We start from the raw sequence: 67,969 nt of genomic DNA, 5'->3' as shown, positions 1-67,969 counted from the left end.
TATTGCATGTCTATTGGGATCAACGTAGAGCATCCTATACCCTATATGCATACACAAAATGGTCTCGCAGAAGCCACCATCAAAAGGCTACAGATGGTGGCTAGGGCACTGGTTATGCGTACCAACCTGCCTATATCTTCCTGGGGTTATGCAATATTGCACGCAACTTTACTTATTCGTTTCAGACCCACTGCTAGCCAACCATTTTTTACGTACCAGTTGGTAACTGGATATGAGCCTGACATTTCACACTTACACATATTTGGTTGTCCAGCATATGTGCCTATTGCCCCCCCCCCCCCCCACAGCGCACCAAAATGGGTCCTCAGAGACGATTAGGTATTTATGTTGGATACGAATCAAGTGTAAAGCCTGTAGGACATAAATGGATCTTTATCAGAAAGCGTAATGAGAAGAATGAAGTCCTGAGGTGCAAGGCTCACCTTGTGGGGCAAGGTTTCTCACAACGCCCTGGAATTGACTACGATGAGACATACTCTCCCGTAATGGATGTTATAACATTCCGCTACTTAGTTAGCTTGGTAGTTTCTGAAGGACTGGAAATGCAGCTCATGGATGTGGTTACAGCATATCTCTATAGGGATCTTGATTCAGAGAGAGAGAGAGAGAGAGAGAGAGAGATATATATATATATATATATATATATATATATATATATATATATATATATATATATATATATATATGAAAGTGTCTGATGACCTTACATTACCTAAATCAAGTGACTGTAAACCACGGAGTGCGTTTGCAATTAGGTTAAAACGCTCACTTTACGGATTGAAACAATCCGGGCGGATGTAGTATACCCATCTAAGTGACTACTTGATTGGGAAGGGATATAAGAACGATGAATTATGCCCCTGCATATTCATAAAGAAAACAAGTTCTGGATTTGCAATTGTAGCTGTATATGTCGAAGATATGAACATAATAGGTACTCTTGATGAAATAAGAGAAACCGCGAGCTACTTGAAATCCGAATTTGAGATGAAGGATCTTGGGAAAACTCAATTTTTTCTAGGCCTTAAACTAGAACACCGAGTTTGTGGAATACTAATCCACCAATCTGCGTATGTCCAAAAGATGCTCAGGCGATTTAACATGGACAAAGCGCATCCTGCTAGCACTACAAAAAAGAATTCAATTGGCTTCACCAATTTGCGTCGGCGTGCAATTGCCGTCGCCAAAGCCTACTCTTTTGCGACGGCAAAACTTGACCGTCGCAATTGTGTAAAAGTTATGCAACGGTATTAATTTCCGTCGCCACTTGTGGTCGCCAACCCCTACGATTTACTTCGGCAAGAATTTGCCGTCGCAAGGTAAAACAATTGGCGACTGCAAAAAACTTGCCGTCGCGTTATCCTAATTAACTCTGCTCCACCCTCTTTCGTCTTTCAGTTCTTTGAGCCCATAACTCCATCTCGATCTGATACCCCGATGATTACCCAGATATCCTCCTCGTCTCCTCCTCTTTCCATCACCTCCTTGAGCTATTTTCCTCTCTCGATCTACCAAATTCTGCAGAATACAACCGACGACTAAATGAACCGATTTAGGTCAACTCCATCGAGTTTATCAGGAGATCTACCAACCAGTCGTTCCTCTCAATGTCAAAAGCCTAATCTAATACATTTCACCTCACCCACCTGCAGCCCCAATCGGCTGCAACGTTCCCGAGTTCACCTATCTCTTCAAGGTATCATCTTCATGCTTCTACCTCTAATATATGGCATTTTGTTTACAATTTGCTAGGATTTGTAGCTCAAAATAGACATAGCTAGCTGCTCTTCATCCTGTCATAATAGAGGAAAAGATGAGATATAAGAGAAAAGAATAGACTAATAGAGGAAAAGAGGAGATCTCGGCGACAAGGTATTTCTGAGAATCGGATTTGTGGTTTTCAATGATAGATATCGATTGTTCAGAAAGTGGGTTGTTTTGTGTGCGAATTTCAAATCCAAAGATTCGTTATTTCAAAACAGATCTGAGGTAACAATGTTCAGAAAGAAATTTGCTTTTGTTTGTCAATTGATCTGTTTTTTTATTTGTATGTTTTTGCAGAGGAAGGTTGAAAAAGGGATTGAAATCGATAAGCTTCCAAAGTTTGAAGCTTTCATTTTGGTTAGATTTTAGAGGTTGTTTTTTTTTTTTTGGCTGGAATTGGGTTTTGGGTTTGATTTGTTCTTTGGTCTTTCGTACAATTTTGAAACTTTAATTTGATAATTTTGTGAGTTCTTTCTTTTTTCAATTTCTATCTCTGAATTTGTGATTATTTATTTCTGAATTTGTGATTAATTTCTGTTTCTGTTTCTAATTGTATTAAAACAAAGAGTATGGTTGTTTCAAATGCTGTAGATACTGATAGATTTGATAGATTTTATGTTTAGATGTTTCAAACTGTTTTGGGTTTAGGACTTTGGGATCAGTTTGTACAGATTTGATCTCTTTCTTGGTTTTTTTTTTCAAAATAAATACAACATCCAGCATGTTCTTGAAATGGAAATCATATGAAAAATATGGTGATGATTGAATGAGATTATCATCCCAGGTCCAAATAGAATAAAAATAAATATTTTGATTCTAAGACTGACCCCTGCATCTTTAAACGAATGATGGTATGGGAAGACCAAGTCTGTCCTTCTAATTTGCTATCTTTCTTTGATTTTCTTCTCTCATTATCCCAGCGAGCTCACGACTCGATCTTCAATCATCCTTTCATTTGTTGGACCTCCATGGATAGCTTCACTCTGTTCTTATTCTTTTGACCCAGGTGAGTACTCTGCAGTGTTCATACTGTCATAGTCAAAATAGCTTTTGCTTTTTAACTTGACTGATTAGCTTTATTGTTGTTTGAATTAGCCATTGTATAAATCTGAGATCTTTTTTAAAAAGAAAACAGTTAGATATGATATGTTTGAAGAAAAAGGCCAGGGGGTCCAAAAAGTTTGGTTTTTAAATGTGGTTCTGACTAACTTTCATTTTCTTTTTGGGTATTTTTGTCAGCCAAATTGCAGCGTTATTGATAGAGCATTCACAATCTGCATAAATAGTTGGAAGATTTAGCTATTTCTCATTTCTTTTGTGTGCTGGATTTGAATAGGGTATTTTTTTTTTCTCTGTAAATTTTCAATTCAGTTATGATTTATCGGTTGTGATACAAGCTTTGAAGAATTCATGTCAGTGAATTAACTATTCACTTACTATATAACTGTCTCATTCTCCAGTTGCACTATCTTGGGCTTAACAGAGAGTGACGGTAGTGTGGTTTTTTTGCTGTTGGTTTTCTTGGGTGAACAAACTATTCTGCATTTCAATATTAGAGAAAAGTTAGAAGCAGAAGAGAGAATATATAAAAGCCAACAGGATCATGTACATATACCCTTGACCATGTGCAGGTGGCAGCACTATCTTGGGTTTGTTTTTCCTTCTAGCAACCAGATCATGTAGTATATGCATAAGGGTATTTGTACGTATATGATTTAATTATTTTCTCAAGTGAACCATCCTCTATTCTTACCTGTTTCGCATGATAGATTTGAGTTTGGTTTGAAGAGTAAGGATTGCAGCTTTGGAAATCCTGTATTTTGCTGTTCTGTTTTTTTTTTTGTCTTTTTTGATTGGAATCGTTAAAACATATTGGCATTTGATTGCAATGGTTTTATCAATTTTAGTAACTCTTAAAGTTCAATCAATTTTTGTGTTGATCAAGACAAAATCATACTGGTAGGTTTTAAGTAATTTTTATTTGTAATGCATCAATTAGTCTTTGCATTTCCTTGCACATGGTGCGTATTCTATTTGTTTCCTGTTGGACATGGATGCCTTCCCTTTTCTTTAGTCTGTTTTATTTTCTTTTTTCTCTTTTTTTTTTTTTCGGAGTTAACTAATGGCAAATGAAATGTAGTTTTATCCCATCTCAGCTCTAATCAATGTCTCACATATTTGCAAGATAAATGAAGTGTTAGTTGTAATACAGCAATGCAATGCATGACAATTTCTATGTCATTATCATTCATATCTATTATGTATACCAAACCTAACTGTATCAGCGTGGTTGCTCACATACTTGCATCAATTTGAAATAAGAATTTGCTGTTGTAACAAAAATTCTTCTTCCTTATTTTTGTTATTTTTTTGTCTTTAGTTTTTGCTTTGGTTTACAGAAATATTGTATTGGCATTGCTTTCAGTAGTTATATAATGATGTTACAGTTATGTTTTCTTTTTACAGATTTTATGCAAAAGAGTCTACATATCATTTGGCTGCCACTGTTCCTCGGTCTACTGTTTAACGTTGTCTGCATCTTTCATTCTTATTCAGGTATGAACTTTCAATTTTTGTTAGCTCAGTTAGTGGTATAGTTTGCTTTCACTGTGTGCTGTTTTTCTACAAAATGCATTATATAACTATGTTCATTCAAGTAACTATGTTGCATTTTTGCAATTGCTTTTTGCTTTAGCTTCTGGGCACAGTTTCTACTGCCTATGCTTTCTGTTTTCAAAAAAGGCTCAGGGAGATTTTCCTTAAGCAGGATAATCTTATCTAAGGTATAATTGTTTATTGGCTTACTTGCTCTTTTCATAGTTAAGTATTGGATTCTCAAGCCATGGCTTTTGAGATGTTATTTCTGTCAAGTCTTAGAGGCATTAATTTTCATGATTATCTTTTGTTGAATAGGTCGTTTCCTTGCTGAGCTGACAAAGCAAGTGTTTTCTGATCTTTCTGCCAGTAAATATCAGGTGCTTTCATGCTCTGCTACTTTTGTATAGGTTTTAGTGGTTTTATTTCCCTTTTTTTTAATCATCAATTATGAAGAATGATAGACTGCTAGTGTGGATTAACGCTCCAACTATTAATTAATTCATACATACTTTAATTTCCCAATCTGTTGGATGTAAATACTAGTGTTTATAATAATTTAGATATCTGGATCAAGTTTAGGTTTCTGAATTATCCTTCCTTGCCTCTCTGAATGTTCATTGATATGGAACAAATGACCACTCCTCTCCATTCCTTCTTGTTTGTTTGTCTTTCTTATTTCTCTGCATGTCCAGATTGGCTCCTTGCCTGATGCTCTGTTTGTATACTGCAGATGGCTGAGCACAGAATATCAAAATATGGCAGGAAGCAAAGTGAGTGGGACCAAATGGCTAGTTGGATAGTGAACAATGAATTGTACAGTGAGAATGTTGTATGGTTGATACAGGTAAATGCAAGATTACCTTTCAGAAATAGGTCATATGAATTTGGGGGTTCTAGTAACAATGTTAGATTTAGGGTTTAGGATTCTGTAAAAACTTGAATTCTTATTATGCAATTTTTGTCTTCTTTCAGCTGCCACGGCTGTACAATATATACCAGGAAATGGGGATAGTCACATCATTTCAGAACATTCTTGACAATATCTTTATACCGCTGTTTGAGGTTAACATAAATCCAGATTCCCACCCGCTGTTGCAGGTTTTTCTGAAACAGGTTAGCCATCTCTTCGTTAAATTTTTTTTTATTGAACTTGTAGCTTAGTTAGGCTAATATACACGCTCAGTATTGAACTTGATTACTGGAAGCTACAATTTTGTTTTATTGTTTGCTTCTGAGTTTTAATTGGATATGAGACAGAACTATTCAAGGAAAAGGGAGGTTTTCTCTTAGAAGATTTAAGAATCGTAGCCAACTTTTTAAGATTAGAGAATTGTCTTCATATTCTTCGAAATTAAAGTTATCTTAGGTATATTTCTGGTTTCCCCTGCACTTTATCTTGCTTTAGAGTCCTCTATTCATCTGACTATGTGATTGTGTCATGCAGATGCGGTTCATGATGTGTCTCAGCATATGGAAGAGGTGAGCCATGATATTTTTATAGGAACTGAGCTACCAGAAACCAATCACATGGGCCTCTTTGCCATTAACTTTTTTGGGACATATTGTGCTCAGAGCATTAGAACCAAATGATAGATAATTGAATGTAATTTGAATTATGCTAATTTCATTATGCAGGATGGTCTGGTAATTTGTTTGGGTAAATTTTCTCAAATTCCTTTTAGATTAATAGGCATGGCTTAATTATTGTTGTACCTATAGCTTTGTAGTTGCTTCTACATTTGCAAGGCAAAAATTATTTCTGGAAAGAAGTTTCTGAAGAAAACTGTATGTATTTTTTTTTCTCTGTCTTTTAAGACTGATATCTAGGTAGCTTACTCTACTGCTAGGAAAAAGATGATGTAGGCCATCATTTACTGCCAATAAACCTTGCCTTAAGAATAAGGATGACTGAGATAACCTCTTTAAAAGTTTTGCCTTTTCTTGGATTTCTTTTTCATGCAACTGATGTATTATTGTTACTGGTCTCCAGCTTTTTGGTCTCTAATGCCTCCTGATCAAGGTAGAATATATGCCCCAGTTGAGCTTTCGTCTTCTTTGTCATTTAGGTCAGTTCACGTCACTATATTTGAACTGTGGTTATCTGGCTTATAGTACAACTGCTGTATGTACGATGCCTTTTATATTTCTCAATTGTACTTATGTAATCTCTCACGTTAGACATCTTACCTGTCCGATTGTCAAACTAGCTAGTTAATTAAGTGCTCAATCTAAAGATTGTCTACTTATGTATATTCCAAGTTCGAAAACATATCTTTTTTCTTGTCTGGACATTATTCCGCCATGTTAAAAGAAAAACCTTAGTTATGACTCTTCATCACATCTTGGTGTTTTTGATTTTGATGAAGAGACTTAACCAATTTGGTAATTGGTTTTTCCATACATATGACTTTGTCTAAATTATTTTTTATTGTTTTTGGTTACAGGTTCTTTGTATTATAATCTCTGTGTTCGATCTGTGGCATTTGTCTTCCTCTTACCATAAGCTCTATCTACTATGTTTTGATTCCAGGTAAGGCTCCTCTTTTCGTTATATTGTTGTCAATGACAATATTTGGTTGTAAATGTAGTGGAAAGTTATGCCCTTGATCTTTCTCTGTTGATATAAAATCTATGACAGAAATTCTATAATTCTTATTATTATTTTTATTACTCAATGTCTTCTCCAAAGTAATGAGGCTCCCTTATTGTGCATGTGTTTTATGAATTTGCATATACCTGTGCACATTGGATTAATTAGATGTTAATCTAATATACATACTGTATCATTATGTGATAGGTTCAAGATGCATCCAGTGGCCATGAAATTAGAAGGGAGTCCATAGGAGGAGTTCATCCAGATTCAACTAGTGATCAAGAATTTGAGCACGCTCCAGTACTCACCAAGCCCTCTAGTTAATGATAAATAGTATTGTGGTCAAGTCTGCTTTTGAACAATATTAAGTTTGGGAATGTTTCTTCCAGAGTTTCAGTTATCTAGTATGGTAGATTCTTAGTAGATTCGTATAATTATGAAAGACTGGTTTGTTTGGTTAATTTCAATTTATACTTGGTAATGAAATATAACTTGGCACTTATCAGTTGTGAGATAGCTATGAATGAAAGGATTATTTTGGTGCTTTATATTGTTTTACTATATCTTTTGATTGTGTGTAAAATGGCAGAAAAAATTGGGTGGTCAATTGGTTGTCGCTAAAGCTTCATATGGACAATACTTGAGGTGGCGACGGCAATGACGCCGTCGCAATTAATTTCACTTGGGGTGGAGGGAAAATTTCATTAAAAAAAAATTAGTTCATTGCAAGCGATGGCATCTGCCGTAGCAAATAGGTTACTTGCGACGGCGTTCTCAGTCGCTACATGCCGTCGCCAAATAAGCGACCAAATCATTGCTACGCTCGTTGCCGTCGCTAAATACGGTTGCGACGGCATTTTGCCGTAGCCATGAGCAATGGCGACGCCACCAACGACAACGGCGTAATTGCCGTCGCCTAGCCGTCGCCATTGGTCTTTTGCGACGGCAAATATACTTTTCGCGACGGCACAAAGCCGTGGCCAAATGAATTTTTTTTGTAGTGTAGCACTCCCATGATTGGTCGAAGTTTGGATCCAAAGAAATATCCATTTCGTCTCAAGGAAGATGACAAAGAGGTGTTGGGAGCTGAAATTCCCTATCTAAGTGCAATAGGCGCATTATTGTACTTAGCCCAATGGACTCGACTAGACATTGCATTCTTAGTGAACTTGTTAGCTAGATTTAGCTCAGCGCCAACGCAGCGTCATCGGAATGGTAGTATCAAAAATATTTTATGCATGATACCTAAAATGATCCATTGACTTGGGACTGTTCTTTCCCTACAGAGAGACAAGAGGGACCGCAGATGGAACTGTAATCCCTAAAGGAAATGTTGATGGCGAAAGCGCCACTCACTACACCGAAACCCTAAATGATGTTTTGGTTGGTTTTGCTGATGCTGGGTACCTCTCTGACCCACATAAAGGTCATTTCCAAACTGGTTATATATTTACCGTTGGGAACACGGCGATATCTTGGAGATCAACCAAGCAAACCCTTGTGGCTACCTCCTCGAACCACTCAGAGATCATTGCTCTACATGAGGTGTTTCGTGAGTGTATATGGTTAAGAGCTATCATTACACATATTCGAGGGACTAGTGGTTTGAGTTCTACCACTGAAGAGCCTACTTGCATTATGAAGATAATGCAGCTTGCATCAAACAGATGAAGCTAGGTTATATCAAGGGTGATAATACAAAACACATATCGCCAAAGTTTTTCTACAATCAGCAACAACAGGCTCTCCTCAAGATTCAAGTGAATCAAGTAAGGTCTGAGGAGAATGTGGCAGATTTGTTCACCAAATCATTGTTTAAGGCCATATTTGAGAAACATGTGAAAAACATAGGAATGCGAAGACTTTCCAAGCTCCCTTGATTAATGTAAGGATCAGGGGGAGGTGTAGACGTCAGGGGGAGTCTAACACACACATGTCATCCTTAAATGTAATAGGTGCGTTGTGTTCTTTTCCTTCGACCAAGGTGTATTTTTTGTCCCACAGGATTTTTCTTGTTACTTGGCAAGGTTTTTAGTAAGGTAACAATTCATGCACCATTTCGTCTTTGACTTTGACACAAGGGGGAGTGTTAAAGGAAAAACACATTATGTGCCTTCGTCAAAGTAACTGACGAATAGGGAATCAAGGAATTGCAATCACAGCTCAATCAGCATCTAATATCATTATTGTAATTAATGTTTCCGTTGTAATTATATCCTATATAAAAGGACTATGAAATGAAATGATTAGACCAATTCCAATTTACTTTTACAGAAATATAGTTTATGCTGAAACGTGGATTGTTTGTTTATCAATTTTTTGGCCTTTCTCCCTCCCTCCCTTCTTAGTTAGTCAAATAGTCACCCTAAAGTATAATGGTCAAGTTATAGTGTAGGGATTATGAGTAAGGGATATTGTACCCAAAGGATTAGAAAACCTCACTCTAGCTAGGGAAAACCTAGAGGATGCTAGATGAATATACAAATGTACAATTACAAACAAGGGATCACAAGTGAATCAAAATTCATGGTGAATCTATGCAAGGTGGAATAGTGGTTTGAATTTGGTTTTGGATATGGTTTTGATTTGAAAATGACTAAATGAAAACTTGAAATTCAAACTAGGCTAAGCTAAATTAGATGTGATGAAATGAATGGGAGTTAGAGCTTTAGGTTGTCCACCATAGTCTCCCTTGTATGCATTGATGTTCAAACTATAAGTGATGCAATCCCAACTATCCAATTACGCTTTTAGCATCCGGATAAGACCAATAAGGCCTAAACTCCTTTGATTTTATCAATTTTTCACTAGATAGATGCAAAACTAACTACCCAAGAACAAGTTATATTACCGGTTAAGTATTAATTCTTTGCTCATAGATGCATAAAGGTTTGAGTTTAGATAATCAAGCAAACAAACGAATCCTAGATCTAGGTGATTTTAACTCACTACCCTCAGATGCACACCTAATGTGCTATCATGTTTTTAATGTCTAAAGTTAGCTACTCTCTAAACATTGTTCATGTAATGACAAATGCAACATATTCAAATTAGCTAGATTCAAATACAAGCATTCACTTCTTGATTTAGCATCTGAAAATGAATATGGAAATTGCATCATGATAAGATTCAAAATCAATTCATTATAGTTTCTCTAGGGCTTTCAACCTTAACCGCAACAGTAAACTACTCACACATATCTACATAAACTAGCATCAACATATTGGAAAAAATTAAGCTATCTAAGAGTAGTGTTTGAGAATGACTAGTGATGATCACAAGTGAATGATGATGAAGTAGTTGTTCATGGAAACTTTGTCATGGAGATGATTGAACTCCTTCAAGGCTTGAGATAATGATGATGCTTGGTATATGTAAGATGTTATGGGTAGAGATGTAGTTGGAGAAATTGAGTGGTGGAGATGGAGGTTTTGTGGCGGACATAGTAGTGAGTTATGTAGAGAATAGAGAGATGTAAAGGAATGTATGGTTGATCGTCTCTTGAATGAGAGAATAGATGCTCAAATAGGGCAGAGAGAGAGAGAGATAAAATATCATCAAGAAAAGCAAAGGGAGCAGCTATCCCCTTGATAGAAACGAATAGAGCAAATAGATGGAGTGTTAGAGTGGGTTTAGGTCCCAAAACCAAGGGAAAAAAGTAGGGATATGATGATATAGGTTAAAATATGTAACAATTAATACAACATGGTAATTAAACCTTGCAAAACATGGTAGATTTTTAGTTTGCTAAAGGGTTGACTTTTGGGGTGACATGGGGACTAGTGATAGTCTAGGAGAGAGAGAAAAAGGGTGGTGTTGATTTGGAACCAAAAAGATTTGGGATTTGGTTTGGATAGAATGATGGTGAATGGATGTAATGAAAATGAGTGTAATGTTACTCCTCCTCCTTGCTCCTCCATGAATATGGCCGGAGAATACATGACACAACCATGAGTGGTTGTTGGCCGCCACTTGTGCTAGCCAAAATTGGTGGTGCATGGAAATTTCGCCAAAATTTCATTTCTGCATTTGGACTTTATTTTCCATACTTTTCTTCGTCCTTTTCTCCTACTCCATATTCCAAGCTTGGAATTAGCATTTTAACCCTCTTGTCAAGATTTCCTACAACATGAAATTGGATCACTAAATTGGACTTTAAGATAAATAATTTTCATGTTTCAGGGCACAAAAAAAAAATATATATATATATATATATATTTTATCCAAAGCTAAGCTTCGCTTTGAAATTAAAGTGCATATTTAGAGTTTAGGGTTATTTTTTGGTGGCATATTCACATCTTGACTGTTCAATTTTTAGGTACTAATGCATAGATCATCTTTGCAAATTTTCAGCCAAATTAATGATCATTAAGGCATTGATAACTGCCTTAAAGCTAGTACGGTTCAGGTTGGACAGATTCAGTCCGTCTATTGGTTTAAGTGAGTTAGATACCTTAAAGATTAATAATTTGGCTGAAAATTTGCAGAGATGATCTATACATTAGTACCTAAAAACTGAACGGTCGAGATGTGGATATGCGACCGAAAAGTGACCCTAAACTCTAAATCCGTACCTTAATTTCAAAGTGGAGCTCCGCTCTGAATAGGGTACACACACACACACACATATATAATAGAGAGAGAGAGAGAAATATATATATATATATATATATGATCCAAACATCCCCTCTCTGTTAAAGCAGTTTGTAGTGGATTGATCTAGAACTCTCAAGCTCATGAAAATGGTTTCAACCATGTTGTTGGTAATTATATGGGTTTACACCTAACTTCTACTCAAACTTGCTCTGTTTGGTTTGTTTGTCAAGTTCAACCAAGATACCCAAAATCTAATTGAAAAGTGGTTTCCATAAACTACCTCTTAAAATGGAAGAAAAAAAGAAGAAGAAATCATTTACTAGAAGGCTTTAATATGTGTGTGTGTGCGTGTGTGTAATTTGAAGCTCTAGTACATGAGTATCATCGGTCTTCATTTTGAGAATTAGCAACCTAATTGTTCGTTAGTACCAACTACCCTAATGTTGCATATGCAAGGTCGCATGTTGAAGGACAAAAAGTATCACATCTAAAATGTAATTTTTTAAAAAAATTAACATTACATCAAAAAATTTATGCTAATGCCGAGGCCTTTTGAAAAATCCATAATCATTATCCTTCTAGGTACCTATAGTTGGGAATACGTCACCATATTGAGTACATTATAGCATTAGCTGAGACTCATCAAATATAGGCAGGTTGGAAACTCAAAAAAATACAAAAAAAAGACAAAAAAGAGTCATAATTGAAAGCGGAGTTACAAGGGACGTCCCTAAGATGACTCGATGAATGCATCTTGCTAAGGTAGAGATTGTTGGGACTTTGCGGTTCAATGCAATTAAGAATATACATGGAAATGGCCTGAATAAGTCTTATGATAGACTCATAATTTCATATATTTTTATTTCCTTAAATGTAGGATTCTAGGCTTAGTTCTTGTCATTTTTAAGTCATTTACTTTGTCTTGGTGTTTTGTAGGTTAAACTGGAGAAAAGAAAGATTTGAAGTTTAAAGTCAAACACATGATTGAAAGGGTGCTCGCTATACTGAGATTATAGAATTGTCTCTGCTCAGCATCAACTTTGACGATTAAATTGTGCTTTCTCACAAAGAATTAGCTGACGGGACATACACCATTGGACTTATAAGTTTGGTAAGGCAGTTCTGACGAGTTTTGCGTATCCTTTCGGAAATCCAACTTGTGAAGCCCAAGTTCATTAATCTTAGCACTCTGATAGAACAGGACTAAACCAGGATGACATATATGGAGTAATTTCCTGCATTGACTATAATAACCTTGCGTTTATTTGGAGAGAAGAAATCTATTCCAAGTTGAACTGGAAGACTGACTTTAAAAGCCCAAGTCAAGTTGGAATTCAAGAAGACATAAAAAGACAGAAACCAAGTGCATGTACATGTAGACACAAGAGACAGCATATTTCACAGAGAACAAGGAGAAGAGAAGATCTTACCATCACTAGACCTGAGTTCCTTGATTCTTCCATTGTTTGTTTCCTGTTTTCATTGATTCTAGTCATGCTTTTCATAATTATGAATTGCTAAACTCTTACGCTAGGGTTGAGATGAAGCCCCTAGCTAGTATGAATGTTCTATTTGTTTATAAGTTGGTTTGCTATTGAATTTCTAGATTGCTATGTTAAACTCTTAATCACCGTTTCAATAGAACTTTTATTCAAAATCTTTGCTCATGATCAATAAGACCTAGGTTTTGTTTATGGGATATTTGGTTGGAGAACGTGAGGCTTGATCAAAGAGTTGATGTTTTCTAAGTTGCCAAAAGATAATTCAATCTTGTGAATAAAGAGTTCTGAATTAAGAATACATGTGCTTGATCAAAGTCGATATTCTTGTTTGCATGATTTTCTAGTTTTTTTTTTTTGTGCTTAATGGAGTAGAACATGTTTGCTTGAACCTGATCATTAAGTTAGAATTCATAGGTAAGAAGAATTTTGACATATGTCCAGGATCAATAAGGCTTATGTACGGAAATTTGAGCATGAAGTCTAGGGAATAAAATTGTTATCAACTACTTGATAAGGTAGAAGTATTAGGTGGTGGATTCAACAATTTAGCATCTTCATAATCTGTTCTTAAATTCAAAGGAATCTTATTGCTCATTCTTGTCTTTAATTTTAGTATTTCTTTCTTTAATTTTCTGTTCAAAACCCATCCACATCATAAAATTCAGTTTGTTTATCTTATTTAAGTATAGCACATTTGTTATAACAAAATTATTTCAATCAGTCATTGAGGGAACGACCTCGTGCTTGCACATATACCCTACAATTGATTCGTGCACTTGCGAGTACTATATTAAAATTAACAACATCTTACATCAAAAGAGTGAAGGTTTATCTAGTAGTTTATATGAATGATATATATCACACACACTCATTTAGAAAGGTCGGGATCCTTTGAAGAACTCCGTACTTGTTTGTCTTCCGGGTGACTAAAATGAGAACAATATCAATATATATGGAATATTTGTGTTTGAGACGATAGAGATTTCAACAATAGGCTCTAAAATTTTGTTACATTTTTGCTTTGAGTTCGTGCTCGATCAATTTGCTTCGATTTGTGACATAATAGTGTACATCAGTCGGGTGCTCGATCATTTTCCTTTGAGTTGTTATGTTTGCTAATATTTGGATCAAGGACGAGAGGCCATTTTGGCTCACTCATTCGATGCTAAACGATGTAACTTCCTCTCGAGTTTAACGCAATAGTACTCTATAGGAAACAAAACAAATACTTTGAAATGAGAACAAAAGTGGAAATTGCTCCATAGTACGCTTACTATATATATAAACAACGTACTCCCATTTCAGTTGGTTGCCGTCCTTTGCAAGCCTCACTTTTAAATTTACATGCACAGTCCTTTTGTGAAGTACTACATGACCTGAATAAGTACACCGATTACATAGCAAATATGGATGTATATAAATTAATACCTAATGATCTAGGAATTAAATAGTTGCATGGGATTCAATATTCTGTGTCATCGTCAAGTGTGAACTGTGATACTACATTCCAACGTCCAAGTTGGGATCCAATGCTGCTGATAAGAACGTTTCGAAGATACAGACAACTGGGAGAGAGGAAGACAGTGATATACAGAGAATTATGATATGAAACCTGAAGAGAGGAGGGTAGGTTGTGGGGCCACTTACTACACTTTCGAAAATGATATAAACCTCACACTTGATCTCTAAAGTCAATTACTAAATGATAAATTTGATTACCAAATTATTGATATAAATTTGAAGGCAATAATTAGTCTTCATGAGATCCTTAATTGATCACCAAATGGTTAATGTGCAAGTATAGTATTTTGTTGAAAATAATGAGATTTACGTTAAATGTTAAATGAATCCATCGCATCATTTTATAAACAAATTGACGATTTTTGGATTATTTGGTTTCACATGATCACATCTATTTATATAGTTCCAGTGATTCACTCTTTTAATCAAGTCGAAATTTGATTATGTACTACAGTAGTCTACAGAACCGTATGTTTTGGTTTTATATATAAAAAAATATTATAAACGAGGTTCGCATCTATTATAGTCTGAACATATGTGACTCAGAGTTCTAATGCTTCTGCAGAGATAAATACAATCCAAGAAGGTGCTTAGCTATCAGAAGATAAGAATCATAAGATACAAAACTCCAAATTGTCAAATTTTCTCCACTTTTTTCAACAATTCAACTACTACTTTCTCCCACCTCTTTCTCCAAAAACTAGCTAGCTATAGTCCATTCCAACTGTCCACCTCCATGTCTAAGAGTATTGATCAGACATCTGATCACCAAGTTTCACCAGAATTCCATGAACAACCCCCTAAAGGTCTCGAGGAAGATGATGGTATTGAAGTGATTATTCAGGGATCAAATGACAAGCAGCTGGAAGAGTACTCATCGTGTCGAACACCTACCTCTTTTGATCACAGAATACCTACCATTCAGAGCTGCCCAGCCACACCGCGAAAGAATCAAGGACGAGTTTTCTTGCATAAGAGAAAATTGGCAGTCTCCGACTTCTTTGAAAGCACAAGCGGTGAAGAGGTAGAGTCCTTCTTTCAGTCGTGCTTTGAATCTCCTGCTAGTCCTAGGGTTAAGAAGAAGAGATGCACCAGTATATGAAACCTTTCCTGCTATAGCATCCTTGATCTTCATGTAAAATTTTCACTATACTCCTTATCGTTGTGGCTTGATTTTCTTATAATAATATTACTGTAAACGCATTATTTTTTCTTCAATTCATTGAGCTATGTGTAGGTATGATTAATAAATGAGGCAAGGTGTGTTGATTAGGTCCTGAAGCTTGATCATTGCTGGTTGGCTACAATATCTACAACTGATCCTTGACTACAAACAATGTTTAATGAACTTATATGTACATATATGAATAGTTCAATTAATGCACGCATGTTCTATACAGTTTCTTGTTCCTCAATTTCTTGAAATAGACTAGAAATTTAATACATGTGTTCTCTGTTATTATATCATGAGAAAAATTCAGGTACCGTCCCTAAACTATGCTGCCAAGGCCAATTTGATACCCGAACTCTCAAAAGTATCAATGTGATACCCAAAGACCTAAATTGGTATCAACGTGATACTTCCGTCAAAATTTTCTAACTGCGCCGTCTGTTTGCTGACGTGGCAAGCACGTGGGTCCCCAAAAAAAAGTGAAATGACAAATTTACCCTTTTTTTTTATAGAAAAATTCATCTAACGTCCCCAAACTATTTTGCCAAGGCCAATTTGATACCCGAACTCTCAAAAGTATCAATGTGATACCCAAAGACCTAAATTGGTATCACTAACGCCACTGAGATGGATTTGTAGCAGGAATTGGAGAGGATCTCAGCGGCGTTAGTGATACTCCGGCTGCTGCAAATGAGGTTATTTCAAGAAGCTACCCGGTTTGACAAATATAAGCATAGGATCCATGCCTAACTTTTCCCCAATATAAAAAAGAACAAAGAAGACCTTGTCATTAACAGCTGAAAAATTGGATCTATTTGAACAGTGCTAGAAGCAAAAGAGATCGTCCTTTGGATTCTATTCTGCGTGTCTTTCGCAAGAGGAGTAGCTCCAAAGCTAAAGGGCCTCCTCTAATTTGTCTTTATTATGTTGGAGACACTGTGGATCGATGCAACAAATAATTACATTACGAATAGTACGTTCTTTACTTGCTAAGAACCCTACAAATGTCAATAAATAAACAAAGGGAACTTGAAGAGGTGGATGAAAGTAGCTAAAGCTTGATTCATCCACCTCCTCCTGTTTCTTCTGTTTATGATAATCAGGATGGTAACCAATGCCAATTGGCAAGGGAAGCAGAAGAAATTAACGAGATAAGATTACGCAAGGTTAAGATTGGATCTCGTTATCTAGTCGAATGGCAAAAAGGTACAAAGTGTTGGAGTCAACAGGTGAGTTGAGTCTGTTGAGAGCTTCTCAGCAACTGCAGTGCAGATCAGTTTGTTAAAGAAACAAAGTATAAGAGCCTAAACGAAAATAGGAGAAACTGGAAGAGATGGAAGAAAGACAAGAAGGTGGATTAATCAAAGTAGCCTCTACTTCCCCACCTCGTCGATTTCTCCCTTTCAAGAAAATGGAGCAAGAATAACTGTATAACAAGCATGGAGGAGGACCAGCAACCTGTACATATTGATCACAATTGCGATTGGTTAGTGGCCTGGGAAGTATGTGCATTTAACTAGCTCGTTATGGTAGAACTGGAAGTTCATATGTTTTTGATTTGATAGAGTCATTTCATGAAGATGTGTATGTTTTCCATATATTTTACCCTTGTATTTTACACTTGATTTTGATCTGTTTCTGCCACACAACCCATACTTCCTAGGTTTTGTATGCATGAAAGTTTGTTTACCAAAGAAAAGTGTGGTGAAGTTACAATTCTATAAGTTTGAACATTCAGCTCCGAGATTACAGGGAAGACTTTTAGGGTTTGGAAATCGCAAAGAAAAGCTTGCTGCCTGTCCGGCGCCCCCCCCCCCCCCCCCCCCCCCCGCGTCGACTGTGAGTTCTGGCCTCATCGACGAGTGGCGGGTGTTGTCGGACGGGATCTTGGGGGCTCGTGGCTCCGTATCTGGATTCTGCTTCATCTTTCCGGGTCGTGTAAGACGTTTCTTTCTTCTCGGGAGGCAGCGTAGGCGTGCATGATGGGTGGCTGGTATTCGACGCAAGCTTGGAGCAGGTGGCCTGAGGCCAGATCGTGGCGACGGTATGCCATGGATTGTATGGCGCTGGCTATCTCTCTGAGATGGGTCGATAGGCGGATCAAGCTGACGGACAAGGCCGGGCGGCAAGGCAAGGCGAGTTTCGTACTGGATCTCGGTGTGGACTCGTCAGGATCTAGGTTTAATTCTGGTTTCGGTCGACAATACTTGAGGTCGGCGTGGCTTGCTGTGTGGACTGCGTCTTTCTGGCGTTGCGAGTTCGACGGGGCAGTGTTATGGTGGTGGATTGCTGGCGGGCCACCTGAGGAGAAGGAAGACGGTTGGTGGGGCTGTTTCATGTTTTTATTTAGAGTAATTTTTTTGGTTAGGTTTTGGGAGGAGAGTGGGGAGTTTATGTCCACCACCGGTCATTCCCGTACTATGTAATTTGGTTTAATTTTAATGAAAGTTTCATACTCTCAAAAAAAAAAGTTACAATTCTATAGCCGTTTGAAGTGTTGGCATTTTGGACAACGAACAAACAACCTATAAAAAAGTCTCGATGTTAACCAAAGCAGCGCATTTTTATTCCAAGAGTTACAGGAGGAAAGAGCATACCCATGTTTGCTATGCACTTAGTAGTACTAGTACAATTGGCTCCCTCAGAATTTGCCGAAGGACAACGACTTCAGAAAAAGCTGATGCAAGCTTTTTATTGATGTATTATAATATAATGGATTTTTTTCATCATTTGGCCCGCGGGCCCAAAAGTCCATGGGCGCCCGCCCAGCTCAGTGGGCAAAAGCCCTGCCCAACCTGCAGCCAAGCCCGTCCTGGCCCACGGCCCGACCCATTATATGCCCATTAAAGCCCGCCCGAAAACTCATTCAATTCTAGTATTAATATTTTTTTATGTAGTTATATTGAACTAATTATTGCATTAGGCCATATATTTCTTTAATTTTGTATTTTATTTTGTTCAATCATTAACATATCATAATTTTTTCATAGCTTTTTGTACTTTTTTTAACAAAAGAACATGACATATAAATATAATGGACCTGCCCTGCCCACCCAAAAAGCCCGGCCCGGCATGGCCTGAAAAAGCCTGTAAGGCCCATGGGCGGCTGGGCCTTTATTTTTAAGACAAGCCCTGCCCTGCCCGGCTCGAGCCCATCAATTTTGGGCAAGGCTTCCCATTGACGACCCCTAATTACTATAATGGATTTTAGATGCCACCATTAATTGATACAGTTAAGCAAAACCTTAGAATCTCCTTCTACTCGGATTTTTGGTGTAGGACGAGAATGAAAAGGACAAAAATAAAGAAGGGGCGTAGAATCAAGAAGATTGATTAAAAATAGGTAAGTCACGTGTAATGAGTTTAATAATCGTTGGAATATTCAGAAAGATTTGATTTTAGACTTTTCGAGTTGCTCGTGCGAAAGTCAGGTCTTGATTGTGAGTTAGATTGGAACAACTTTTGGCCAGAATGTCCTTTTGAGACACATGATATCTTTCTGGTATGGGATCAACGAGATCTACAAAACTCACTTTAGTGAGTGCTATCAGATTTAGGCTAAAATATATCGTCTTAATTATGCAATTCGGGATTTAATATTTTTAGGGTGCGGCTATTGCCACCCTACCATTTTCTTTGTTCACCCTACAAATATTTGAATTATTGAAAGACTGTATTACCCAAATACAAAATGACTAATAAGTACACTAATTTTCTAAAATTTAAATCTGTAAGGAAAACTATATACATAACCAATTAATTAAGTACAAAACTACTTAATTAATTTCTCATCGGATAACATTAATCTTTATCTTCTCCACCCAAATTTGAATTTATTACTATTTTCTTTTTGTTGCCTCCTAATTGTTAATTTGTTATTCAATTCACAAAAGCATTAGTGTTAACTTCATCAAAATCTTTGCAATACCCTTTATCAACACCAAAAGTAAAAAATTTAAAACATGAAAAAAAAAATCTCTTATTCATTGCTCATAGTTGGCAACTTACTAATTTTTTTATATGGATTGAAATAGACGAACATTGAAACTGAATGTAAAAATTAAAAAAAATGGAATAAATCAAATTATGATTTTATCACAAAACTTTAATATATTTTAGTTTTTTTAATTGATATAAATGAAATGATTGTTTTTAATTAAACAAAATTTCTTTTTAATTGGATATGTCATATAAGGATATTCCTGGAAAGATAAATGGATCAGATAAGTAAATTTAATAATTGAAATTAAAATGTAGGGTGTAATGAGTAAATAGAGTGAACAAAAAAACTGATAAGGTGGCAATAGCTGCACCCTATTTTTATATTAGTTTTACATCTTTTTAGAATTCTTTTTATTTAAGGTTCTTAGTTTTCTTTTTAATTTGGATTCTTTTTAGAATTATTAGGTCTTTACCGCCTATATAAGCACCATCATGCTTTGTATTAAGAACAAATTTTCAAATCAAATTTAAAAGTCAGAGATTTTTTTTTTTTTTTTATCGAAATAGGTCAGCCCTTTCATTAAGTTCAGCAAGCAGTACAAAAACGAAACACCCTATGGGGTCGACAGAAAGCAATCGTTCCTTAGAACCTCTGAAATCCCTATTCTAGAAGAGCAAGAACCCAACAAGTCCCGAGTACACCCACCTTTTAGAAAATCCACGCGCCTTTATTCTAACAAAAACCAAGAAACCTCGAAGCAGACATAAAATGGAACCAACTAAGGCTCTAGTTTTTGCGACCCAAACAAGAATTAAATTAAACTATTAGTAGAAGGTGACATATATAACACCTTCCACTTTACTCTCGACAGTAGCAGACTCCACCCTCTTCACAGCCTCGCCCTCCACCTTGAAAAGAGACATCATGACCAACAATAAAATGAACAAAATGCCACTTTGCTGATGGGCCGAGAACCACCGAGCCCACCAACACAAATCAAAACAGCCCACAAGGAATCCTAGCCCAAAGAAGCAAGCCCACTAGGAGGCCCAAGTCACCAACCAAGACCAGCCTCCGTCCAGCCGCCAAAGAAGAGGTTACCGCCATCACCAACGCAAACCGCTCCACCAGCATCCGGGATCCAGAGCGCCTCGATCTTGGACGGCACCACCGTCAAAGTATCAATTTCCTGCCCTTTAACTGCATCTACTTCCCAAGGAGGAGCTCCGTCGCAAGCAATGAAGAAATCAGTCCCTAGTTCGGGACGAACCCGATCAGAGACGCACAGCACAACCACCACCAAGCTTAGATCGGACCCCCGATCTCTACCATAGCCTTCCCCGACACAGATCGTCGGATAGAGAGCAGATCCATCATCATTGCCAATTGGAATTCCTCCATGCCAGATTCGGTCAACCAGAACCCCATCCCCACCAACCTCAGCAAGTATGCCTCCTCCACCCGAAGAGAGAGACAGACAAATGATTTTATCGCCGCCGCAATATGAAAAAAAAAAAGCAGACGAGACGTTTTGTCGCCGTTGCTTGCCGTAGAGAGGAACTGACGATAGTCCTCTCGAGAGAGAGTCAGAGACATAGTTTAGCTCTTTGGAAAAAAAAAAAAAAAAACTTCTCCACTGAGATTTTTTTTTTTTTCTCTCTTTTATTGGTGGATTACAAAACTATATTTTTCAGAGTTTAACACTTGTACACCGCATTACTTTTTAACTGCATCAATTTTTCAGAGTGCGAACATTTTGGACCATGCTTAGAGCAAGTTCATCTATTAGGTCATCGGGTCACCTACTATTCACTGCTTTTTAGTGTATATTTTCATTCTCTGGGTCACGAAATACACTGTGCCCGTGACCTAGGGCACGAAATACACTGTGCCCGTGACCTAGGGCACGAAATACACTGTGCAGGTCACCATGGTGACCCAGAAAGTGATCAAGGGTGACCTAGGGCACGAAATACACTGTACTCGTGACCTAGAGGGTAAAATAACACATAAAAAGCAGTTAATAGTAGGTGACCTGGTGACTTTCGGGTGAACTTGCTCTTAGCAGCTCAGACCATTAACAATAATCAATAATGTTATTTTGGTCTTGCCAGATTGCACTTTCCAATCTGAAAGAGTCTTGTCACTTGCGTTGATTCTTTTGCAATATTTTTTCGTTAAAAATCGTATGCATGACTATTAACCAATGTTCTAAAAAACGGCCTAGGCGGCGCCTAGGCGCTAGGTGGCAAGGAACCGCTCCGATTTTGGCCTAGGCGTTTCCCTTAGGCGCTGGGCTACTAGGCGGGCTAGGCGGTGGTGCTAGGCGGGGACTAGGCGGTTCTAGGCGGGGCCTAGGCGGTAGTAAACCCTAATTTATTCTATATTTTGACTATTTTTATATTTATAATTAATTTTTAGACTTTAAATATTGTTATTTATATTATTATATGTCATAAAAATAATTTAAAATTAAAAAAAAAAACCGCCTAATTCCCGTCTAGGCTCCCGCCTAGGCCCCTAGGTGCTAGTCCCTGGGTCACCGCCCGACTGGCGCCTAGCGTTTTTTAGAACCTTGCTATTAACATGACTAACCTAGAGATGAAAGGACAACAAGAGGTCGACGTTACATGATTTAAGTTGCAAATTCCAAAACTGAAATTCAACCAGGAGATAGAAAACTGAGAATAAAAACTAGGGTTCTTAGTTTCTTACTCATTCGCCAGATTTGAGGTCTGACACAAACTTTTTCTATATTTTTATTACTCGAAAGATTTTCTCCATGCATATAAAAGTTTATCCAGAAGCCACTTTTGCTTACAATTTCACTGTTACCACCACGTAGCCATTGTTCAGAAACCACTCAACACCTGTCCACCACATGTCAACCAGTAGTAAACCCCCCAACACGTACAGTTATTATCTCCTCAATCCTGCTGTAACTTCAGTCTTTATCACAAACAAAATCATCGCACCGTTTTCAAATCCATGTTCTGAGAGGGAAAGAGCTAACGACTCGGTTTTGTTTAGTGAGAAAACATCGATCATAGGTCCATTACTGTCGAAAATGGCTCCGAAGCGCCGCTCATCATCCAGGTTGATGGTGAAGACCACCAAGCAAGTTGTCAAGGAAACTGTTGAAGTCTCTGTGGTCCAAAGTAAGAAGAGGCAGAAGAAAGTGAATGATGATGAACTACAAGAGTCACCCAATAGTACAATTGACATCGAAACCAAAGAAGAAAACCAGACCGAGAAAATTGAAGTCTCGGTTGACAAAAAGCCAGCCAGGATTGTTGCCATTGAAAGCCAAGAAGAAAGTGAAACCCCAACTGGTGAACAAGACAAAGGGCCAGTCAAGGTTGTTGCCATAGAAACCCCACAAGAACAAGAAGGTGCGACTCCAAATGTTGAAGAGACACAGCCAGAGGAACAAGGCACAGATCCAATTGACAAAGAGCCAGTCAACAAGGATGTTGCCATGGAAACTGAACAAGAACAAGAAGAAAGTGAAACGCAAAACTTTGAAGAAGATAGAGAGCAGGCCAAGACTATTTCCATGGATATCCACGAAGAAAGTGGAACACAAAATTTTGAAGACAAAGAACCAAAGGAGACCCCTATGACTCCTGAGAAGAAAGAAGACAACCAAGCATCCAAGGGTGAAGAGGAGAAGAGTGATGATGTCAAGCAGACCGGAGAAGGAGGGGAGAAGAAAGAAAAGAAGAGAAAGAGGAGATCAACAGGGAAGAATAGAGAGGGAGGAGAGGGGTATAAGAGGTATGTGTATAAAGTGTTGAAGCAGGTGCACCCTGAACTGGGGATGTCAGCAAAGGCCATGGTGGTTCTCAACAATTATATGAATGACATGTTCGAGAGGCTAGCTGATGAGGCAGCAAAGCTGGCCATGTACACGGCGCGAAAGACTCTGTCTTCGAGGGAGATTCAAGGGGCAGTGAAGCTGGTTTTGCCTGGAGAGCTTGGGAAACATGCCATGGCAGAAGGGACCAAGGCTGTGAGCAACTACTTGTCCAAGAATGAAGCAAGGTCCAATAAGTAGTCTCTAATTTCATTTTAATTTGTTGGTGTTGTTGGTTTATTTTGTAAAATAGTGAGTTCCATTCAGTGAAGTTGGTTTCAATTGTTAGTTTCTTCTGCTTTCTGACTTGTGGAATATAGAAGGGGTAACTAAGTATGTACATATGACGGATTGTAAATTTTGGACATCTCCGGATTGTTTTCTCCTTAGAAATGTCCTCTTTTCTGTTCTAATTCAGTAATTTGAGTAATTTCCTTGTGCAGGTGTAGAGATAGTTATTGACCCTCGAGAAACAACACAAGATTAACCCAGATCAAAGACCCGAGAGGTGATCATTTTCCTGAATGGCACATTAGGGAAACTAGCTCTCCGGTGATCATTTTCCTGAATTTCCTGAATGGCACATTAATTATTCATTGGAAAAAAATTAATGATTATTCATTGGAAAAAAATTAATGATTATTCTGTTGGTACAAACCTACCAATGTTGTATCATATACTCATCACATCACTCTTCAACTTGAAATATAATAAAGGTAGGATTGTGGATGCAATTACAGAAATATGCAATCAAACTTTCTTGACTAAAGGAAAAGGCGTCAACTTTCGGATGCCGAAAGTTAGCCTAAATCTATAGACTAAACTTGTAGAATATTAATTTTCCATTCAGTATTTTATTAGATAAAAATATTGAATGAAAGTATCGGTTTTGTTACATAATGTCAATCATACACTGAATATATAAGACATCATGGCTTCAAGGGAGAAAAGAGAAAAAGAAGAAAGAAAGATACACTAGTATGAGGCTTGAAGCAAAACCTTGTGATGCCAATCTTTGTTAATTTAACTTTATTTTCGAGTTATAATACAGAATAAGCCCGGATCACCTCAACTGCGGGTGCTCTGCACATCGGACATTTTCCGCTACTCTCAACCAATTTGGTAGCGCATTTTGAACATGTGCACATGTGACCACATCTGTCAAAAGGAAATTAACAAAAATTGGAAAAACATGATAAGAATCTCAACATACCTTGTAAATTTGGATCACAAAAGGAACATATTGTGGGAGTTTACCTGTACAGTAAAGAATCAATACTGCTAACACAACATATACAGCAAATTCCTTTCCTTACATTATCCCATTTAGACCCATCATCTAGGAGACCATCTTCACACACCCCTGCAAGAGAAGACAGTCATGGTCAGCGTGAGGAAGAGATTATAGACAATCCTTGTGAACCAGCTGACCTACTTAAGCAAACGTAATTGAGAGTGATCACCGTAAAGGGCAGATATACAGAAAGGACAGTTACATAAAATCGCCGTAAAGTGCATAAATTATAGACAAACCTTGTGAACCGGCTGACCGATTCAAGGCATCAGAAACTTCTTGTCTTATCGATCGTTGCAACTCGAGTTGCATATCCATGCAGGCCTCCAACATCCTTTGCAAGTTGTTCATCCTCTGTTGCAGCCTAGCCATGTCAATCCTCATATCGTTCACCATCTCCCAGTCCTGTCACCAGAAAGCAACAAGTTAATTAAAAAGACCAGAAAGTATAAGCTGAGAATATAAGCACCAGATCACAAAGATGCAATGCCCAAGATCAAGCTGATTGGAGTAGACAAGTGCAATTGGAACCCAAGAACATATGCAGATGCAGCAGTAATCAGATATCCAACATATATGTCATAAATTGGAAAGAATTCCAAGCACCAGTATGTGAACTCACAATTCCAAAGCGCTGATGCATGTCATGTCGTGGCCAATTATCACGGGGTGACTCCTGGTGCCACAGTGGAGAGGAAGGTATTGGCTGCGGTGGTAGAGCAAGGTGAGGACTCTCAACAGCATTCACTTGAACTTCATTCTGATATGTCTGCTCCATATCTTCAGTCAATTCAGGATAAGCTGATGCTTCATCCCAGTCAATGGCGGCATGACCTTGCCTTTCCACGTATGACTGTATGAGTTGATCAAGGTTCTGACGGAAACCACTGCTCAGAAGATTAGAGACCCTTCTCCTGAACCATGAATAAGATTTTAATGAGAAAAATGCAACTTTAATAGCCCCAAAGCATAATCACATATCAATAAATTTGACACCTGCTTAGAAGTTCCCTTAGCTCTGTATTATGAGCATTATCATCATCAGGAAAGTAAAAGGTATCAGCCCGCCTGACTGAATCGGAATCCTGGCTGGATGGCCCTTCTAACCAACTTTGAACAGCCTCTTGAAAACCACTTTCATCGTGCCACACTTCAGGGACTTCTTGGAGTTGATCATCTTCTCTATCTTCGTTCTCTACCAACTCCTGGGACCATTCATAACCAGCAGTTTCCTGCTGATCTTCACCTGTATGTTCAACGACATTTTCTATCAAACTATTATACTCATCAGCTTGCACCTGGTCTCCTTCCTCATTTTCTGAAACTTGATCCAGCCATTGGTGTGGCTGTGAATTGGACTCTTGAAAATTTACATCCTCAAGCATATTGCCATCTGCATGACTGAGTTCGTGGATGACACTTTCATCCCCATCAAGCTCAGATTGCTCATTAGATAAATCACTGGCTCCTTGAATGTTACTGTGGTCATTAGCATCATTGTGCAAAGTTTCTTGGGACTGCTCAACAGCAGTGGTTGTAAGTAAGTTCCCAATCATGTTTTGACAAGCACCATCTCTACTTTCAACAATCTCAATAGAGGATGAGCATTGCCAGCCACTTACAACATTATCAGGAATCTCTTCTTGCCCATGTTCTATGGGAGCATTAGATTCATGTGAATCTATATCCTGAATGGTGTTTCCACCTAAATCAGCCCTAGCCGCTGATGTTCCACAACTATTGTGTCCTCGGTCATTACTTGCAACATCATTAGCCTCAGACTGCTCAAAAGAACCACTAACGACTTCATGTGAATTGTTCGGTTGAGTATGGCCACTTCTGATACCATTAGAATTGCTTGAAGATGACTCAGAATGGCAGCTGCCTACTTGACCACCAACAGGACTATCCAATTTGGAGTCAAAACCATCCCTAATCAAAAGAATAGATCCGAAAACATCAATGCAAAGAAACATTTTTTAATCAAAAGACAAAAATGCACAAATAATATAACTCAGTATAAGTTGAGTGCGGTAACAAATTCACAGAGAACTTCCAAGTATAAAACCGTGAAAATAAGGAGAATGCATTGATGGATTACTCAACCATAAATCATAGTCTACATAAAGATATAGAACATTATAATGATCTATTAGGAGAAACTAAATATGTTACGTATGCATACCATTAGAAACAGAAACCCTCACCCTCTCACACATAAATGAAAAAATGCAAACAAAGTTCAAGCTCCATTATCTCTTCCTATCAATCAGTACAGCAAAATGATAGTCCTCTGCAGCAAGATCATACTCACACAATGATAGAGGTTTTTTTTTCTTTTAGAAAGAGAGAGGAGATGATAAAGAGTTCTTTTAAAAAATAGTGTTCAGTTTCACATTAGGAAGGTAAACTATATGTAGTTTAAACCTTTCAATTCCACAAAGGCAAATGCTTTGTACCCCAAATTTGTGTCCCCCTTCTATAGTACTTAAATATCAATTATGCAGATCACATCATGCAGTGAAAACAACCGTGTTGTAGAACCCAATGTGATGACGTGTTGGGTGGTGGAGCATAGTTCTTCAAGAAAGAAAATTCATGCAAACAAGTAACAGCATGACAACCCCACTACTTTACAAAATGTACACACAACAAATCATCCGTAATTTCAAAGGTTCAACAGTACGATGCCAACCCAAAAGTGTCATTCAATAGTCTGCATCAGTAACATATAAATGGGTAGAGACACATTGCCTTATTCCACGAAACTTCATAAGTGCACAAATGGAACAGTAGCCTTTAATACTAAAAAATTGGCATTTGACAAGAACCTGGATCCTGTTTGGTTTTATTTTTACTTGCGTCATTGTCAATGCATACATCAAATGACTCCAAAAAGAAAAGAAACCTTCATTTGACAAAGGAAAAAAGAAGGACAATCCAGATCTAAACGCAGAAAACATCCATGTCAAAGATTACCACGATGGACCCAGTTTATTGGTACTATGGTGGACTTCAGTTCCATGTTAATCAATGAAGAAATTGGTATGCTACCACACTTGCTAAGGTTTAAACTGTAGATAGATCTAATCTAACAACAAGAGACACCTTTGCATATTCCACGGAGACTGGTTGAAGGCTTAAGACAACATAATGAGGATAACACAGAAAACAAGAAAAGAGAACATAAGTCTGCCATTATGCCAGGGAAGGGAATACCTACACGTATATGTACTAGCTCACACAATGTCACAGTAAGAAACATCTTTCCAACTGTGACACAGAATAGTTGACTCCTTTCATTTTATAAAGTTCGAAAATTAAATAGATCTAATCTCACACCAAGAGACAGCACTTTCCATGGGGACTAGTACAACACAGGGAAAACACAATAACAAGAAAAAGATACGCGGACATGAAAAACAAATTTACACAATAACAACAAATTTATATTTCGATAATTGCAAAGATGAATGCAAGATGTATATGAAAAACAAACAAGGATCAAAAGGCTGGGTTAATGCATCAGTTCAAGCTAATTTAGGTTCTCAACTGTTCATTTGAATATTGTTTATTGGGGAAAAGGCCCGCATTATTCAAGTGCTATTCCATATTAGAAAAATTAAAATGGATTACTGAATGATACTTGAGGGAAAATAAATTAAAGCATAAAAACTTAATTATGAAAAGACATAGCATTTAGTGCATGAAACAAATACCTCAGACCAGAGACTGTATGTCTTTGCCTCAATAAGCCCAATTCAGTTTCAGCCATCGAAATGGGTCTCTCGTTCTCAATGGCTCTACCATTTCGTAAAAATCTTCCTCGAAGCAATGACTGCAAGAAAAATAAATAAATAAACTATCATGTAGCCATGAAATATAGGTACCTGGAAACCAATTAAAATACACAGGAGTAACAAAGCAACATTACACTTATATGACAGGATACTAACATGGTAGAAGGTCAAGCACCAACACGTTCAAACCTTTCCCCTAAGGACAGGGTATTTAACTATCCAATTCCTATCCCACTATCATGCATAACCACAATTACAACATGAAATTATGTACAACAAATTCAATACCCATTTTCAGAGAACAACAGTATGATATGCAACTGTAGATGAGGAAACGTAATGAACCTGAATGCGGTTGCGGTGAGCAAAGCGTGTTACGGGCTGGTGCTCCGACAAGACTTGAAGTTCTATATGCCTTTCCCTCTCAGCCTTCTTTAACATATCCAGTAGAGCTTGTCTCCCACATAATTTACGAATTCCCCTCCGGTTATGCTCAGACCGGCCTCCACTTTGGTTAACAACCAATCCATCACGAACTCGTGCAATTTGATTACCAAACTCAGCAGGTTGTTCTTCTCCATTGTCACCAGAAGCAACTCTTTGCTGGCTGTTCATTCGTACCCACTCCCTTATAATTCTCACTCTCTCCTGTTCAGTTTCACCAAGCAACTCTGCCCTTGAAGTGTTATTCATATGAGAAACATTTGATGCACATTCACTCGCACCACAGTTCATCCATTCCTGAAAAATTTGTCTCACCCTCCCCCTTTCACCCTCCCCAAAATCAGAAGACTGCTCACTGCTAAAATTGCTATATTCATCATGTTCAAGGGATGAGCCAATTTGACCTTGGGACCATGTTCTGCACTCACTCTCACCCACACTCGCATCATCCAGGTCACCTGTATTCTCGCTACCAACTCCATCACTCCTTTGTTGGAACAACCTTTCACCAACTCTCTCGAGGGGACGAGTCACCATATGCTCATCCTCAAGCTCTCGCCACATTTGTAGCAGAGAGGAAGCCCGGGAGTGTGCCCTCCCTTCATTGTCTACCCTTCTAGATGCACCAGATTGAGAGCTTCTAAGGAAAGAAGACTCGAGCACAGAAACATTTTGTAGACCAGCAATAGCCATCTTGGTCCAAAATCCAAACAGTCAGTCCTTCATCCCATCTATACAAAATGCATAAAAAGGCGCATTCATTCACAGAAATTACAATCCGATGATTCTTTCTAAAAATCAGATCATCAAATCCAGTCAACTTTAGCCAAGCTCATAGTTATCATCTCCGCCATCTTCACCACAACCAAGCATCAAATCATCCAACTGCTCAAGTCCTCACAAATTGAATAGCTGGATTGCTTCCTTCTTTGCTGCACTTCATAATAAAAAAGGAAAAGAAAACAAAGATCAATCTCATTTTTTCCTTAAAAAGCTTTAATCAAATCCAAGCTATATATTTCCAAAAAAAAACCTTCCAATTTAATTACCTTGAATTTAAAAACTAACAAATTTGCTAGATTTCTGAAACTCCAAACTTCCAAATCGGAAATCTACTCAAATTCTCTCTGCTTAGTCTCCACGAAACCGCACGAGATTAGAAACTAAGCCATTTGTCACCATTTGTACCCCCAACGACGCTAACAGCCTACCACCAAACTCAGACTCAGTCAACCTTGGACTATTCATGCCTGACCTCAACACCACCACACCATTCAAACCTTCAATTCCCCTCATTTCCCCAACCCCAAAAATACTCAAATAAAACCCTGAACCAAATCCAAAACCAATACGAGTACACAAACCAAAAGCAAGCGAGCGAGCGAGATTTTAAATAAAAAAAGATTCGGATTCGAGAATTGAAAAAAGCGTACCGGTGAGGCTCTCTCCGCCTTTCTGGCTTAGAAGTAAAGCAAACGAAACCCTAGCTGTGCAGATAGTAACCGAGACTTGGAGAGAGAGAGAGTTTTAGAGAGAGAAACTTCTTTCAGAGAGACAGGTGAGGAGGGAAGAAAAGAGAGAATAAATGGAGGGGAAACGTCACCGTTTTTGTCATAAATACACTGCCGTAACGCTAACGTCTAAAATTTCTTGGGTGGGAGCCCGCCAGGGGGCGACACGTGGCACGTGTCAATGTCTAGCGGTCACTTTACGGAACCTGCCAAATCTTGAATTTAACGGAGAGTGGGAAACAAGCTTTGCGAGGCGGAAACGACGTCGTTTGTCCGTTTCGACGGATACGGCGCCGTATTGTTCCCCGGCCTTTTGTAAGGACGTTACGGACTGGGGGAGGGGGGGGGGGGGGCGTGGAATTATGATTTGATTATTTGAGAGACAGTTTGCATCGAGCATGGGATGAGACACTTGTCAACTTGCATTTGTGAGGAATCCTATTCTTTGAGCAATAATGGTATAGAATATCAGATGAGATAATTAGGGTGTCTACTCATTTTTATGTTTAGTTTATAGAATATTAAAGGAGAAAATTAGGGTGTCTACTCATTTTTATGTCTAGTTTAAGAATTACATTTTTTTTTTTTTTTAGAGTAGTTTCCCCTAAAGCTGACAACTAGGAGACTAAAGCATTGAACTCAGGACCTTGGGCTTGGGGTACCAGACTTGGAAGCTCGCCTAAGCTATAGCTGAGTTTGCCAATCTGACCACACCTTGTGGATAATTATATTCTTTATTTTAGAGCTTAGTGTGTTTGATATTAGGATAAACATAAAATCTTTGAAAAGAAAAACCAACTTTGTACCAAGAAATGATATATGATCATTGAAGTAGGATATTAAACTAGGGTTTAGAACCAAGAATTCTTAGATTTCATTGGAGAAATGAAAAAGTCCAATCCACTAAGTGGCCCTTCGAGAGACATAAAATGTATTAAAATTTAGAAACCCCCCTTTCAATGATAGGTGCATTTGGCTCATGAAATCTATGAATGGATCGATATTTGTTTTTTATTCTTTTATTAGTTGTATAAAAAGTTGTCTCATAACTATGATAACTTTGCCTCAAATAAAGGTGAATACTCAATTAGTTTTGCTACTTTGTTATAGCCAAGATGCTAGATAGATTGAGTCTTCATCCTAAAGAAATTGGAGGCTATTTCTTTAATTCAAAGCCCTTTTCAACTACCCCTTCCTCATCTTGCTCAGTATGCTTGTGAGTTGTGAATTCAAACATGGGTTGGTTTTACCAATATTACATTATCATTAAAAACTGGCTTAACTTTCTTGATTAGTATAAGCACAAAGAAAATGTACATAGTGATTAATATATAACTCCTTTTAGCCGGCCTGTTGCATGTTGGTGTGTTGACTCGATTTGTTGCCAACCATGTGGTGTCACTTATATTTCATGAAGTTTATAATAAGTGAAATCATACATATTTATATTATTTTTCTTTTAATTAATGTTACAGGTTAGCTTAAAGACCCCCAACCAAATGTTTATCAAATTGGTTTTCACATCGTGTGACCAAAATGGGTCACCATAACTTGGGGTGAACATCTGTATAGTGAAAGTCGTTGTACTGAGGTGGTTGATCTATTTAATGCACAAGAATTCTTTTCTACTTGTCTTTGATGGTAAGGGTTTACAAAGATGTTTAACCTAATCGATCCATCTTATCTACACTTAACCATTTTCTCTTTCTCGGCTTGGTGCCATTTCTCCGGTCTGTTCCTCGGTGGAGTTGATGAGTTCATTCACTGAAACTTATGGTCATTTCTTCAATATGAGTTCTGGAAAAAAAAAAAAAAAAACCCAAGAAATGTGCAATAATGTCATGTAACTATGAAATATTAAGAAAAGAGATTCGAATTTTAAGTGTAAAATTGAATTATATTATGCACACTGAGATTTGAATCAAATTTTCTGATGTGAAAAGAGTGTCATTATATATTCAATCTGCATTATCTAGAGGTAACTGTTGTGAATTTGATTTTGATTTGATTTGATTTGATTTGTGTGTCCTAATTGGCCAATCACACTTGTCTATTCATTTTCTCTTTCGTTTTTTAGCTGGATATGAAACTAAATAACATGTAAATCTTACAATAAGGCCCATAACTTAAAACTTTAAAGAACACTAACATGGTCACATAATGTGACATTATGTCTTCCAAGCAGTCGACATTAAACATCGATTATAATAGAAAAGTAGTAGAATATAAAAGAAAAGAAAACTACGACATAATGAAATCCACATGTGGTTTTGTGTTCATGCAACCACAACATGGCCCCCGATCCAATGACTCGAGTCCCACACTCTCCCACAGCTACGTTGATCGACACCGATCTATGCATCTCTTGTTTGTTTTCGAATGGCTTGTTATTGCTTTCTACTTAATTATACAACTTCTTGCATCTATGCATGGGTCCTCGTCTGCGTAAACATTAATCACGTTCTTCTGCCGCTCCTCCATAATTAACTTCTTTTGCATCTCCCTTTAACCCAGAAAATGTGGGAAGATCACAATGAATATATATGTATATGGAGTTTTGTATATAGAGTTCTCTTTAGGGACATTAATTTATTGATACACAAATTTGGTTAAGAGTACGTAGGCTAGTAACGAGAGAATAGCTAACTTCGTTTATCAATGATAAACAACTTCATAATGGATTACCGGTTGAATCTAGTCTATTATTATGTAAAGTTGGTCGACTTGTAATATTAAATCCAGAGTTTACATATTAATACGATCGATATTGCAATGAACAGTAGATTTTCCGTGTATATAATTTGTTAGCATAGAAACAAGGAGATGGTGTAAAATGTATTAGGTATTCCGGTCTTTGAAATCGTTTTCCTCTTTTCTTTTGCGCTGTCCTAATTGATGTAAATATCTTCATGTTTTCTTCCCTTTAGCTTTATTATTTTGTCCATGCGAGAACGCTGAAATATATAGATCTAGCTAGCTAACCAGTGGAAATGTGTGGAGGGGTCTAGAATTCAGAAATGGGGTGATTGCTTTGCTTTGAGGGCACAACTGCCTCCGCCCCCGCCCCACCTCCCCCCCCCCCCCATCAAATCATTACATATATCATATACTTGAAGGGATTTAAGTTCAAGGAAGGGGTTAAGGACCCAATAAGTGTAAATATCTTTCATGCCTTTCTTTGAGGCCAACTAAACACAGTGGGGAAGAAGCAAATAGTGGTAAATATCTAGTGTGTCTCTTATCTTGATTGATCACATTATCAGGTATATGCCCTCTGGCCCCTACATTGGTTATATTGGATGAGTTGATTCATGCTATTTGCAATTTGCTCGTCTGGCATCAAATGAGGGATGGAATGACAGATAGATGCAGCCTGATAATTTATACTAGCCGGGTCTACTCACTATGTGTGTGGAGAGAAGTTAAAGGTAGTGGAGAAACTTCTCATACAACTACCACATTTTCTGCTTTTTTTTATTCTTTTGTTTTCAATTATTCAATTTACCATATTATCCCTATTGATTAGTTATATTTCATAGTTTTTTAATAAATAAAGGTTAAATTGGTAAAAAAATTCAGTTTTAGAGAGAAAGCTCTTTTCTCTTAATAATAACTAGCAGGGCCCACCCACTATGTGTGTGGAGAGAAGTTAAAGGTGGTGGAAAAACTTTCCGTACAACTACCACATTTTCTGCTTTTTTATTTTTTTTTTCTATTTTACAATTTACCATATTATCCTGATTGATTAATTATATTTCATAGTTTTTTAATATATAAATGTTAAATTTGTAAAAAAATTCAGTTTTGGAGAGCAAGCTCTCTTCTCTTAATAATAGTATAGATATAGATATAGATATCACTTGAGAAATCAGAAACTTAATAACATTTTGATCTAGGGCTCACATGCAATTCGATTCGCTAAATTTATTTTCATTTGTGTTGGACAACATTGAGAAAGTCATGTCATTCACCTTATTTCCATACTCATTATAAGTAAATAAACATGTCAATATATAGTTAATAATATGAGGGACAAAAATGAAAAATATATATATGGATAAAACACATATAAACCGAAAAAGAAATTCAGATACGTGATATAAAGAAGAAAGAAAAGAAAACGCAATTATACTCTGAATATGATGAAGACTAGGATGCTTACTGTTTAAATTCATAAAGGCAATGGGAAGGTTGGCACTCTTTTGATGCGCCAAGTGCAAAAATAGTACTGATATGTCTATTTCATCGAGTCTCTCTCTAAAATAATGTAAAATCGTTACGTTTTTTTGTGTGGATTAAAACTTATTTTACAACAAATTACGCTATTTTAGGATAATATAGTTACGACCGCCATTTACCAAGACTTCGGTCGGCTGGCTGACCTGACCTGACCTGTCATCGGGTCACCAACTTTCTAGACGGTCCGGCACAGTTGTTGATCTGAGTCATCGATTAATTGTCTGAATTGAAGGTTTAGAAAGTAAATACTGATTGTGATTGAATTAAATGTATTAGTTTTACCAAAATGATCAGTCTAGAACAATCTTCTAGTGCGTAGTACATGACTTCAAGAAAAAGCAACGGTCGAGTTGATGGCCAAAATCGATCATGTGCAACTTGATTTCGACCAAAATAACGAGTCTATGTATGACAACATGAGTATAAATGGGTAGGCATATTATTAAACACTCGAAGGCTAAGCCATTGAAACTTCCTTTCACATTTTCACTCACACTTGATCCCTAATCAATTTGAAAGAGAATTAACCACTGCAAGTGGTCTAGTGGTTCTTGCCTAGTTGGGCGTGCTCCCTAACCTAGGTTCGAACCCCGAAGCTGTCAAAGAGGTCAGGTACTGTGCTGCAATGCACAGTTGGAGCATTTCACATGCGCCGAAGGGGTTTATCTTGTGCCTAGGAAGCCTTTGGGTTCCCCTTGACAAAGTCAAAAAAAAAAAAATTTGAAAGAGAATTGTCATATAATAAAGTTTCCAGCTTCATCAGCACAATGTTTATCAAAGTTCCTACCAAAGATATATATATGAATGTGATCATCTCACCCATATATTAATTGAATGCTAAATTAAGGCTCATTATTCTTGTAGACATCAGTAAGGTACTAAAATTTCCACGAGAAAAGGGAAAGGTTACCGGCCAACCAGAATTACTTTTTTCCACGGAAGAATATGCATTGAGCTTAACATGCATAACCTACTTTGACGTCACATTGAATATGTTAGGATATTAATCTCAAAATCAATTCTCAAGGGATGGAATTGTCCGATACATTTATCGTGATTAAAACTTTACATTCTCCCTTATTGTGCTTTTTGATACCACGTAAAATTTAGAATATCTGTTATAAAAATATTTGATATCATTTTTCACAATCAATGAATCAATGACGTTCGCAGCATGTCTCTAATAGAGACTTCCGACGCCGTGGAGATGCTATTGCATCTTTGCGTACAAAGCGAAGCTAGCATGAACTAAGAATGAAGACGTCTAAATGGCCCATGATATTAGATGAAGCAGGTGTGCATGGTATATGAAACTATTGATGGTTCTTTATTTGTAATCATGGAGCAAGTTTGGTGAAGGAATGAGGTCTACTGCACTGATCTACCTAGCATGCATTTTGAGAATTAAGTGTCATTTTGGATAGAATTTTTTTATTTTTATTGGGCAAATCATTTTTGGTAGAGTTGGAGGTGCGGTTTTTTTGTAGGTTCAATGAACTTTTGTAAGGCACAAAAGATTCAAAGGAGACTACTCACCAAGTTACTAGCTCGTTCGGTAATTACTCTACTAGAGAGTAGAGAAAGGGAATATTTAAGGAAAGGGAAGTTGGTTTCTTTAAAAAAAACTGCTCCACAAATATTGAAGAGAAAACTTGGTGCATCTAGGGTTTGCTGGGTTGCTCGTCTGGTGGCATCCTCGTGCCTACGCGAGCCTTTGGTTTTGGTGGGATAGGGTGGCTGCTGCCGGGTGGGTGTGGGCTGTTCTCCAATACGTTATGGTAGGTGTAGGTAAGGAGATAGCGATCAGATTTTCTTCTTTTTGGATGACAGCGGCGGCAAATCCGATTGGAACACGAACCATGGGATGGATCGTGTTGGCATTCAATCGGGGCTGGAGTTCTCTATGGTGGCCGCGTAGGTGGTTTGAGGCATCCTCTGATGGGTCTTGGGTGGTGGTTTGCAGGTAGATCGGGTTGGTGGTAGAGGTGGTTTAGGGCTAATAGTAGGTGCCACAACAGAGAAATTCAAAACATACTTTTCATTCATACCATAGAAATGGGAAATCCTACAAATTTAAAGGTGCTGAAAGGAAATATTTCACCTCGTGGATCAACGACAAGTGTTCAAATCTTACAATCCTTATCCTAATTGCTAGCTGGCATAAAACAACCGTTACAGAAGGATAATTATGATACACAATTATAGTCTGCTGGTGTGGTTTGAAAATAGCTGATGGGTGTCCTTATCAATTCCCACCCCCTCAAGCAAGGACCTGTCCTCAGGGCTAGAATTGGGGAAAACGATTCATCAGGAAGTGGGCCTCCTCCCAAGTTATGTCCTCAACTGGAAGGCCAGTCCATTGGACGAGCCATTTTGTAACTGATCTATTCTTCTTTTTCTCGACCGCCATATCAAGGACTTTCTGCGGAGTCCAAGAGAATGAACCATCATTAGCGAAGGGAGGGAGAGTAGTCGAGACTGTGGTGTGGTCTCCAATCTTCTTTTTTAGGAGTGAAACGTGGAAAGTAGGGTGGAGCTTGCACTGTGATGGCAGGAGAAGTCTGTAAGCCACCGGACTGAGCTTTGCTGTGATCTGGAAGGGTCCATAATATCGAGGAGCTAGCTTCTGTGAAGGACAGTTGCAGAGGGACTTCTGTCGATATGGGTGAAGTTTGAGGCATACCCAATCCCCAATTTCAAAGGTTCTCTCTGTTCTATTTTTGTCTGCCTGTTGCTTCATCCTGTTCTGGGCAGTATGCATATCAGTCCTCAACAGTTCCAATAATTCATCTCTGTTTTGCAGTGCAAGGTCAACTGCATGAATGGCTGTGAAGCCAGGAAGATAGCGATGGATGCTCGGTGGTGGAGTGCCATAAACAGCCTGAAAGGGAGTCATCTGTGTTATGGAATTGTAAGTGGTATTATACCACCATTCTGCTCAATGGAGCAAATTGGACCAGGAATTTGGTTTGTCAGCAACAAAGCACCTGAGATAATGTTCTAATGAGTGATTCACCACCTCACTTTGACCATCAAACTGTGGGTGATATGTTGAACTCCTGCACAACTTAGTTCCTTGTGATTTGAAGAGTGCCTCCCAGAAGTGGCTGGTGAAGATTGGGTCACGGTCATTGACAATAGTGCGAGGAAGGCCATAAAGCCGGAAAATTTCTTTGAGAAAAGCCTCTGCTATTGTGGCAGTTGTGTAGGGATGAGTGACTGCGACAAAGTGGTCATGCTTTGAGAAACAGTCAATTACCACCATTATTGCATTCTTGCCATTCAAAATAGGAAGGTCGTCGATGAAGTCCATCGATATGTGAACCCAAGTATTATCCGAAACCGGTAATGGTTTGAGAAGGCCAGGGGGCTTCAAGGTTTCATAGTTGTGTCGCTGGCAGGTGTCACAAGCTGCCACAAAGTGCTTCACATCCTTGCGCATACCCGGCCAAGCAAAGCTACGGCCCAAGCGAATCAAGGTTCTGAGGTAACCGGAATGCCCTGCCTCCAAGGATGAATGAAATTCTGAAAGAACCTTGTATCTCCAATCAGATGTTTCTGGAATGTAGATGTGATTTTTATAGTGAAGTGGTCCATTGGATAGAGAGAAGCCCTTCTTGATTTGTTTTCCTGATTGAATTGCTTGGACAATTGATTGAGATGTAGGGTCTTGCTCACAAGCAAGTTCAATGGCTTTGATGCTATCAAAGATGGGGCTAGATATACCTTGGATGGCATGGAGCTCCTCTTGGTGAGACAACGCATCAGGTACAGTATTTAGGCTGCTAGCTCGGTATTAAATTTTGTAACTGTACCCCATGAGTTTGGATAGCCATTTATGCTGAGAAGGGGTGATTATTTTTTGGTCTAGCAGGTGCTTGAGCATCTGATGATCCGTGATGATAGTAAAGGTGCGGCCCAAAATGTAATGACGCCATTTTTCGACAAAAAAAAAGGATGGCATACATCTCTTTGTCGTAAACCGATAGAGACTGATTCTTTGGTGATAAGGCCTTGCTTAAGAATGCCACTGGATGACGTTGTTGAGAAAGCACTGCCCCTATGCCTACTCCACTTGCATATGTCTCGATCGAAAACTCCTCGTCAAAGTTTGGCAAGACTAATACAGGAGCCGATGTTACAGCTGATTTCAGTTGAAGAAATGCATCATCAGCTTTCTTGGACCATGTAAAATTATCTTTCTTCAGCAAATCTGTCAGTGGCTTTGCCAGAATACCGTAGTGCTTGATGAATCTGTAATAATAGCCTGTAAACCCCAAAAAACCCCTCAAGGCCTTAAAAGTAGTGGGCGGGCCACTCTGAAACCCCTTCTAATTTTTCCGAATCCATTTCGACCCCCTGTGTTGAGATAATATGCCCAATATAATTGACTAATGGCAAGGCAAAAGAGCACTTTTCTAACTTAACTTTAAGATGATTGTCACGCAGCAGTTGTAGTACTTGACTTAAATGATGAATATGAATGTCCAAATCAGTGCTATACACAAGAATATCATCAAAGAATACTAGGACAAACTTACCCAAAAAAGGGCGAAAAATGTCATTCATTAATGCTTGAAAAGTAGAGGGAGCATTAGAAAGGCCAAAGGGCATTACCATAAACTCGTGGTGTCCATCATGAGTCCGAAAAGCTGTTTTCGGAATGTCATCTTCGTGCATTCTTATTTAGTGATAGCTGGATCGGAGATCGAGTTTAGAAAAAAGTGTGCCCCCATGTAACTCATCGATTAATTCGTCCACCATTAGAATAGGGAAACAATCTTTGATTGTCACGGCATTCAACGAGCGATAATCCACACAAAACCTCCAAGTCCCTTCCCCTTTTTTTACCAACAAAACTGGTAAAGAGAATGGGCTGGTACTAGGCCTGATGATACCTTGGGAAAGCATATCCTGTATCTGGGTCTCAATTTCATTCTTCTAAGAATGAGCATATCTGTATGGTCTGATTGTCACTAGACTTCTGTTTGGCAATAGTGGGATATGATGACCAATGGCCCGTTTCGATGGTAGTCCAATGGGCCTGGTAAACAGCTCTTAAAATTGATGTATAAGGGAGTCCACCGCAGGGTTGTGTGGTGAAATGGGCTCGGTGGGACTGATGGACAGAACAGGTGGGCTGGAGTCAAATTGAGCAACCTGCATAAGGCCCAGTAAGGCTTCGTCGTCACAAGGTTGACGTTTTGCACTGATTCCTCGAAGAACATACTGTTTTCCATTGATAACAAAGGCCATAACCTTGTTTAGGAAGTGCCAGCCAATGAACTCGAGCGTATCTAGCCATTGAGCCCCAAGAACCAAATCGTAACCCGCCATTGCAAGGAGGAGAAACGAGGTCGTGAAAGAGTAGCCTTGGATGCGCACTGTGATGTTGTGTGCGATACCAGCTGGGGAAACTATATGGCCAGAGGCTGATGTAAAGAGTGGTGAGGGGTGGGGAGTAATCGGAATGCCCAATTATTCTACTATGGCTGGGTTGAGGAAGTTCATCGCAGCTCCACAGTCCACGAACACCCGGATTGGAATTTGGTCAATGAACCCATTGAATTGCATCATCTCTCCCACCTGGGTGTTTGTAATGGCATGAAGGGGGTACGCGCTCTCTGATCTGGGTTGTCCTGCAAGGAGGTGGGACAATCGTGGAATTCTTGGTTATCTTCATGTGTGTTTAGGCGCTCAAGGCTAGCAAGGAATGGGTTTTTACACACATGACCTCTTGAATACTGACCATCACAATTGAAACAGAGCCTCTTAACTCTGCGTTCCCTCTGTTCCGCTGTGGATAGGATCTGGGTAGTCATGCCACCAGCTTGGGTAGGAGTGGGAGTGGGAGTAGGTGTGTGGCTGGAGCTTGGTTGTGATGAGCTCTGAATTGGTGGAGTAGTTGCTCTGGGTGGAGGAGCAGAGGTAGGGAATGGTCTCATTGAACCAAAGCGTTGCAAACGGCTCTGTCTGAGCTCTGAGAGTTTAGTTTCAAAGCGTCTGGCTAGGGGTTGGGCCTCTGCGAGGGAAGAAGGAGAGTGAGCCATCACATAATGCTTAATCTCAAGCCTGAGTCCTCCACAAAAAATGGGTAGTAGTTGGGCATCGGTCCAGTTCGGAGCTCGACAAGAGAGTTTGGTGAAGGTGGTAATAAAATTATCGACTGACCCGGTTTGCTGCAGATGTGAAAGGGAGGCTTTAAAATCTGTGTTGTTGTGCTCAAGTAGAGTCTGAAAGAAGGAGTCCCAAGAGGGGCAAGGGTGGCGTTGCTCATACGCATTCATCCAAATGGATGGATCTAGACTGAAATGGGTAGCCACAGTTTGGACTCGCTCGTGTAATGGAACGTGATTTGCACGCAGGTACCTCTCGGCCATGGCAAGCCGGCCCACAACATCGTCGCCATAGTAGCGAGTGAGCTCGACTCTAGAGGATTTGTAAATGGGTATCTCGAAATGGCCAAAATTTGGGGGAGGTGAATAACGAGGGAAGGAGTAGGAGTAAGTGGAGCTGGTGTGTAGGTGTGGAGAGAAATTGCCGGAGAAAATGGATGATGTTGTGGTTGTGGAGGTCAGCAGGGACGGAGCACTCTGTAGGGTGGTGGAGGGTTGGGAAGTGAGGGGAGGTAGGGGGTTTGACATGCCCAAGCCAGACCACGTAGAGGTAGGGGCTGGAATGGTGCTAAAGGTCAGTTGGGGCGGTTGAGTGGTGGTAGCAGAGGAGACTGGAGATGGAGGTAGGAGAAAGAAACTGTCAAAGAGGGATTGTTGAAAAGAAGCCATTTGGGCAGCAAGATGGTTTTGAAACGAGGCATGATTAGCTTGCAGAGAGGCGACTGTGGTGAGTATGGAATCGGTCTGGAGTTGAAGCTGGACAACAGAGTTGGCGAGGTCGGTGAAAGAGCTGCTAGAGCTGGCAGCGGAGGTGATGAGTGGTGTCGACAACATAGGCATCGCCGACGAGGTCATTGGTTGGGACGGTATGGTAGTCTGCAGGCCCCGAAGGGTCATGGTCTCTGATACCAAATAGTAGGTGCCAGAGCAGATAAAAGGATAAAAATAGAGAATTCAAAACATATTTTTCATTCATACCCCAGAAATGGGAAAGCCTACAAATTTAAAGGTGTTGAAAGGAAAGATTCCACATCGTGGATCAACGACAAGTGTTCAAATCTTACAATCCTTATCCTAATTGCTAGCTGGCATAAAACAACAGTTACAGAATGATAATTGTGAATTTGTGATACACAATTATGGTCTGCTGGTGTGGTTGGAAAATAGCTGATGGGTATCCTTATTAGCTGATCTGGGTTGGTGGTTTCAGACTCAAGGTTGGGCGTCTTTGGGTGGTTGGCAAGGCTAGGATTGCTGGGTGAGTGGTGGGTTGGTGGTGCGCATCAGAACTGGTGGAAGGGATGTTGCAGCTGCTTGCATATGTCTGGTGACGAGAATTTCTGGGTTGCTGTTAGTGGCTTCAATGGGAAGGAAAGTTGAATATTGCATTAGTTTCTTTTGGATCTTTTTAGGATATTATTGGTTGGTTTTTTAGGTGTAGTAATAAGTCCCTACTCATTTGAGCTAGGGTTTGGGAGTCTTGTTCTTGTTGTGCCATTTCTATGGTGTTCTTCCCGGGGACTATTCGTTAAATTGTCGGTGCTTTCTGGTTATCAACGTGATGGTGAATTGCCCTTGCACGTGGTCTAGTGCTGTTTTGGGACACGGTGTTGAAGAGGGTGAAGGGGTTTGTGGCGAGATCGTATAGTCATACTCAAGATTGGTTAACTTTTATTGTAGCTCGCAATTATGGGCATAAAACTTGGTTAGGGTTGGGCTCTTTCGGCTCATGAATTCTCTTAAAGGGACGGACCCGTAGCTGTGATCATGGTGGGAATATGTGTCGTGGTGTTATACCCCAATCGGTTATTCCAATTCGTTATAATCTTTTCGTTTATTAATGGTATTATCTTATTCTTATAAAAAAAAAAATAAAAAAATAAATAAATAAAAAGTTTGCTCTACTAGGAATCGAATGGGTCAAGTACGTGAAGCAAAGTCTTAATTTATGTGTGCCTAATCTTTGGCAACTTCTCAAAGAACTTTGCAGTTCCTATGTGGCTTTTGTCTTCCATAGGCTCGATGTCGATCTATATCTAGATGAGGGCCTGACGGGTTTTGACCTTTTACTTCTTCCCATCTCTCTTTGTTTTCATTAAGTGCTTAAATAAGAACCAAGAACAACTACGATAACATTTTTTTTTTAATGTTCTATCTTGTCGACTCAAACGTTCAAGAAATACTTAGAGGAAATCATGTAATTTGAGTTCTTGGAAATGGTGATCTAAAATATCTTTGATGTTGTCGGAGCCTGATTTTCTTGTTCTATCTCATGCTTAGATTCATCTATGGTACATTAATGTAACGATACATCAAGTAAGTTAGTTTGGTTGAGAGGTAAACTGAATTGACTAATTTTTTTTACTACTTTATCTCTATATCAAACTAACTTAATTACCTATATATTGAACCAAATCTACAGATTTACTTGATGTATCAATACATTGATGTATCTTAAAACTTATATTACCAATCTGAAGAATCACTCTTCTTATGGTAATATAGATGGTAATATAGGTTCATAAGTAGTGTGAAGTATTATCTACTTCTGAAATATTATACAGGCTCGTAATTAATATGATCATGCAATTTGTTCTTCTCTAACAAACTCTCCTTTTAGCATATCGATTCCTTGGAATGCAAGTTTACAGTTGTTGCATTCTCCCATCAACCGCCATGGATCTCCTCCTAAAATGGCCCAGGCACAACCCTAAACATTTCGACGACTGCGCTGGCCAGGTCATCCACATCTATGGCAAGTGCGCAGCGGTGACCATGCATCCTCAATTTGGGTTTACAGAATAGCTCATCATCGTCACCTCCTGCTAGCTAGCTACTAGGGATCGATGATCGCACTGTTTAGTGTACGTTGTTAATGCATTTGTGACCGACTATGATCGATGATCCAGATTCGAGACTCGAGCATTTTGTACTATACAACCTTTTACTAATTAGTTTAATAACTAATTAATTGTAATTAATTAGTTAACTAATTAATTGTAATCAAGAAAAAGAAATTCGCAAACATGTATTGTCAAATTAATCCAATATTAATTGGTTGTTTTTACACTTGAGTGACCAGACAGAACAAATAAATGAATATGTATGAATATCACAAACACGATTTCTTATATGGAAAATTACAAACCCAAATCAATACACAACAATGACCACACACATATATAGTTCAGGAAACATCAAGAAAATGTTTGAAACAATGTTAGTAAAACAATGTAACCAAAAAAAAAAAAAAATCCAATCCCAAACAATAGATAGAAAAATATACTCATTGAAACCGCATGAAGCAGATGCTTGGCCTCAAAGTTCTGTAGAACAGTAGGTCCTCTTCAAATTCTTGAACCTGTTGAACTCGAACACCGGCGAACACGAAACCCTCAGTGTCCTATGCCTCGACTTCCATGCTCCCACCTTGTACCTTATTCTTGCCTTGAGCCAAATATCCAGTTGAACCTTACCCGTGGCTTTCTCGAGCAAGAAATCCTTGGAGACAAAGCTGGGAAGTGCAGTGTTTTTAGCTACGAACTCCAAGTTGAATCGGGTCACATTTCGATGGCGCTGGTAAAATGGCTCGACAGTAGAAAATGCCAATGTTTGGTCATTGTAATTGACTGTAGCCTCGATGGAATCATAGTAAAACGAGACTCTCTTGTTGGGGTTGTAAGACCTTACGGTGAAATCAAAAGTGCCAGAGAGGTGGTCATTGGTGAAGTTGTAGTCCTTGACTGAACTATTTTCGATGGTATAAACAAGGCGTTTAGGCTTGACTACTAGCCAAGTGATGAGCACAGCAAGACCCAGAAGAACAACTATAGCTAGCAAGATGATACCAATTAATCGAATCGGGTTACTAGCTGGTCTTTGTGAGGGTTGGGTTGTAGAAGTAGGCATTGTAAAGAACTAAAGGGTTTTTTCGGGTCTGAATTTCTGCTTAATCTGAGAGCTAATCCGTGGGTTAAGACCTGCAGGTTTCACATGTTGAAGTGAACTAATATAAGGGAATGTTTGGGGCCTAACCATATTCTTTAACCTGCTTTCCTTCTTTGGGATCAAGACACTTTTTCTCTTTTGATTTCTTTGATGAAACTCAAGACATCTACTTAATAAGTTAAGGGACTGAGGTTCTCATTTGTTCTTTTCTTCAATTATGGATTATGTGTGGTATGATTGTGACAGTCTGCATGAAATAGAATCTTAGTGCTCCCAAGACATTGGCTTTGGGTATGTTTGGCTTCTGATGATGCATGTACGCACTACTTAAGAATTATAACTACATGCCCCTGAACCAAAGAAAAGAATATACTACCATATATAGTTTGTAATACTGGGAAAGCATACTTTAATATCATTTGCTTCAATTCTCTAATTTGGTAAATTAATTTTTTGTTTATGTCCCTTGCTTTGCCTCCAAGGTACACTAGTACTAAAACCACTCTTTTAGGTTTCTCCCCTTTCTCCAGATAATTAAGAATTGTGCCAAAGATATAAGATAATATATGATCCTTGACCTAGATCTTAGATTTATTTGTAAGAGAATCTACTTCATCTGGCTAGTTGCTGATTAATTGTAATTGCTTATTGTAGCTTGTAAAGTAATATATACAAGTAATAAAGACGCATGTATGTCTGGTGTTCTTGTGTTCTTTGGAAGGCATGAGGCATATACTTAGCTTGAAAATCAAGAGAACGTCTTCGATCACTACTCTTCAGTTTTCTCGTAAACCCTATTGCCGACATCCCATATTTTGAAGTTCTCTAAGGTTGAGTCACAGAGAAGAATAAATTGTTTACAAGAATCTCCTCAAAAGAAAAGAAAAAATGTCTAAGCACTAATAAAGGAAGTGAAATCATTTTTCACTTCTTCAATTTGGTTATTTGTACATTTGTAATCCGGCAGCGGATATAGATATACAAGCTAAAATGCACCCCTTTTTTTTTTCCTGCACACTCAGTGGTTGAGTCGAGGCTAATATCCGATGTATTATAAGTTTCTATGATTTTATCAATGAACTGTTTTAAGGAGCACTATTTGGAATCTAAACTATCTTCTCATTGCTCTGATTCCGAAAACAAACTACCCTACTTTGATGACCTGAATTTAGACCCATAAATATTTGTAATGATCTATATAAATTTATATCTAAAGCCTAGCTAACCGGTTGAAGATTGCCTCTAATCACATCCGAATTTCAAAGTGCTTTTGTTCCAAAAGGTTAATCACATACAACATTATGGTGGCATACAAATCCATTCAAGCAACCAAAAGAAGGGCAAAGAATGGGAAGAAGAAAATGTCCCTAAAGCTGGATATAGCTAAGGCCTATGACAGAGAGTGATGAGAAGATCGAGGGTGGATTGGTCTAATGTTGGATTCTGTATTCACCGTTACTCCAGATTGCTCTAAAGTGATCACCTTGTCTTAATCCTCATATAAGAAAAATAAGGCCCTTCAGCTCACCCTTGCTCGTTTTTTGACTCTCACTATTAAGATTATCAAATAAGGAAGTAAAGCAAAAGATTAACCGGCCTGAAAAATGTGCAATGAGGATTAACTACATATGGATCAAAACAAACCTTAATTAAATTTACTAACTCTGAATTGAACAATTGGAATAGAGGATTCACCAACCTAAGAGAAGCATTCTTTATTAAGTAAACGGGAAAAGAGTTTTGAGAGAGATATAAAACGTCCCCCAAGACATACCCTGAACAGAATCTAAACTAAATTGCCAGACCTACCAATTAACAAGACTACTCCACCAAAGAGAGAACCTAACTTCTCAAGAATTACCAAAAGAGAGTACAGCAACAGATGTCTTTTCCTAACTTCTGCAGTCTTATCAGTACCTGCAAGGGAACATGTGAGAATTTAGGAAAATACTTCCCAGATCTCATTGAAAGACCTTGAAAAACCTCAATGATAAGTAAAATCATCAACTCACAGTAACACTAAACGAGGAAATGGTGCGGTTATTGATTCCAACCACATACTGAATCGTAACACTTCAACAACAATTATATACTTTGTCCATTTAAGAATATGTATAAAAGAGTAAACAACTTCCTCTTCAATCTCCAGCTATTGAACAAGTCAATTCCATCAGTGGCAACACTTAAGCAACAATTTGCAATCATCTTTTTTTTTATTTTTTCGTGCAAGAATTCTTTCAAAAACTCTTACAGTCACTACTCAAAATTATTTCCAAATCCCACTAAGAATCACAAAAGAATAAACTGGGAATAAGCTGTTAATTAGAATCCTAGATAGCTACTAGAAAAACTTTCACACATTACAAAGGATTGGTAAAGACCTCCAAAAATACCAAGTTCCCTTACTCATGATTCAACTTCCAAAAAAAAAAAAAAAGCAAGAAGAAAGAGTTTCCACTGGAACAATTCAAATCGCAGACTTAGTTCTTTTCAAAGGCATGGTTAAAACTGATGGCTATTTCAATGCTATATTCTTCAGAAATAATACAAGTTTGAGCACGTTGAAATCCGTTCACATGCCAAGGCAACTCCTATAGCTAGCTCAATCAAAAGTCAGAAAATAAGAAACCAGACAATATTCTACTCATATCAGCATACTCTCTACAGGTATCTCTATACAAGCAAGTCAAACCATTCCAAGTAAATGCCAATCAAAATCAAACCATAGCCACAGAGAAAATTTGGCCTTCTCTTGACCCAATTTAGACTGTAGTTGAACATGGCCAAAACCCTTCTACAAAACAGAATAAAGAAGAGGACGACAACTGCCACAAGACCAAGTGAGAAAGAGAATCTAATAACCTGTTGCAGAGTAAGGAAATAAAACCTTAACACTGGAATTTTCATCCAATTACTCATTTTTGCTTTGGGGATTTATTTATTTATTTTTTTGGGTCTGATGGCTTTGGGGGTTTAATCAGGCATTGTCTAATCATCTTGTGCTTATCTTTCTCTCTAGCAAGACATTGCTGTATAAGTAGTTTTTTCTGCTCTTTCCTGGTCCCCTTTAATGGAAGACAAGAGCGGAGAAAAGATAAGCGAAAAGGCAAGTCCATAAGAAAAAGGCCAAAACTGACTGCAAGAAACTAGGGAAAGTCCACCACCACTACCAAATACAGCAACATCTCAACCAAAAAAAAAGAGAGGAAGAAACCAAGAATATGAACTTCTAGCAACCAAGAATCGACAAAACTATCTCTCAAATTCCAAATCTTCCTTATAACAATAAACTTCCAAGAAAATGGTAATCCAAAGCAAGCTCTAAACATAAGCATTCCCTATTGTGTTTATTTTTCCTCAACTTTAATCACACCAATCCTGCAAATAAAACACCCACAAATACAATAATAGCAGGTAAACACACTAGCAGTTCCTCCATCTTACATAATCGTAAATCATTCGAGAATCAAATGTGTACAACTCCTCAAAAAGTAATTGCCAATGTTTGGAGATGCCCAAATCCTTATAAACTCTTGCATTGGAAATTGAGGTACAACTCTAAACCTTAAGCCTCATAATCAAACAAACAAACAAAGGGCGACGAAACGCACCGTTTGGCTTGGCTACCAGGAAGCCTTCTTGACGCCGTTGAGCATGCCCTTGGAGGCGAGAGCGCGGAAGACGATACGGGACATGCGGAAGGTCTCGTAGACGGCGCGGCCTCGGCCGGAGAAGATGCAGCGGTTCCTGATTCGGGTGAAGGAGCTGTTCCGAGGAAGCTTCGAGAGCTTGTACCGATTCTCCTCCCGCAACTCGTCGGGGAGGCTCGTGTCTTTGCACAGCGCCTTGTACAGGTTCCGCCGCAGCTCGAATTTCTCCGCCAGCACACGGCGGTGGTTGTCTCGGATGTTCGCGTTTTCTCTACACACTGACATTTTCGTCCCTACTGGATCTCACGCTCTTTCAGTTCAGACTTCAGAGGGTTTTTGGAGAGGGTGAATATACAGATCTCCCCAACAATATATGTCAATAAGGTCTTGGGTTCCAACCCCATTTCCACATTTTGATATTATTATTTCTACCGATTATGTTTTCAATCTTTTCGTCATATTAATTTGTCTATTTATTCGTCCTAACATGGATTAGTTTTTTAAATCTAAGGTAGCAAATGACTAATTTTGAAAATTTATGGAAGTAAATTGCTTAATCTTGAAAGCTTAGAGTAGTAAATTTGATGGAAGGGTAGGAAATTGGCTAAAATAAAACTTAGGGTAGCAAATTGGCTAATTTTGAAACCTAGAGTAGCAAATTGACACTAAGATGAAGATGCTCTCCCCGACCCCTCTCCTCAGCGTTAGGGTTTTCGAAAATTGTTGCTAGTCTTCATTCGACGGCGCGTCCATTGACGCTGTCATCGGACGGGCACTGTTTTGTTGGGTGATTGTGGTCTCTCTCTAGATCGAGGGGACCAGTGTTTGGGGGTCAAAAGGACACGAACCTGTGGCTTAATTCCGGCAGGCCGATGTTGAGGGTCGAAGGGGCTGTGGAGGTGGGATCTATAGTGGGCGAGTTCATTGCTTCGTCAAATGGTCTCTACGGCCTAGTGGCAGGGTGAAGATAAGTGTCATCGAATCTATCATCCGACGGCAACATAGTAGGAAAGTTGTGCTTATGGAACTTATGCTATGTTGTAATCGGGATACATATCGAGTTATCTTAATTTCCATTATGTCACCGCTTTGTCAAAGCAAATGGAGTAGCCATTAGAGCACTCTTTGCTAGTTGGTGCTTGTTAGAATACATATCTTGTGTAGAGATTTTTGATATTATTTCGGGAAATACTCTACATGCTTATTGTAACCAGGGGTTTAGGCTCAATATCCCCCTCTTGTATTCGACGGTTTCATTAATCAAGGCTTGAGGGCAGCCGCACCAAGCCTTTATTCAAAAAAAAAAAAAAAAAAAAAAAAATTGACACTAAGATGAAACCTAAGGTAGCAATTTGACAATTATGCCTTAAATATTTTACTATTTTAGTACAATTTTGGCTTCTTTGCACTCAAAACAATAAATTGGTCCGACCTGTCAATATAAATATGAAGTGAGTCTATTTTTGATGGTCTAGGATTCCAATACCATATTACCTAACTTAAAATCCGGTGAGATTCATATTTGAAAGTTTTTTTTTTTTTTTTGTTAAGATTCATTAACACATTGAGTGTCGCTCATAAGGGAAATGTGGAAATAAATCTTATCTAAAAGGACTTTTTTCCCTTTATTTTTTGTGTAAATAACTTTCTTGTCCATGCCGATGAGTCATGACTCGTTAGTTTGTTAGTCTAATAATTAACACTATAGATGATATTGATTTAAATCTCACTGACATTAAAGATGAGTGACGTGAGGTGGAGTGGGTAGGGGTGGTGATAAAAATAAAAAATAAATAAATAAATAAATAAAGATAAAAATAAAAAACTTTCTTACCCATAGTCGACCCAATGACACCAAATTAATAGACATAAAATGAGCCAGCTAACATGAGGGCTCTAGCTAATCAGGCCACTGAGTGTGGTGATTTTATTAAACACTATGCATGTAATAGCAAGAACAAGAACAAGAACGTTATTGTGAGTTTGTGAATCGTAAACAATAATATAAAGCATACTACTAGCTAGTAATACTCCAAATTAAGAAAATATAATCTTAAAACAGACGGCAAAAACCATTTAAACCTTAATGTAAGAGTCGTAGTCGTTCAAGCGATGTCGGAGGTAATATTTTCGAGGATTGCTCGCTGGAGCAAATAAACCAAAACTATCCTCTATTTTCCACCCTCTATCAATATGGTCGTGAAGAAACATCATTTCTTCCCTAACAGAGATATCTCTCTCAACTCGCAATGGTCTTGGTCCCCTCAACATCCTAGCAGTTGATATTTCTCTGCAATACAAATCGGGAATGGTAAAACTAACCCTCTTATTGTAATTGTCCTTCCAGTACTCTTTAGTAGTTGATTTCTCACTCTCAGACAATGAGTTCCTCTGTAGTGATGGTGGCAGTGGATGCATTCGGTCCCACTCCTTCCAAAACTCCTCATAAGTTATGAATCTTTGGTATGTGTCTTCCTCGTCCTCCTCTGATGGTTCCCACAATTCAGTTCTGTTAGAACAAATAAAAGGAAAATGAAAATTTCTTACAGTTGGATTTGGACCTCTTTTGAATTTAGGAGCAATGTTGCTATAGAATGGGGACTTTTGAGCTATAGGAAAAGGGCTCAGTATGGTTTGATCAGTCCTCCGCTTCTTCTTTGCCTGCAGACTGCTGCTCGTCGACACAGATACTGTGTTTTTTTCTTCCGGAATTCCTTTTCCAAGCATCTTACCTTTGTGATAAAAACCTTCTAGTACCATATGGATCCGAGAATGAGGATTGGTGAGTTAGAAACCAACATTATTATGTGGACTAGAGTGTGCACCCAAGTAACTTCGATGCTCTCTATACTTCAAAATCATTCTTCGCAGCATAGTGTCTTGCTCTATGAATTAGCTAGAGTTTTGAAATATGGTGTCTAAACTGATTATCACACAAAATATATGTTATACACTGCAGTTGGGTCACAAAGTAGAATATATATATGTCTATATTTACATGAAAAAATATGATATCATTCTATAAATGTGTAACAACTACATGCATGCATGTTAATATAAGTTCGTATGCATGCATGTTTAACGTAAGCTCAAATAATTGAATACAAATCTCGATTTTATCATTCGAGTTTGATGTTGAGTTGGGGTTGTGGCTACTGGCTACTGGCTACAATTATATTAGTTAGAGCATCTTTAGCAATGCTAGCCATTTTTGAGTCAAATTTTAGCTAAAGTAGCTAAAAAGTTATTTTAGCTAGCCACTTTAGAATTACGTCTGCATCAATGCTCTCTATTTTAGGTAGTTTTGAATTTATATAATTTTTTAAATGAAGATTAAATAGTTTAAATGTATTTATAAATTACATAAAATAACTTAAAAGAAATATTTTAAATTATAGAGAGGCTCATCTCACTCTCTATATTTAGGAGAGAGATAGCTAAAAGTTATAATGGATAGCCACTTAGGAGTTTGGTGCAACTGCTAAAATATATAAAAAGCTAAACATCCTCTCCAATAGAGAGTCTGATCGCAAGCCCAAAACTCTTAGCCCATTTCGAATTCCGCTTTTGAAAATGTGTTGTTAGGTTGCTAGAATGATTTGTCCAAGAAAGTGTTTTGTAAACCAACAACCTAAACTCAAAAGGCCTTGCGGTTTCGGGTTGATGAGCTATCGAGATGCCATTCGTGACATGTCGATTCCTCATTGGCTCGGAGTCGCGGCGCTGTGGGACCCCCTCTCGGGTCACCACAGTAAAGTGCTAAAGATGCTCTTAAGCTGCTAATTGTTCATTTCAACATTTTTTAGTAAAAAAATTTAATCTACAATGTCCTATCACGTAAAATGTCATAGAAATCAAGACTAGCATCATTGAGCGGTATACTATTGGCTTTTAGTTTTCGTTATCTAAGGAGTATTGACTAAAGTATGTTTGTTGGTTCTAGTGGTATACAAATTTCCTTATATATGCATTCTCCAGGCCAACAGCTTATCAGCCTTATCTATAAAATTCCTATAATTTTTCTTTTGAAATTCAAATAACTTCTCTATCACATTCTTCATATTTTATTAATCACACTTAAATATGATAATAATTAATTTGGTAACTGTGATCAAATATTTAATGATAAAAATTAATATATGTTCAAGTATATCTGAATTGTGTGTCTGGTCCAAACTCTAGTTACTTGTCTGAGTTGTAATAGAGTTAATATTAGAGATATTCTCGGAGATATCTCCGTAGATATCCAATCATTGTACGATTATGTTTCTATATACAACTCTGATTCTATATTTGTAATCCTCTATATAAAGAGGCATCTATTATCAATGAAAGCACAACTCATTCTCCCAATTCTCTCTGTTGTTCTCTCTGCATCCTTTTTTCCTAAAACAATATAATTTTAAGAGATAAAAGAGTAAAAATTTTCAAAATAATGATTCCTTAAAGGGACTTTTGTTTTCTCTCTCTTCACTTTCTTTAAAATAAGGAATCTGTGAAAAAAATATAATAGAGAAATTACAAGTTATAGGAAATCTGTTGGAGATGCTCTTAATAGTCAAATGGAATACAAATTTCCTTAAACTTAAGATTTATTGTAACAGTATATTTCCTTTTCAGTAATTGGTGATAGGAGCATTTTAATGCGATGTTTTAATAGTTATTTCCTCATATTTTACTTAGTTATTTCCTTAAATAAATAAATTTTAATTTAGTTTCTATTTTCTAGGTACACCGGAGAAAATGACAAGGAAATGAGCTGAAATGAAGAAATGAAGTATTCCTGGTCCAACTAGAAATCCCAGTCAACGCAGGAATCCTGATGAGGCTAGGAAACCACATGGCTTGAAGATGACGCTGGAGATATTTTGAGAGATTAAATCTGATTTTTGCATGAGAAATGATGGAGATAATGTGAAAATCAAGGAGATTACATTGAGAAAATCTTGGGAGAGTTTCAAGGGATTGTGCAACAAGAAAAGGCTCAAAACAAGTCCAGATTCATCCCTCAATTCCCTCAAGATATGTTGGCTGAAATTAGAGAATAAAATCTGCAATTTTAATGTGGAAATCAAGAGAAAATCAAGGGGAGGACATCAAGGATAATGATGTCATGGAGAGATTTAAGGGAGAAAAGGTCCAAAACAAGTCCAGATTCATTCCTATTTTCACACAAGAATATTTTGGCCGAAAATTAAGAGAAAAATCAGATAAAATCTTGGGAAAATCAGCAACAATATATTAGGGACTTATTTTGGAGCTTTTTGATTGGTTGGATGACACAGCAGAGCTGACGTGGCGCTACGTGATTGGTCGAAACTGTGTGGCATGAGCAAATAATTCCTAGGAAATTAATAGAAGATTTGGAGACTCAGTTGCCATCCTCCTATAAATAGGAGCATTCACCAACACTACCACAACACCACAACTAACACACCTCTCTCCCTCAGAAAATAAACATTAGAAAAATTCTCTCCATTCTCTAGTCTTCAGAAGCCCTGCGTCTCAACCAAGAAGGAGAAGAAGTCATGCAATACATCAAGATCCTAGCCACCATCCACCCTTGTGTCGTCCCTAGAAGATTGCTTGCTTTCAAGGATCTTCAAGTTCTTCGTCTCAAGGCTTATCATCCATTTTTCACGGTGTATTTCATACTTTCTTTTATTTTCCTTTGTTTGATTCGTAGAGTTATGAATTCTAGTTAACATGACGTTAATGGCAAAGTTTAAAGCCCGTTTATATATTTTGAAATAAATTTGTGATTTCTTTATGTTGATTTATATGTTGCTTATGTGAGATTGCTTGATTGATTTTGGATTATAGAAAACTTTTGCATGTTTATGTTCTTTGGTGGCCAACTTAGGATATATGCATGTAATTAGAGCTAGATTTAAGTAGTGAAGGCTTTGGACAAAAGTCGAAATCAATTAAGGAGGATTGCAAATAGATGAGTTTGTCATACTAGGTTGTGCACTTTGGTTGACATCCTTTCTTTGTTCTTCATGCATTGAATGTGTTCTTGAGTAGCTAGCTTTCTAGACTATGATTGCATGTTCAATAGGATTAATTTAGGTGCTTTCACTTAGATTAATTATTGAAGGAAAGTAAAATATGGGAAATCGTTTGCTTTCTAACGTACGTTTCACATGGTCAACTTCTTTCTCATGACATAGAAAATCAACTATAGCAATTGTAATTGGATTTCATTCATATGGATGTGGTTTTGATCTTTGTTCCTTGCGTTCCACTCTTGTATATGTGTTTTTACATTTTCTTTATTTTATTTATTTTAATTTTCTATTTTATAATTCTTAAAACCCCCTTATTTGTGTTGACTTGTATATATTTTTATTCTTTGTGTTACTTTTGTAAATAATACCTTGTACTTGTATTAATTCTTTATTTGTTTTTACAATTACAGGTGTACCCTCAATCCCTGGCTTATTCTAATTCCTTGTACTGTTCTAATTCTTTATTTAGAACGATCCCTACTTATTCTATACTGACAACTACATTTTGTAGGGTTAAATTGCGCGCTTACTTTTAGCGTGTCAATTGGTTGTAACCATTAAATGTCATGTAAGTTTTGATTAGTTTATTTTGAGTTCTGTGCCATTTTGAATCTTCATATGAAGTCCTAATAGCATCTTTCGCAATGCTAACTATTTTTTAGTCAAATTTTAGCCAAACTAGCTAAAAATCTATTTTGGCTAGCCACTTTGAAAACATGTCCACATTAGTTCTCTCTATTTAGCTAGTTCTAAATTTAGAAAATACTTGAGATCCCATATATTTCTACCAAATTTTTATACCAAATGATGTGTCATAGCATGGAAAAAGGTCTAGCGTTTGAGTCCCAACTCCCACAAGTTTGTGACCAGCAAATTTGAGGGATTTTTGGTTACTCGCGGCGGGATATTAGCCTGACTATACCCTTGTGGATATTGGTCCGGATACTGATCGACTAGGTGGGTGTGTTACTAACTTGTTAAGGTAACCGATGTGGCTTGCTGCCTCACGTACCCCGATAAAAAAAAAAATTGTGTTATATACCACATCATTAATTATATTCAATTTTCAATTATGGCATGAATTTCTTTGTTTATTTAAGAAAATAGAGAACCTTTTTTAGAGAGAGAGAGGAAAAAAAAAACACGAAAAAAAATCCCTGATGAATTAGTCAAAGAGTGTCCATTTGCTACCTTCCCAGAATATCAATCCAAACTAAGAGAAATGTTCTATCTCGTTGATCAATTGTTGGGTGGCTAGATGCTTTCAAAGCTTGCTAATTAACCATGCATTGCATCCTTAAACAACTAACTTGCAAAAATTATTATAACTTCTTAGTTTTCTAAAAGCTCCTCATCTCGTCCTCCATCTTCTTTGAGTGCATGAATCCAAATAATTTACATCAGTCATGGAATTTTCTGGGGTTGAGAATAGATTAGAAAGAAGATGAAGTTAGGGTTTTTAAAGGAAAGGATGAAAGATTTGTTCGAATTAGAAAATCACTACAAACAATTACAATAAAGAAAATTCATGTCATTTCTATAGTGATGGTGGTGAATATGCCACTTTTTTTTTCTTTTTCTTTTTTTTTGAATGAATGATCTTTCTTTAAAAGGAAGCCTCAAGTGAGGTGTTTACAATCATTGTTGAATACTTCAATGATGCAACTAGGCATCTGATTGAACCAAACTGTGCTATAATGTGCCTCAAAGCCTATACTAGCAAGTCTATGGGTAGGAGCGCGGTGCATACTGAATTTGCACCGATGGTAAGCTACCTGCAGCTATTTTGATGTCATCCACCAGACCACCGTTGGCAAGCAAGGAATGATCCGGGCACAAAGCCTCCGCTATAGCCTCAGTGCAGTCAGATTCTACGACAGCATCCTGCACTTGGAGTGAAGCTAACAAGTCAAGGCCAGCTCGAATGGCATATAATTCACATTGTTTGGGGGACGTTGTGTGAGCAACTCGACTAGCAAAAGCAGGCCCGGCCCTAGTGCTGGGCAGGCTTGGCGACAGCCCAGGGCACCAGAGTGAATGGCGGCACCAAATGTAAAGCCCAATGTATATATATATATATATATATATATGTGTGTGTGTGTGTGTGTGTGTGCGCGCGCGCGCGCTATGAGGCCATCTTTGAAAAGATAAAGACAAAAAAAACTGATGACGAGAATGGAAAAGTCAAGAAATTTAATTATAGGGCTAAATACTGGTTACTACCCTGTGGTTTAGGTACAAAATCAATTCAGTCCCTGGACTTCTAATTTCATCAAAAACACCCATGCAGTTTCAATTTTGATATAATAGGTACAATATGTTAGTTTTCCGATAATTAAGTCATTTAAGTTGTTGACGTGACTCATATCACTACTAGAAATATGGCCAAAGGCAACCGATGACTAGCCACTGTTGCCAAGTGGTGCTGTATTGAAATAACGTTCCACCGTTGCATTCTTCAGTGACAGGCTTTTACAATGCCATTGTTGATCAGTGGGAATTAACTGCAGTTTGAATGCATTTTGATATTATATTATTTAGAAGGTTTTGCTAGTGGGAATTCACCGAGGTTAGAAGGTTTTGCTGGTACTGTATCCACACTAAACAGAGCTAAATGCATTATAATAACATTTAACAATAATACAAGTGGGGTCCCGGGCTTCTTATGTTGGACTTGGCTTCTCTGCTATAATTTACTTTGCTATAATTTGCTTGGATTTCATCATAGCCGTCAGATATAGTTTTAAGGGCCAGCTGATGCCACATCAAGAAACATCAAGAAGTTTTAAGGGCCAGATGATGCACTTTTTTTCTAGCAAATTATAGTTATAGCAGAGAAGCCAAATCCTCTTATCTTTGGGCTGAAACTTGGCTTCTTCTGGTGTGGTGCCGAGACAGCAAAGAACTCCCCTTTGTATATATTCATTTGCTTCGACTAAGGGGGGTGTATTCAATCAGGAGTCTATTGGATTGTTTTGTATTTTAAAAGTCTTTTAAAATCCTGTGGTATTCAATTAAGATTTTAAAAAGTCCTTATAAATCTGGTGGTATTCAATTAAGATTTTAAAAAATTCTTCTAAATCTGGTGGTATTCAAAAGACCAACGATTTTGAAGGATTGTATTAGTAACTGGATTGTGAAGGATTCTGAAGTGCTTGGTATAAATACCAAACCCTATTAGAAATCCAGTCTGTATAGGTGAGATTTTGACGTCTTTTTCTCTCTCACTCTAAAGATGAAACCCGAGTAGAAGATGAACCGACAACGACATCCACCTTATGTAGAGCGTCTCCAATTGATTGAAACTGGGAATTGGTCATTTGGGTACTCCCATTTTCCTGACACGTAATCACATCAAGGCTCCAATCTCTGTTCGATTTGACGGCCTCTAGGAATTGGTCTCTGGTGATCTGATGCTGAGCGCTTCCTCATGGTGAAAAGAGTTCTCAAGCAAGCTTGTATCTTTACTTATCGAACACCGTGTGCCATAGCCGAGTTCTTCAACAAAAATTCAATTCTATTCAAGTTTTCGAGTTGGGTGGTAATCATGCACCGAGTTGCTCGAGAGTTCTCTATCAATGGAGGAATTGGATATTACAGGTATGGGCTTTTAACTCGAATTCATCATGTCAAAGTGGTATGAGCGAATTGAACGAAATGAAAGCAGAATTATCATTGATCATAAGTTATTCTTTTAATTCTTATATCTGGTGCATTCAACTTCGTTTGAAAAACTAGAACTTGATTACGTCCTCCAGGTTGATCTATTTGTTCCCTTTTTAGCTTTCTCAGATGAGTTGTAAGAGTTCTTTCTGTTTAAAATCCTCTATGTTAAGGGTGGTAATGTGAACTTGAATTATCCAGACTCATGTAATGCCCTAATGTGTGAGAGATTCAAGTTTTTGAGTGGCAGGAAAGGGGCATTGTTTTGGCGAGAGGTGTTGTGCTGGTTGTGTTTTGGGTGGTTAGGATGTAGAGGAACAAACGATACCATCTACCAATATGTATCATCGATTATCGTAATATATATGTTTTGCAGATGTGTTGTGGCTTATGCTTCAGATTTGATATTCTCTGGTGTAAGTTTGAATCCGTAGAAGAGGACATAAAACAAGTCTAAGTTAGTTTGGACCATGCGTAAGTCTTCTTTGTTATCTGTTTTTTATGTTCTTCTTACATTTTGAATAGTAATCACTATGGTCTGTGTTACTATGCCAATCTATTTCTGGTAGTCATCTGTGTTTCCTCCCTCTTGTTCTCCTTTTCTATATTTTGCTCCACCCTAATTTCCCTAGGTATCATATAATCACGAACTATCACTGTGTGTTCAATCTTACTGATTTACGGCATATACAATCACATTATGTATTGTTCCTCTTCACAGAAGAAAGAGAAAAGTGTAATTTTTTTGAAACCATGATTTTGCATTGTTCAAACTTCAAATCATCAGTGTTTGGATTTACTGTTCTCCAAAATGTTAACATTAATTGTTTAACCAAGTCTATTATGGATAATTTCTGACCATCGTTTATTCATATTAGGGGGGAAGTTCATATTAGGGGGGAAGAATGGAGGAGGATTCACCAAATCCTCCAGTTTCATTGCGTGCCTGGATTTCTGCCCTGAAGACAGTGCCTTAGGAAGAATATAAAAGCAAGCCAATCTCATATTGGATTCTTCTACTTCTAAGCAGTGTGACAATGCTCGTAGCGTTTCCTGCATCAAGCCTTCTATCTCGTATCTATTTTGCCAATGACGGCACTAGCAAGTGGATCATTTCTTAGGTGGCTGTTGCAGAGTGGTCTCTAAGACTCTAACTGCTTTGATCTTACTGCCTACATACTTCTTCTGCAAAAAGTCTCCTACCCCTGTGAATTTAGCACATACATTATCTTATGTTGTGCTTAGGTTTCCTAAGTGCTGCTGAAAATCTTATCTATGCATATTTTGCTTATATTTGTTTGAAAGGCCATAGATTATGCCTGTTTATAATCGTTTTCTACTTCTTCTGATATTGATAAGTGTATTAAGTACTTACAATGCCATCTTCAGATATATCAATTAGCTGGTAATCAGTACGATTCACATAAGGAGCTTGCAATCAAGATAATAAACAAATAAATAACTACAACATAGCACAAAACAAAACAATCCATGCACTTATTAAAATCCACACAAATCTTGCTAATACAATACATTAGAATCTGTTCAAATCTATATGGAATTAAAACAATCCGTAGATTCTGCAGAATCCATGAGAATCCACGGATTATAAAAAGTCACACAAAATCATTTAAAATCTAGATTGAATACACCCCCCTAAAACCCTAGCTTGCTCTTTGCCTCTTCCTCCTGTCCACAATTTCTGTGTGCGGCGCCTTTCCATCAGGTTCGAAACCCTAATCTCTTATTTCCAATCTCTCTCTCTCTCTCTCTCTCTCTCTCTCTCTCTATGGTTATCGTTGTCGTCTGCTCCATAATTTTGTGAGTGTTTACTCCAGAATCGCTCAATTTTCCTGATCAAAGTTTCAAAAGCCATGTTATTTTTCGGCCTAAGCCAACCTCGAGGCTTTGTTGATTCGAGGTTGGCGTAGGGTGGAGTGGCGGATCTATTGTAGCGATCTCGGATGACGACGACTACGGTGGTTTGGATCGACGAGGCATCGAAGTCGTTCTCGCGGTAACGTTCTCGCATGTTTCTCTTCTCTTATGTTTTTAAAGTTTCAATCTTTAGGCTTGCATGTTGCAGATCTTGAATGTTAATGTCTGACCCACATAAACAAAATTCCATTTTTTTCACGGTACACTGCTAGTCCAAAACTGCATTTCATGCCTATTGTAAACATTCTAGGTCCAACATGAAGCCAATCCATACTAGTAATTTGATCACTTAAGCTTAAACCTACCAGGTTCAGTCAGGACCTTTTCCATTTCTGATTGATGAAAGCAATATGTTTGTTTTCCATGTGAAATTCTGCAATTTGTGGATCTTTGAACAAAAAATTGAAAATTTGTTTAATGTTCATCTGTTTTCCACCTCCTCACTCTAGACTTTTATGTGTAGAGTTTTGTCTTACAACTATTTATCCGGAAGTCTTCCCCCATGGGAGACCTCAATATCACATCTGCGTGTGTGGTTTTTTGACTTTTTCCATCTTTCAGCATTTTATGATTTAGATCACCTGCATTTGATTTGAGAGAGCTTCTGTCATTGTTTATTGTGTATCTATAATAATATATGAACAACATCAAATGCTTAAGTAATAAGAAATATGTGCTTGCATAGCTAATGAACAATCAAAATGGATGAGTTTGGAACCGCATCTAGAACTTGAGCATAATTTCTTTTGCCTGGTGAGGCTGTATGTCTTGGCTTCAGATGAAAGAAATATAAAATGCACCACACTATGAACTCCATAATTTTCATGAGAATCATTGCTCACATTCGTATCCATGAGGCTAGCACTCATAAATCTCCATTCAAACAGTATACAGGCACGAAAATTAAAGGTTTCCTGTGGAAAAATTCTGTGCAGTAAGAACTTTGTGATCAATCTTCTCCTGTCAGCATGACAAGATCGCTAAATGTATTCCCTTTCCAGTCTCTTCATGCATCTTTAATAGGTACTAACACTATCAGTGATTTTCATACACGATCAGTTTATGACTTATGCAGGACCTCAGTGGGGAACAACTTCTTCACATTTGACACTTCAACCATAAAGTGAGTTTTAGGTTTCTGTTACAACTTTTTTTGACAATTATTTTTCATTGGCAAAAGAGGTACTTTTCTGTAGTCCTAATATGCACGTGAAGCAAAGTGATTCATATTCCTGTTCTGTAGTTTGATGGATTCTTTCATTATATGTTTCTGTCGATAAGTAACAATGTTTTGTTGTGCTTGCAGTCTTACGGTCCAGCAAAGTCTTACGGTTTAGCACTGCTCAGGTCCCGTAGTTCACTTTCTACATGTATTTCAATTTCTATACATGTTTCACTTGAGGACTTTATAATTTGGACAACGTTTTACTGATTCTTTGTATTGTTTAGATATTGAAATTTTACTATGATTTGCTAAAGTATACCTGTTGTTTGAGTTGTCTTGTTTTGAACTGATTTTAGTTCAGTAGGATTATAAGTGAAAGTTTACATTGTTATTCTGATTGTTTTTGTTTTGGTTGACACCAAAAACCTGTAAAGAGTTGGGGAAAAATATATATATTTCTATGCCATAATTTAAGGACTCTTGCCTTTTTGCCTATTCTCTTCCTAAAAGCTTGATTCTAAATAACTAAACATACTTGTTCTTTTTCTGACCATTTTGTATTTGGATTATAATGTAGTTGTAGCTGCTAGTGACAGGAGACCACTTCTATGGTATAAGATTTATGTGCTGCTGCCGTGAGCCTCCTACTTGAGTACTTGAACAACAGAGGTACTTCAATCATTTGGTGTGCATCTATATTGCATCTGGTTTATCTTTGTCTTCTTTGCTACCATAATGAATATTATCAGCATTAATGTATATCACTTTTTTATAAAATTGTTAGAATAAGAACTAATTACAAAATTTATCTTTGCGGGTTGTTCGTAAGGAAGGATTGCAGCATCAAAGGAAGGGTTGCAGCCTTAGGGAGGAAGAGTCTTCATGTTTAAATTTTCAATTTTGATGGGTTTATATGTAAATTTGTAGTTTGTGTGGTTTAATACATTTTAAAATACAGTAGACAGTACAGTAATGTAGAGGTGCCAGTTGGCACCTTATTTTTTTAATCCAGCTTCATAACTTTGCCACCATCAGTGGCATTCCAAAACCACCATTACAGTGATAATTGGAGCATTGTAGCTGCTGACATGACAGTTGATATGACAACATTCTTTTAAGTTGAAAACCAGGCACCAATTCAATTTTGGTGCTCTATGCTCCAAAGGAAACTGCGGCAATCACCACTGTCATGTATTTGGTGGCTGCATAGTGGCTAATGGAGACTTTGGTGGCCTTTGTGAACATTAAACACCCTTATTGGAGGGTGTCCTATAAGCAAAATTGTAGTAGTGTATATGGCCTATGTTTTATGATGTGGTGTTGAGGTGGCATGCATAGTCAATTTAGGAGTGAGTCTCACTATTAGAAATCTATCAAATAAAAAGTTTTTCATCAAATAATCCAACTATAAGTTGAACCCATAACAGAATATTAACGAATTGGACATATTAGATCAAAATTGAAAGTACAGGAGTGTTTTTGATGAAATTAAAAGTCTAGAGACTGAATTGATTTTGGACCTAAACCACAGGGTAGTAACCAGTATTTAGCCCTTAATTATAATTAAAGCTAGGATCTCTCTTCCTGGCATTCTCTTTTCTTGCAAAATCTTTCTATTTTTTTACATAAAACAAGAAGACACACTCTCTCAAGTCTCAACTTTTCCCTCCACATCCTTCTGGCTTTTTTTTTTCTAGTCATTTTTGTTGCAATCTCCAAAAATTAAAGTCTATGTCTTCTACTTTTCTAGACTCCATTAGAGAATGACAAAACGATTGTGCTTTTTTTTTTTAATGAGTTTTGTTAACACTCAAAGCTAATACACTTTTTGTTTATAATCTTGCTCAGTTATGCAGTCAAAGTTATTTTTTGTTGTAGAAATTTGCAGTAGAGTTTAACACTTCCACTGAAATATATTGTTTAGTAATTACATTTTATTTAAGTGTAGCTATGTTAATCCTCAATACATTTTAGAAATAGAGATTTTCATACAACCTTGTTGCAATCTTGACAAATTTAGAAACAAGGACTTTTTGCAAGACTTATTTGAGTAATGAATATAAAAATAGTGGGCTTAAGGATAATTCCCGCCCGGGCTTTGAAAGACTCAGGGCCAGCCCTGAGCAAAAGCAGCAACAAATTATCCAAACGCGTTTCGTAAGACCCCTCCAATGCCTCCCTTTGTTTGGTTGGATAGAAATGCAGCGTCTACATTTAGTTTGAAGGCCCCATTTTCAGCAGGTTTCCAATGTTGTCTTTGTTGCCTAGCAGGAGGTTGCGGGCTGGTGTTTCTGGCTTTCTGGAATTCATCTAACCATGTGAAGCTGCTTAAAAGAATATCTTGAGCCGATTGTCTTGTGCCAGACCACAATAAATTGTTACGATTTTCACACAAAGCCCAAATGATCATTAACAGCTTAATTATCAAAAGTTTCTGGTGCTAAAGTAAGAGCTCTTTCCAACATCCACTCCTTGAAGTTCAAAGATGGAAGCATACAATTCTATAAATGAAATGGTGCATCATGGAGAATTGTAGAAGCTGTAGGGCACTTACAGAAAAAGGTGACCTGCATCTTCGATGTGGTAATTGCAGAGAAGACAGTTTCGAGGTCCATCATAACCCTTCGTTAAGAGTCTATCTCTTGTTGGAATGAAGTTATTGCACGCCCTCCAAACATAAATACTGACTTTGCCAGGCACTTTAGCTTTCCAGAGGCATCTCGATAGTTCCTTATAAGGATATCCACTAGAGGTGGAGACTAGAACATGCTGCATGACATCCATTCGAGCAATCCAATAAGCTGATTTTACAAAGAAATGACCTTTCTTTTCTGGACTCCAAATCAATTTGCCCGAAGTAGCGATTATGCTGAGAGGTATATAGAGAATTCTCTCTGCCACATTATTTGTTGCATCAATTTAGTAAACTATTTTGAGATCTCTAGCACTACTCTTTGAATTTATATTATTTATTAAATATTTTTTTTAATTTAAATGTATTTATAAATTAAATAGAGCAACTTAAAATTTATGTTTTAAAATAATAAAAAAATATTTTGGAGCCCAATACCGTTTGGTCTAATGGCATAAATCTCCTCTTTATAAGTGGGAGGTCGTGAGTTCGACTCACAATAAATTAGTTGTTATATATGAGTTATTTATTTGATAAAAAATATATATATATATATATTGGGATCTCCAGCACTACTCTTATTGAATTTATAGTCCATATTTTCTATTAAAACCTCCCAGACTTTATAACCTAACTTAAACTTCCGTGAATTTCATTTCATATGCATTTGTAAGACTTTCTTTTCTTGATTTCTTCCTTTTAGTGAGATCTCAAGATCCACATTTCCACGAAGTCATAAACACATGCATTAAGCAAATTGAAATGGGAACGTGGGAACTAACCTTTCTTCAAAACATTTTTCTCCCCCTAATTAATTTCTTCGTAAACTATTGCCTTGCCCATAGACTCACGAGCCAACTAAAACACAACCACACACTGCCATCTCATTTCCAATCACACGCGCCATCCACACTTCATAATCAAAACCTTTGTCATGATCAAAAATCCCCCACGTGTCACTTGAGCTGTTGGTAGCGCGTGCATTAGGGAAGGTAGAGGTATTTGTATGTGAATTTCATAAAGGCAAGGCTACTGAGGGAGGCAAAAGCCAAAAGGTGAAAAAGAAATGATAAGGAAAGGACTGGTAAAGTGATGAGAGCAAAAGAGGTGGTCGCCGCATATGCTTCGGAAGATCCTCAGCAGCTAAGCACAAGAAACCCACTCACTTTCACTTTGCTGCAGCACCACCCTATAAATCAGACCTAACTCTCTCTTAGCTCTTTCACAACCAAAACCACAGCAACAGATATGTATTTGGTATTTCTTTTAGTATAGAGCTAGCAGTAGCTAGCTTGCTTCGTTCATTCTGGTGCAGAGCCAGAATGTCCTAGAAATGGTGCCACCCCAAACCCACCAAGAAAGCTCATGAGGTTGGTGTGGAGGTGGGTTATGGTTAGGTAGCTAGTATGGATGATTTTCTGTAATGGGAGAAAATGGGATGCAGTAGTATTTTTGAAGTAGTTGTACTTCGATCTTGTTCTTCATCAGCCTCGATCTCTAGCTTGCTCTGAACAAATAGGGTGGCCGGTAGAACTAGCTAGCTTGTTCTTCATCATCCTTGATCTCGATCTAGCTCTGAAAAAGCTAGGGTGGTTCTGCTGTTCTGCTGCTTCTGCATGTTTCTCTCACACAGGGCAATTTCGATCCTTTGGCATTTTCACAGTACCCCAACTGGGGAAGATATATGTATTCTTTTCTAGTCTGTGGTTTAGGTCGTCTAATAAAATAATCAGTTGGTATTTTAGTACATATATGTACGAAACTGGCAACGATTCCACTAGCATGTGTTAGATTTAGAGCTCCATTATTTTGGTATGCTTGTTGTTCTTCTTTCATTAGTTGATGTAGCAACTTGATTAGTTTGCCATGGAATTTTACAGATTCTGTTGTTGTATTAATCTTTGAAGACAAGTGTCTTTCATATTTCGCTTTTGTCTTGAATACGTTTGTTGGTAGACTTCATTGGCATACAATTTCCTTCGAGTAGCTTGAATTATGGATTAAAGTGTTGAAATGGTAATTGAGACAAAAGCATGACCCTCTTTATAGGTTGATTACGGTAGTACAATACTATTTTAGTATACTGAAAAAAGATGAATCTAGACTAATTAAATGCAAGTCTGAGAGTTACATATACATGACTATAAAGTAGAGACGGAATGAAGGAATCAATCATCAACTAAGATAATTGAGAATCAACCAATAATTACTCTAACATCCCCCCTCAAACATAAGGTGGCAGATATGAAGCCAACTTGAGTTTGGAAACTAATTCTTTGAAACGGCCAAATGGATCTGTCTTGGTGAACAAATCTGCTGGTTGATCAATGGAGGAAATTGGATGAAGTCTAACAATACGATGAGCACTGTGTTGATGCATGTACATAGTGACGATCATTTTCAATCTGCTTTGTGCGTTCATGAAAGACATCATTATGGGAAATATAGATAGCACTTTGGTTATCACAATAAAGATTTGAAGGTGGCAGATTTGAAACCAACTTTAATTTGGAAACTAATTCTTTGAAACAGCAAGGTGGATGTGTCTGGGTGAACAGATCTGCTGGTTGATCAATGGAGGAAATTGGTACATAGTGACGATCATTTTCAATCTGCTTTGTGCGTTCATGAAAGACATCATTATGGGAAATGTAGATAGCACTTTGGTTATCACAATAAAGATTTGAAGGTGGCAGATTTGAAGCCAACTTGAGTTTGGAAACTAATTCTTTGAAACAGCCAGGTGGATGTGTCTGGGTGAACAGATCTGCTGGTTGATCAATGGAGGAAATTGGTACATAGTGACGATCATTTTCAATCTTCTTTGTGCGTTCATGAAAGACATCATTAATTATGGGAAATGTAGATAGCACTTTGGTTATCACAATAAAGATTTGAAGGTGGCAGATTTGAAGCCAACTTGAGTTTGGAAACTAATTCTTTGAAACAGCCAGGTGGATGTGTTTGGGTGAACAGATCTGCTGGTTGATCAATGGAAGAAATTGGACAAAGGCTAACAATACCACGAGCAATGTGTTGACGTACATAGTGACAATCATTTTCAATATGCTTTGTTCGTTCATGAAAGACATCATTATGGGCAATGTAGACAACACTTTGGTTATCACAATAAAGATTTGAAGGTGGCAGATTTAAAGCCCACTTGAGTATGGAAACTAATTCTTTGAAACGGCCAGGTGGATGTGTCTTGGTGAACAGATCTGTTGGTTGATCAAGGGAGGAAATTGGACAAAGGCTAACAATACCACGAGCAATGTGTTGACGTACATAGTGACAATCATTTTCAATATGCTTTGTTCGTTCATGAAAGACATCATTATGGGCAATGTAGACAGCACTTTGGTTATCACAATAAAGATTTAAGCGTGGCAAATTTAAAGCCCATTTGAGTTTGGAAACTAATTCTTTGAAACGGCTAGGTGGATGTGCCTTGGTGAACATAACTGCTGGTTGATCAATGGAGAAAATTGGACGAAGGATAACAATACCACGAGCACTGTGTTGACATACATAGTTACAATCATTTTCAATAGTGTTTTTATCATGGGTGGGTTTGTACTTTATTGAACCAGATAAAATGGTACCCAAACTTTAAAAGTGATCAAATAGGTAGAATTCGGGTGAGGCTATACACACCCTACTGTTTACTTATTTCACCCTACAAACAATATATTTTCCATAGAAACCCTATTTTACCCATGAGTTAAATAAAAATTACTAAAAATAAAAATACATTAAATTAAAATTAAGGGAAAAAGGAAAATTATCAATTACCCAATGATTCTTGTTATCTCCAATCCATTAAGGTATCCTGTGTTTAGCTTTTTATGGAACGTCTCCTCTTTCTTTCTCTATTATCTCCTCCCGAATAGACGAATAGGAACAAGTTAGAGAAAAGAGCGAGAGAATAAAATTGGCATTAGTATTATCTCCTCCAAATAGACGTAAAAAGGTTGTGTGTTGAGTTTCCTT

The 67,969-nt window shown here is 37.8% G+C and overlaps 4 protein-coding genes and 3 long non-coding RNA genes across 23 annotated transcripts; 4 read left to right on the top strand and 3 right to left on the bottom strand.

Moving 5' to 3' along the window:
• The first annotated feature begins 1,176 nt into the window (after nucleotides 1–1,176).
• Nucleotides 1,177–7,524, top strand: LOC133733782 (uncharacterized). 10 transcript variants are annotated; one of them, XR_009857895.1, is made up of 14 exons: nucleotides 1,177–1,717; nucleotides 2,083–2,156; nucleotides 2,706–2,791; nucleotides 3,025–3,122; nucleotides 3,246–3,416; nucleotides 4,252–4,341; nucleotides 4,481–4,568; nucleotides 4,699–4,760; nucleotides 5,114–5,227; nucleotides 5,356–5,496; nucleotides 5,828–5,862; nucleotides 6,374–6,449; nucleotides 6,828–6,913; nucleotides 7,181–7,524. It is a non-coding gene; the product is annotated as an uncharacterized LOC133733782 (long non-coding RNA). The 10 variants fall into 10 exon arrangements; XR_009857898.1 differs by lacking the exon at nucleotides 3,246–3,416 and having other exon boundaries at nucleotides 1,180–1,717; nucleotides 2,083–2,142; XR_009857894.1 differs by lacking the exon at nucleotides 3,246–3,416 and having other exon boundaries at nucleotides 1,180–1,717.
• Nucleotides 7,525–22,727: 15,203 nt separating this feature from the next.
• LOC133733632 (histone H2B.2-like) lies at nucleotides 22,728–24,139 on the top strand. Its single transcript, XM_062161278.1, has 2 exons — nucleotides 22,728–23,753; nucleotides 24,009–24,139. Exons 1-2 carry the CDS (start codon nucleotides 22,777–22,779, stop codon nucleotides 24,025–24,027), a joined length of 996 nt encoding a protein of 331 aa, XP_062017262.1. The 5' UTR covers nucleotides 22,728–22,776; the 3' UTR covers nucleotides 24,028–24,139.
• Nucleotides 24,140–24,389: 250 nt separating this feature from the next.
• Nucleotides 24,390–30,692, bottom strand: LOC133729347 (uncharacterized). 7 transcript variants are annotated; one of them, XM_062156858.1, is made up of 9 exons: nucleotides 30,537–30,688; nucleotides 30,153–30,310; nucleotides 29,005–30,040; nucleotides 28,579–28,697; nucleotides 25,856–26,791; nucleotides 25,482–25,773; nucleotides 25,099–25,264; nucleotides 24,823–24,928; nucleotides 24,390–24,723 (listed from the first exon to the last, which is right to left on the bottom strand). In XM_062156858.1, exons 3-9 carry the CDS (start codon nucleotides 29,794–29,796, stop codon nucleotides 24,606–24,608), a joined length of 2,529 nt encoding a protein of 842 aa, XP_062012842.1. In that variant the 5' UTR covers nucleotides 29,797–30,040; nucleotides 30,153–30,310; nucleotides 30,537–30,688; the 3' UTR covers nucleotides 24,390–24,605. The 7 variants fall into 7 exon arrangements, with proteins under 7 accessions (XP_062012842.1, XP_062012844.1, XP_062012845.1 ...); XM_062156860.1 differs by having other exon boundaries at nucleotides 30,153–30,353; nucleotides 30,537–30,672; XM_062156861.1 differs by lacking the exon at nucleotides 30,153–30,310 and having other exon boundaries at nucleotides 29,005–30,035; nucleotides 30,537–30,692.
• Nucleotides 30,693–44,061: 13,369 nt separating this feature from the next.
• Nucleotides 44,062–44,960, bottom strand: LOC133732424 (uncharacterized protein At1g08160-like). The gene has a single exon (XM_062159970.1). The coding sequence runs from the start codon at nucleotides 44,876–44,878 to the stop codon at nucleotides 44,288–44,290; it is 591 nt and encodes a 196-aa protein (XP_062015954.1). The 5' UTR covers nucleotides 44,879–44,960; the 3' UTR covers nucleotides 44,062–44,287.
• Nucleotides 44,961–48,264: 3,304 nt separating this feature from the next.
• Nucleotides 48,265–48,852, bottom strand: LOC133730557 (small ribosomal subunit protein uS14m-like). Its single transcript, XM_062158123.1, has 2 exons — nucleotides 48,545–48,852; nucleotides 48,265–48,295 (listed from the first exon to the last, which is right to left on the bottom strand). The coding sequence occupies exons 1-2, from the start codon at nucleotides 48,850–48,852 to the stop codon at nucleotides 48,265–48,267; spliced, it is 339 nt and encodes a 112-aa protein (XP_062014107.1).
• An 8,996-nt stretch (nucleotides 48,853–57,848) lies between these two features.
• On the top strand, nucleotides 57,849–59,583 carry LOC133729519 (uncharacterized). Its single transcript, XR_009856410.1, has 3 exons — nucleotides 57,849–58,178; nucleotides 58,618–58,715; nucleotides 59,138–59,583. It is a non-coding gene; the product is annotated as an uncharacterized LOC133729519 (long non-coding RNA).
• A 248-nt stretch (nucleotides 59,584–59,831) lies between these two features.
• On the top strand, nucleotides 59,832–62,470 carry LOC133732268 (uncharacterized). 2 transcript variants are annotated; one of them, XR_009857005.1, is made up of 6 exons: nucleotides 59,832–59,967; nucleotides 60,080–60,258; nucleotides 61,255–61,302; nucleotides 61,486–61,526; nucleotides 61,922–62,013; nucleotides 62,174–62,470. It is a non-coding gene; the product is annotated as an uncharacterized LOC133732268 (long non-coding RNA). The 2 variants fall into 2 exon arrangements; XR_009857004.1 differs by having other exon boundaries at nucleotides 59,833–59,967; nucleotides 62,178–62,398.
• The last annotated feature ends 5,499 nt before the right edge of the window (nucleotides 62,471–67,969 follow it).

The sequence above is a fragment of the Rosa rugosa genome, chromosome 2 (genome assembly GCF_958449725.1).
Source record: "Rosa rugosa chromosome 2, drRosRugo1.1, whole genome shotgun sequence".
NCBI classification, from domain to species: Eukaryota; Viridiplantae; Streptophyta; class Magnoliopsida; order Rosales; family Rosaceae; genus Rosa; species Rosa rugosa.
Note: the sequence above shows the minus strand (reverse complement) of the source record. Positions and strands in the feature narration are given on the sequence as shown.

Coding starts and splice junctions, on each gene's coding strand:
- LOC133733632 (XM_062161278.1), top strand. CDS start 22,777: ATGGCTCCGAAGCGCCGCTCATCATCCAGGTTGATGGTGAAGACCACC.
- LOC133729347 (XM_062156861.1), bottom strand. CDS start 29,796: ATGGCTATTGCTGGTCTACAAAATGTTTCTGTGCTCGAGTCTTCTTTC. Junction 26,792..28,578: donor CATACAGTCTCTGGTCTGAG/GTATTTGTTTCA, acceptor TCTTTTGATTAG/GGATGGTTTTGACTCCAAAT. Junction 25,774..25,855: donor CTAAGGGAACTTCTAAGCAG/GTGTCAAATTTA, acceptor TTCATGGTTCAG/GAGAAGGGTCTCTAATCTTC.
- LOC133732424 (XM_062159970.1), bottom strand. CDS start 44,878: ATGCCTACTTCTACAACCCAACCCTCACAAAGACCAGCTAGTAACCCG.
- LOC133730557 (XM_062158123.1), bottom strand. CDS start 48,852: ATGTCAGTGTGTAGAGAAAACGCGAACATCCGAGACAACCACCGCCGT. Junction 48,296..48,544: donor GGCGTCAAGAAGGCTTCCTG/GTAGCCAAGCCA, acceptor TTTTATTTGCAG/GATTGGTGTGATTAAAGTTG.